The 72,089-nt window shown below is 47.5% G+C and overlaps 1 pseudogene; it reads left to right on the forward strand.

Moving 5' to 3' along the window:
- Positions 1-19,687: 19,687 nt before the first annotated feature.
- LOC119972944 lies at positions 19,688-21,844 on the forward strand (annotated as a pseudogene).
- The last annotated feature ends 50,245 nt before the right edge of the window (positions 21,845-72,089 follow it).

Consider the following 72,089-nt stretch of genomic DNA (forward strand, 5'->3'; position numbering starts at 1 on the left):
GTTTAGCTCACAAGGCTAAATCGCTGGCTTATAAAGCAGACCAAGCAGGCCAGCAGCACGGTTCGATTCCCGTACCAGCCTCCCTGGACAGGCACCGGAATGTGGCGACTAGGGGCTTTTCACAGCAACTTCATTGAAGCCTACTCGTGACAATAAGCGATTAACATCAATAAGCTTGATGTGACACTCGCTGACACTGCACGTACCATAAGGATTATTATAGAGTTGAAATATTCATGTGATGAGATATCCAGGCACAAGTGACCTGCTGCTAGGCCAAGGGTAATGGATGCCCTGTGCGCCAGGAGTGGGGGTAGCAGATGAGCATTGCTGCACATGACATAGTTGAGGACATTGTGATGTTCACTGTTTTGTAAATCAGGATATCTTCAGTACATAGTGTTGAACAAAGAACATCAAGCTAAGTTACTGAACAAAGCTGATTTGTTTACACAACTTAAATAAGATTCAAACAAGTCACAAGGAATAAGTTATTAAATTAAAATATACAATATCGCTAACTACAGAACTCTACACTATGCAACTAATCTCTGTCACACCTAAACACCTTCTCCCAGAATCCCAGGAGTCACATGATATTTATATGACTGCTCCTCATCTCCATCTGGTGGTGAGATGTATTAACATCAAATTGTTAACCCTTCGTATTCATTACAATATACATATTGTTACAGACATCAATTGGGTGACATACAGGATAATGCTAAATGGGGTTGCACATAGATGCCGGATGCACTGGCTGACCTGCCTCCATCATTGTGTGAGAATATTAAGGAGTCCAGCTCCAACTTGGCAGAGGACATGGCGTGGACCTTTCCTTCTCTGCAAACGCTTATTCATCTTTCTGTCAACCTACAGGCGTTGCTGCTCCTTTACCTGTAGCCTTTGTGTGGGCAGGCCAGCTACTCCTCTGTCCTTCCCGTGACGTTATGGCAACACTCTGGCAAATCACAGAACTCACCAAAATATCTTCAAGCACTGTCCAGAGTACTTCCGGCCACATTGTTGAAAAACATCAAAACAAATACCTGGCCCTTTAAATCATACTAGTGCAGGGCTCATATTGAGGATTCACTCTTGTTCCTTCTTTACATTCATTGCTCAAATTTAGGATCCCGGTGTCACATTCATCATTTGAATTGTGTGATGTCAGGATAGTGCCCAATCAATGTCTTCTGACACATGCAGGGGATGCATCTGCATGCGCCCATATCCTCATGGAACATCGCCCAATCTATGAATGTAGTGTCTGGTGATGCCCAAAGAATAGAGACAGGCACAAAAATAATTAACAAAGAAAACCAACCAGCTACTAAAATGGAGAGGCATGTATTTTATTTATCTCTGAACATAGTGTCATGGAAGATGGACGACTTACAATGGACCACCTCTATATCGGAGAGACCAAACGCAGACTAGGTGATTGCTTTGCTGAGCACCTTTGCCCTTTGCGCATTCAGGTCCCTGACCTTCCTGTTGCTTGCCATTTTAACAAAAGACCCTGCTCCCATGCCCACATATATGTCCTTGGCCTGCTGCAATGTTTCAATGAAGCTCAATGCAAACTGGAGGAATATCATCTCACCTTCCGGTTAGGCACACTACAGCCTTCTGGTCTCAACATCAAAGTCAACAACTTCAGATGATTAGCTCCAACCCACCTTGAGCCATTTGTTTTCATCCCATTTCATTTTAACTGTCTTTGACCATTTCTTTCTTTCTTGTCTTTCTTGATATATATTAACCCCCCATCTTATCCACCTTTCCTTACCCTTTCTCTTCTTTGCTTCCCCCTTCCCCTTCCCCCACACCTACAGTTCATCCTCTGATGTTAGTTTCTCTGCTGTTTGATCTTTCACATTTTTTGTTCTCTCTGGGGACTGCCATTCACACTCTTTCTCCTTGGTTTCTGTGGCTATTAGCACCCGGTTTCCCTGGGTTTCTGTGGCTATGACTCATCTTTCATTCTCAATCCACAGTATAAATATTTCCCACTTTCTCTGTCTGTTAGCTTTGACAAAGAGTCATCGGGCTCGAAACAAAGAACAAAGAATAAAGAAAATTACAGCACAGGAACAGGCCCTTCGGCCCTCCCAGCCTGAGCCGATCCAGGTCCTTTATCTAAACCTGTCGCCTATTTTCCAAAGATCTACTTCCCTCTGTTCCCCGCCCGTTCATATAGCTGTCTAGATGCATCTTAAATGATGCTATCGTGCCCACCTCTACCACCTCTGCTGGCAAAGCGTTCCAGGCACCCACCACCCTCTGCGTAAAAAACTTTCCACGCACATCTCCCTTAAACTTTCCCCCTCTCACCTTGAAATCGTGACCCCCTTGTAATTGACACCCCCACTCTTGGAAAAAGCTTGTTGTGATCCACCCTGTCCATACCTCTCATAATTTTGTAGACCTCAATCAGGTTCCCCCCTCAACCTCCATCTTTCCAACGAAAACAATCCTAATCTTCTCAATCTTTCTTCATAGCTAGCACCCTCCATACCAGGCAACATCCTGGTGAACCTCCTCTGCACCCTCTCTAATGCATCCACATCCTTCTGGTAATGTGGCGACCAGAGCTGCATGCAGTATTCCAAATGTGGCCTAACCAAAGTCCTATACAACTGCCGACTCTTTTACTCAATACCCCGTCCAATGAAGGCAAGCACCGTATAGTCCGCTCTTGAATTGGATCTTCCAAAATGCATCACCTCGCATTTGCCTGGATTGAACTCCATCTGCCATTTCTCTGCCCAACTCTCCAATCTATCTATATTTTGCTGTATACTCTGACAGTCCCCCTTGCTATCTGCAACTCCACCAATCTTAGTATCATCTGCAAACTTGCTAATCAGGCCACCTATACCTTCGTCCAGATCATTTATGTACATCACAAACAACAGTGGTCCGAGCATGGATCCCTGTGGAACACCACTAGTCACCTTTCTCCATTTTGAGACACTCCCTTCCACCACTACTCTCTGTCTCCTGTTGCCCAGCCAGTTCTTTATCCATCTAGCTAGTACACCCTGAACCCCATGCAACTTCACTTTTTCCATCAACCTGCAAAGGGAAACTTTATCAAACACCTTACTGAAGTCCATGTATATGACATCTACAGCCCTTCCCTCATCAATTAACTTTGTCACTTCCTCAAATAATTCTATTAGGTTTGTAAGACATGACCTCCCTGCACAAAACCATGCTGCCTATCACTGATAAGTCTATTTTTTTCCAGATGTGAATAGATCCTATCCCTCAGTATCTTCTCCAACAGTTTGCCTACCACTGACGTCAAGCTCACAGGTCTATAATTCCCTGGATTATCCCTGCTACCCTTCTTAAACAAAGGGACAACATTAGCAATTCTTCAGTCCTCTAGGACCTCACCCGTGCTCAAGGATGCTGCAAAGATATCTATTAAGGCCCCAGCTATTTTGTCCCTCGCTTCCCTCAGTAAACTGGGATAGATCCCATCCCGACCTAGGGACTTGTCCACCTTAATGCCTTTTAGAATACCCAAAACTTCCCCCTTCCTTATGCCGGCTTGACCTAGAGTATTTAAACTTAACCTCAAAATCCGTCATGTCCCTCTCCTTGGTGAATATCGATGCAAAGTACTCTTTAAGAATCTCACCTATTTCCTCTGACTCCGTGCATAAATTCTCTCTTTTGTCTTAGAGTGGGCCAATCCTTTCTCTAGTTACCCTCTTGCTCCTTATATACGAATAAAATATTTTGGGAATTTCCTTAACCCTGTTAGCCAAAGATATTTCATGACCCCTTTTAGCCCTCTTTATTGCGCGTTTGAGATTTGTCCTACTTTCCCGATATTCCTCCAAAGCTTCATCAGTTTTAAATTGCCTAGATCTTATGTATGCTTCCTTTTTCATCTTAGCTAGTCTCACAATTCCATCCATCATCCATGGTTCCCTAATCTTGCCATTTCTATCCCTCATTTTAACAGGGACATGTCTGTCCTGCACTCTAATCAACCTTTCCTTAAAAGACTCCCACATTTCAAATGTGTATTTACCCTTAAACAGCTGCTCCCAATCCACATTCCCTAGCTCCTGCCGAATTTTGTTATACTTGGCCTTTCCCCAATTGAGCACTCTTCCTTTAGGACCACTCTCATCTTTGTCCATGAGTATTCTAAAACTTACGGAGTTGTGATCGCTATTCCCAAAGTTATCACCGACTGAAACTTCAACCACCTGGCCGGGATCATTCCCCAATACCAGGTCCAGTATGGCCCCTTCCCGAGTTGGACTATTTACATACTGCTCTAAAAAACTCTCCTGGATGTTCTTTACAAATTCTGCTCCATCTACACCTCCAACACTACATGACTCCCATTCAATGTTGGGGAAGTTAAAATCTCCCATCACAACCACCCTATTGCACCTACATTTTTCTATAATCTGTCTACATATTTGTACCTCTACTTCATGCTCGATTTTGGGAGGCCTGTAGTAAAATCCCAACAATGTTACTGCACCCTTCCGGTTTCTTAGCTCTACACATATTGTCTCAGTGCTCAAATCCTCCATAGTGCTCTCCTTAATCACAGCTGTGATATCATCTCTGACCAGTAATGCAACACCTTCACCCCTTTAACCTCCCTCTCTATCCCTCCTGAAGCATCTCTACCCTAGAATATTTAGTTGGCAATCTTGCCCTTCCCTCAACCAATTCTCAGTAATACCAATAACATCATATTCCCAGGTACTAATCCAAGCCCTAAATTAATCTGCTTTACCTGCTACACTTCTCGCATTAAAACAAATGCACCTCAGACCACCTGTCCCTTTGCGTTCATCATCTCTTCCCTGTCTACACTTCCCCTTAGTCACAATGAGTTTATTATATGGTACCTTACTGGCTTTAGTTGCTGCCTCTTTACTGACCTCTAACTTCCTAATCTGGTTCCCACCCCCCTGCCACATTAGTTTAAACCCTCCCCAACAGTGTTAGCAAAAGCACCCCCTAGGACATTGGTTCCAGTCCTGCCCAGGTGTAGACCATACAATTTGTAATGGTCCCACCGCCCCCAGAACCGGTTCCAATGTTCCAAAAATCTGAACCCCTCCATCCTGCACCATCTCAAAAGCCACATATTCATTCTGACTATTCTTGAATTTCTTCTCTGACTGTCTCGTGGCACTCGTGAGATTACTACCTTTGAGGTCCTACTTTTTAACTTATCTCCTAACTCCCTAAATTCTAATTGTAGGACATCATCCCATTTTTTACCTATATCATTGGTGCCTGTCTGCACCATGACAACTGGCTGTTCACCCTCCCTCTTCAATATGTCCTGTAGCCGATCTGAGACATCCCTGACCCGTGCACCCGGGAGATAACTAACCATTCGGGAGTCTCGTTTTCGACCACAGAAACGCCAGTCTACTCCCCTTACGATTGAATCCCCTATGACTACAGCCCTGCCAGTCGTTTTACCACCCTTCTGTGCAGACTCAAATCCGCAAAGCAGCTAGTTTAAATACTCACCGCCCGACTCTGTAGCTCTGCCCACTCCAACAGCTGAATTCCCGCCGAAATGTTAGCTCTTTTCTCTCCCTACAGATGCTGCCAGACCTGCAGCATGAGATTTTCCGGCATTTTCTCTTTCGACCACTTACAATGTTGGACAGCATTTCACTTGGGCATCAACACAAAATAATCAAGTAAGTTAGCCTGAGCCTGAGCTTTACACGGTAATGGCTCATTAAGCGCCAACCTTCAGCGTCAGTTGTTAAAGAGCCTAGTCCATATAAATGCATGAGCAACACTGTGGGAGATACACAAATAATTATAAACTCTTTAACATAACAGTTATTTGGCTTTGAAGTGTGGAGTCAGCGTTTGTTCTTCAAACCTGCTGAAGAAAACTACAGTACAAAAGGGAGTAAATAGAACAGCAGAATTCCCAGTGTCTCACACAGTATGATGGGCATACAAATCCCTGGCCCTCATTTATTTATTTTGGGCTAAGTATGGTTAAAAAGTCTTAATTTTAAACACATTTGTAATCTTTAATCTGAGGTCCTTTTGACAATTCCATAAAATTGCTCGCTCTTAGGTGTAATTGTTCTGCAAAAGTATTTATCAGATTAGTAAAATAAAATCACCATCGTCCCAAATAAACATAGGCTGCTTTCCCCTTTGAGGGGAGAGCTGACTGGTGGTGATGTAACCTGTGGATCACCACACCTGAAGTGAGGGGTAAGGTGGAGAAGGCGGGTCTTCATAAATAACCTCAGCCGGCATAGGAATTGAACCCACAGTGTTGGCCTGACTCTGTATCACAAACCAGCTGTCCAGCCAACTGAACCAAACCGGCCCAGAGCAAGAGTGACATACTTTGAATTTGAGGATGTCATTGCCCCTGGTGTCACACATTTATTATTTTAGATTAACATTTTAAGATACATGACAAGTCTTCTTGGGTATCTCATTTGGTTAAGAAGTAATTGAACAATATGGAGCAGGAAGGCCCAGGGATTTATTCCAGCCTGTGCTAAATCAGCTAATTATAGATGGATTGGCAGTAAGAATGTGTCGACAATTGTCCTTCATGTGTGTGAAATAGGAAGGGAGAATATCAGCTAGGATTTTGGAGCCAGATCCTGGCAATGACTCTATTCTGAAAAGTGTATGTGGGTGGGTGCTTGGTGAGAATGTAAGATGACCCAAGTGTGATGCCCACCAAGGTCACTGCTCAAATTCTCAGCTCACACATAAACAAATGCAACTCTGGGAAGGTCCTAAATATGCCTGATACTTATGGAGCACTATGCTAGCACGTCAATCTCTTCAGGGATGATTGGGTGAAAAAAGTAAATTCAGTTTTAATAGTTGTATAGAATGGTTGCAATACAGTTGAAGCACAAATAGTGACCAACATGGAGACATCACAGTTCATTTGGTGCAGATCCTCTCAGGAACTAAGCACATCTAAAAAAAAATTACCTAGGCATTATTAAAGGAAGCTTTATGAAAGTCAGAATATATGTATATTTAAATATACATATATATATTTATATGTGAAAATGCATGTGGTTAATAATGGTATGATATGTTTGTCTCTGAACCACTTGAAATTATTCAATGATATGATGAATCTAGTGCATTAAATGATGAATTCTTATCTTTAGTAGATGCACACAGATATATATGCAAACTGTGTTCATTCAATGAGGAGTGTGTCACAGTTTACTTTCAGGATTCTATTTTTGCAATAACTTTATTAGCAGTTTGTTTGAGATCTGTTGCTCTTTGCTAGTGGAGAATAGCTGTTATTTTTAAAAGTCCATGCGTGTTACATTAACAAGACAGCTGTTCCATTAACACTCTTAAGGGAATAGCGCTCCAAACAGTTAGACACCAAAAATATCTTTAGAGGAAAATGCACGACTTGTGTAATCCAATAGCTTCCACAATATTGTAAATTAGAGTTCCTGATAAATGCCAATAAATAAATATTGGTTGAAAACATTGTAATCTGTGCTGATGCTAGTGAGGCAACTATTAGGTTTGTGCCTGAAATATATTGCTGGATTCTCCGTCGGCAGGATCCTCCGTTTTGCCAACAGCGCACTCACGCCGGTGGAATTCCCGATGGCGTGGAGGTGCCCAGAATGGGAAACCCTATTGGCCGGCTGCTGGGACGGAGAATCCCACTGTCAGCGGGGGCACGCCGCACCAGAAAATGGGTGCGGCGGGACAGAGAATCCTGCCCATTGGTTTTCTTGGAAAGGAAGAGAAAAACAAATCTAATTTATAGGGTACCTTATAACTTTAAATTGTTTCAAAGAACTCCATGCAAAATGGATTGCTCAGAAATGTAGTCCTACTTTTTACTAGGCAAAAGCAGCAAATATATTATGCAGTGTTTGAAGAGAGGGCCTACATTTTCACTGTTAGCTTTCCTGAGGAGAAGTTGATGCATTGGAAGTGCATGCCAGAGGTGATTTGGCAGGAGTGGCACTTGCAAGGAATGCATTTCAGAAAGCCGTGGCTGTCATTAATTCCAGTTGGTGGAAAACCAGGGTCCATAGGTCCACAATTCCTTGAGATGGACTCTCTGCAATCATTACTCCCCACTGGAGCACCAGATTACAGAATCTGCCGCTGGGAAATTCAAGGGCTCACTTGCTTCATGGGCCTGCATTTTCCCCCCAGAATTGTTACCTTTACCTGGGAGACCTAAAGTCAAAGTACGGTCCTGGGTGCATGAATTAGAACAATGTTCCATTCTACGGTGCTGTAATTCAAAAACAGTTTTTAAAACTAACAAAAAGTATAAGCCAGATAATTAGTGCCTTACTACATGTTTTTGTAGTCACAGCTCTTAGTTTGTAATTTTTTACTTTATCTCTTGATTTGATACATTGCCAATATTTAGATGACAGGGTGTGATCTGAATCAATGATACTGCTACCTAGCATGTTGCATTGTAGCTGTGATACATTACTGATTCTCAACTAAAACTGAAGATAGTATTAGGTGTCCTCTGAAAAGTTGATCACAACACTAAATTTGAGAGACATGGGTTGTCAGTGAACAAGTTAGGGAAGTTGGTTGAAATAAAACAGGTTAAATTCCTAAACTTTTGTTCAAATTAATATAAATTGAGCAAAGTGGCACGTTAGCACAGTGGTTGGCACTGTTGCTTCATGGTGTCAGGGACCATGGTTTGATTCCCGGCTTGGGTCACTGTCTGTGCGGAGTCTGCACGTTCTCCCGATGTCTGCGTACGTTTCCTCCGGGTGCTTCGGTTTCCTCCCACAAGTCCTGAAAGACGTGTTTGTTAGGTGAATTGGACATTCTGAATTCTCCCTCTGTGTACCCGAATAGGCGCCAGAGTGTGGCGACTAGGGGATTTTTATGAGTTACTTCATTGTGGGAATATAAATAAAGTTCGAGGATAAGAAACCATTGGTTTCTTGTTAGGTTTGATTAGCCATAGCTCAGCCTTGATAGAGATTTGGGAACAAGTTTTCAATCTCTCCTCTTTGCTAGAACGTAATTTAAAAAATTTGTTCTTGGGATGTGAGTGTCGCCGACTGGGCCAGTATTTGTTGCCCATCCCTAATTGCCCTTGAACTGAGTGGCTTGCGAGGCCATTTTAATGGGGGGCAGTTAAGACTCAACCGTGTGGGTCCAGAGTCACATGTAGGCCAGACCTGGTAAGGAGGCCAGATTTCCTTCCCTGAAGGACATTAGTGAACCAGATGGGTTTTATGACAATCAGCAATGGTTTCATGGTCACCATTCCAGTTTTAATTCCAGTTTTTTATTGAATTCAAATTTCACTACCTGCCATGGTGGGATTTGAACTCAGGACCCCGGAGCACTACCCTGGGCCTCTGGATTACTAGCCCAATGACAATACCACCATGCCACCGCCTCCCTAATTAGTTGCTAAAAGACTTTAAATGTCAAAAAAGGACATTTTTAAAATCAGAAATAAAACAAATACAGGGTGCCTCTTGATATGATGTTTACCTAGACTCACAGTAGTGTTTTTAATTTATTTAGCTTATTGGCAGTGGGTGTTGGTGGCCAGTAATTGTTGATCAGTGATATTTGAATAGAAGAATTAACAATTGTAACCATAACTAGTTTGCAAGAACTGTCAGCACATGTTTAACTAGTTTACCTCAGGTCACTTTAAAAGTTAGGAGGACTTAACTTTTGATTCTGAAGTGCTTTAGTACACCTCATCTTTCATCAACACTATATGCCCAGTCAATTATCTTCCATGAAAAGAAATCTCCAAGCATTCTATTCCTCATTGCCAAGTTCTTCTCCATGTAGGTCCAACCAGCAGCCTGTATTAAATTTCAACACAAAGTGTATACTTCTGACATTATCTTGTAATACACACCCTGCCTGCATAACTCCTATATGCCATGGAGTGACTCACACCTTCCACCCTCCGGATGTGGTTATGCAGCATGATGACATTGCACCCAACACTCCTGTACATGCAGTTCCAAGTAACTGAAATCTTCCATTGACTGTTCGGAAAATTTCCATCTTCTGTGGGATCATCAGAATTCCTGTCGTGTGTTCTGTTGCCAAGACAGATACAGACATGAATCTATTTACTTTATGGCACAACACAGTTGAGTTTGAGAGATAGTTCTATCAGGTCAACACAATCGTACTGGGTGCAAATGATACGTTCTTTCCACTATTCGTGCCAACATTTGCTTCATGCAACTAAGAAGGGTAATAGGGGAATATCAATGTGCCACTTCAGACACCAGCATTATTATTTTAAATGAAGATATTGGCTCATCGGCCTTTGATACCTTGCCAACACATCACATCATTTGGAATCATAAATTTAAAACAAGTAATTCCTTCCCGTCACCCTTCACTGTTTTAAATAGATTTCCTGATTGAATCATAGAATAGTGAAAATAGGAAGTAACTTGAACGTTGAATTAGGAAGGCTAAAAGGGGCCATGAAATGTCTTTAGCAAACATGGTCAAGGAGAATCCCAAATTTTTTTATGCATATATTAGCAGCAAGAGGGTAGCAAGAGAAATAGTAGGATTACTTAAGGACAATGGAGGGAAGTTATGCGTCGTGCCATAGGAAGTGGGTGAAATCCTTAATGAATACTTTGTGTCGGTACTCACCAAGGAGAAGGACATGACAGATGTTGAGGTCAGGGACAGGTGTGTGAACTCTCTTGAGAACATCAATATATCAAAGGAGGAAGTGTTGAGTATCCTAAATTGCATTAAGGTAGACAAGTCCCTAGGGCCAGATGGAATCTATTCCAGGTTACTGCGGGAGGCAAGGGGAGAAATAGCAGGGGCCTTAACAGATATCTTCACATAGGTGGGGTTACTGGGTTACAGGGATAAGTTGGAGGAGTGAGTTTAAGTAGGGTGCTCTTTCCAAGGGCCAGTGCAGACCCGATGTGCCAAATGGCCTCCTTCTGCAGTGTAAATTCTATGATTCTATGATCCTCTTTGATGACAGGCAATGTTCCAGAGGAATGGAGAACAGCCAGCATTATACCCTTGTTTAAGAAAGGAAGCAGGGATAATCCAACAAATTATAGGCCGGTGAGCCTGCTATCAGTGGTAGGGAAGCTTTTGGAAAAGGTACTGAGGGACTGGATGTATGCACATTTGGAGGAAAATGGACTAGTTAGTGACAGACAGGATGGTTTTGTATTGGGAAGGTCATATCTCACCAACATGATTGAGTTTTTTGAAGCGGTGACAAAGAAAATTGATGCGGGAAGGGTTGTGGATATAGTTTATATGGACTTTAATAAAGCATTTGACAAGGTCCCACATGGCAGACTGGTACAAGTACTAAAATCACATTGGATTTGGGCTGGGCTGGCTAGATGAATACTGAACTGACTTGGTTATAGAAAACAGAAAATAGCGGTGGAAGGGCGTTTTTCTGAATGGAGATCTGGAGCTAGTGGAGTTCCTCAGGGATCAGTCCTGGGACCTCTGTTGTTTGTAGTACATATAAATGATCTTGATGAAAATCTGGGTGGTCAGATTAAGTTTGCAGAAGACATGAAGATTGGCGGAGTTTCTGATATTGCCGATGATTGTCAGAGGATACAACAGGATATAGATAGATTGGACAAAAATGGAAAATGGACTTTAATCCAGACAAATGCGACGTGGTGCATTTTGGAGGATCAAATCTGGGTATGAATTATACTGTAAATGGCAGAACCCTTAGGAACATTTACATACAGAGGGACCTGGGCATGCAAGTCCACAGTTCCCTAAAAGTGGCAACACAGGCGGCCAAGGTGATTAAGAAGGCATATTGCATACTTGCCTTCATCAGCCGCGGCATTGAGTACAAGAGTTGGGAAATCATGTTGCAGCTATATAAAACCTTGGTTAGGCCGCAGTTGGAGTATTGCGTGGAGTTCTGGTCACCACATTGTCAGAAAGATGTGGAAGCTTTGGAGAGAGTGCAAAGAAGGTTCTCCAGGATGTTGCCTGGTCTCGAGGGTTTTGTCTGTGAGGAGAGGTTGATAAACTATGATTATTTTCACTGGAAAGATGGAGGCTGAGGGGAGACCTGATAGAAGTCTACAAAATTCTGAGAGGTATAGACAGGGTGGACAGTCAGAGGCTTTTTCAAAGGGTGGAAGTGTCAATTACAAGGGGGCCCAGGTTCAAGGTGAGAGGGGGAAGGTTTAAGGGAGGTGTACAGGGTAGGTTTTTTATGCAGAGAGTGGTGGGTACTTGAAACGTGCTGCCAGAGGATATGGTGGAACATTAGCAACATTTAAGAGGCATCTGGATGGATGCATGAATTTGAAGGAAATAGAGGGATACGGACCGAGTAAGGGCCAAATTCTTTATTTTACTCAGGGCAGCACGATCAGCACAGGCTTGAAGGGCCGAAGGACCTGTTGCTGTGCTATACTTTTCTTTGTTCTTTATTCTTCGTTCTTGGTTGTAGTACAGAATGGCGTCCATTCAGCCCAGCATGCCCATGCTGCTTCTCTGCAAGAATAATTTAGCAGCACCTGCCATTTCCCTGCAGCCCTGCAATTATTTTGCCCTTCAGGTGCTTATCCAATTCTCTTTCGAAAGCCATTCTAGACTGTAACCACTCACTGTATAACCAAACATTCTTCCTCATGTTGCCTTTGTTTTTTTTTGCCAATTAATATAAATTTGTGTTCTCCAGTTCTCAACCCTTCTGCCAATGGGAATATTAATCTCGATTAATTCTGCCCAGACCCCTCATGACTTTAAACACCTCTATTAAATCGCAACCTTTTCTTATCTAAGGAGAATAATTTCAATTTGTTAAAATGTATTCTTTCACAGGGTGTGTGTGTTTCTGGCTGGGCCAGCATTTATTGCCCATCCTTAATTGCCTTTGAGAAGGTTTCGTCCCTGGAGTCATTCTAATAAATATTTTCTGCACTTCCTTCCTTCCTATAGTGCAGTGCCCAGAAGTGGATGCAATACTCCGGTTGAGGCCATACCAGTGTTCTATAAACCTTCATAATAACTTCCTTGTATTTGTATTCCATGCTTCTATTATTAAAGCTCAGGATCCCATATGCCTTTTGAACCATTTCTTCATCTGGTGCTGCCAACTTCAATGATTTAAAATAAAAATCTTTATTGTTACAAGTAGGCTTACATTAACACGGCAATGAAGTTACTGTGAAACGCCCCTAGTCACCATATTCCAGCACCTTTTCGGGTTCACAGAGGGAGAATTCAGAATGTCCAAACGACCTAACAGCACGTCTTTCAGGACTTGTGGGAGGAAACCAGAGCACCCGGAGGCACCAGGCAGACACGGGGGGAACGTACAGACTCCGCGCAGACAGTGACCCAAGCCAGGAATCGAACCTGGGACCCTGGCGCTGTGAAGCAACAGTGCTAACCATTGTAAGCATTTTAAATTTCAGTTGACCATCAACAAAAACAAAATAAACCCGATGACAATTCATGGTCAGGGCAGTGTGATGATTCAGTCCACCACTTTTGTGAATATAGATCAATTTTAATTTGATCAAAAGTGACTACAAATGGGCCCAGCAGCACTGGAATGAAGACAAGACTAGCAATTGCCTGCTTTGCATCAGCTGAATGACATATGGAGGGTATCCAACATTGGCCTGCACTTGAAGAAACAACTTGAAAAATCACTGGTGTGAAGCATTGCACTGCATGGGTGTGAGAGCTGGACTCTCATAAGGCTGATGAGAAGAGAATTACAGCTTTTGAAATGTGACTGTGGCGAAGGTTTCATACGATATATAGGAGCCGAATTTCTCTTTCACTGTGGTAAAGACATATACAAAATGCTCATTTAGTTCCTCAGCCATACTCTCTGCTTCCATGTGTAGGTCTCCCTTTTGGATCCTTAATTGGCCCCACCCTTCTTAGTACCCGTTGACTCTAGAGATTCCACACAATTCTACCAGAACCAAGTTAAAATTGGACAGAAAAGCTTGAAATACTGGGGCATTTCCAAATGTTTCATTGGGAGTTAAGGGAAAGTTCTTTTTAAAATTAAGAAAGGTTTGCAAGTAAATTTATGAAACTGGGAAAGTAAAAAGACACATCTAGACATAAGGTAACCATGTACATCAATGACTGATCATTAACGTCCCAGGAGAGAGAAAACAAAATTCTCCATTCATTTAAGCAAAGCTGTAGGAGACCATGGCCCTCTACCCTCCTCGTATTCCCAAATAATTAGGAACTTGACCTCGCCACTCAAGAGTTCACCAAGTTATTTTTAAAAGAGTAGAAAATCCATATCCACTTCCAGAGGCCAATAACTATCTGCAAAAATAAATTATTACTGGAAGTTAAATTAACCCTGTGTTCCAAGAGTATTTTGTACATAAAAGGTGAGGGCAACAAAGTGAAAGCAAGCACTCCACTGGCTCTGCACAACACCCCCACTCCATCAATATCAAAAGGTGCGGTAAAATAAATGAAGAAACAGGCCCAAAGAATGTGCATATACTCCATTAATAATAAAACAAATCATAACACAATATACTACATGCTAAATTTGCAGATTGTCTGCATTGTGGTGAGTTCTATTGGGGTATTCCACACTCTGAGCTATGGACCCAGGAGACCTGTGCTTTAATCTAATCCCAGAGGGAGGAAGTATGACACAGGATTAGCACTCGAAGAATAAAGTAGATGGAAGTTTTTCTCCCCCGACACAGTGGGTTACTAGAAAATGGAATCCCTTATCACAACTAGCTGTTGAAACAAAGGCTGTAACACCATTTAAAAGGGAATTGGATAATAATGTGAAAACAAATGTACGAAAGGGAATGGAGAAATTAATTAGACTGCCTAGCTTTCGCCCAGTTTAAAAACTGGGCCTGTAGACTTCTGGGCACCTGGAGAGACTTTTCAGGCTATCTGTGATATAACGTAGTGCTTGGCTCGCAGGGCTGGTCTTACAATTTGCATCATAAGTAATGTCACCATAGTCCCAGGTGACCATAGACTTCTTTCCCTTTGAGGGTCACAGCTGACTGGTGATGATTTAACCTGAGGGTAGCCACACCTCAGGCGAGGGGCAAGGTTGAGAAGGTAGGCCTCCATGAATAACCTCAGCCTGTATTGGAAATGAATCCACGCTTATGGCCTCACTCGGCATCATGAACCAACTGTCTAGCCAACTGAGCTGAACTGGCCCCTGGCATAAGACCATAAGATGTAAGAGCAGAAGTAGACCATTTAGATCATCGAGTTTGGTCCACCAGTCAATGGGATCATGACTAATCTGATATAATCCTCAACTCCACTTTCCCACCTTATCTCTATAACCCCTGATTCTATCATTCATAGTCAGGTCTTGGATCTCATCTTGCTAGCATATAGTCACTTAGGGCTCCCTGCCACTGCTTAAGATGCTGAGATGTACAGTTAGTCCATCAGCATCCTGGGGGCTACCATTGACAGAAACTGAACTGGAGCAGCCATGTAAATACAATGGCTAGAAGAGCAGGTCAGAGGCTGGTAATTCTGCATCGAGTAACTCACCTCCTGACTCCTCAAAGCCTATCTATCAACTACAAGCTCAAGTCAGGATTGTGATGGAACACTCTACACTTACCTGGATCAGTGCAGCTCCAAAAACACTCAAGATGCTTGACACTATCCAGGACAAAGCAGCCCACTTGACTGGCACACCATTCACTACGTTCAACATTCACTCCCTCTCCCACTGAGACACAGTGGCTACAGTGGCTACCATCTACAGGATGCACTGCAGCAACTCGTCAAGGTTCCTTTGACAGCACCTTCCAGACCTGCGGCCTCCACCATCTTGAAGGACAAGGGCAGCGGATGCCTGGGACCACCAACTGCAAGTTCTGCTCCAGCTCACACACAATCCTGCCCTGGAACTAAATTACCGTTCCTTCACTGTCGCTGGATCAAAATCCTTGAACTCTCTTCCTAACAGCACTGTGGATGTTCCCATACCACATGGCCTGCAGTGCTCAAGACTTCACCTGCATCTTCTTGAGAATAAATAAGGATGGGCAATAAACATTTACCTAACGAATGATGCCCACACCCTGTGGAAGAATAAATTCTTTAAAATGTGCTGTGCAAAGTAATATGGCAAATTATAATGGAGTCTGCAGCCTCTTGCATTAGCACACTATCACTTCAGGGGTGCACAAAGAACATAAGAAATAGGTGTAGGGAAGGCCATTTGGTCTTTAAAGCCTATTCTGGCATTCAGTAAAATCATTGCTGATCTTCTACCTCAGCTATGCCTCTACACACTATCCCCACATCCCTTGATTCCCTGAGTATCCAACAATCTATGGATTGCTCTCCTGAAAATATTCAATAACTGAGCATCTGCAGATCTCTGGGTTGGAGAACTCTGTAGGTCCTTAATCCTCAAGTGAAAAAAAATACTCCTCATCTCAAACCTAGATGGTCATCCCTTATTTGGAGACTGTGACCCTTGTTCTGGACCCTCCAGCTAAGGGAAACATTTTCTCAGCATATACCTTGTCATGACCTTTAAGATCTTTATATGTTTCAATGAGATTGTCTGGCATTTTTCCAACCTTTCTGAAGTTTCTGCCTCATCTACTTGATCTCTTCTCATCAGTCAATCCTCTTACCCTCAGGAATCAATCTTCTTTGAACTTCCTCTAAGGCAAGAACATCTTTCCTTTGGAAGGGTGTGCAAAACAGCACACAGTATTTCAGGTGTGGCCTCACCAATGTCCTGTATTGTGGCAGTAAGAGTTCATCACTCTTATACTCCAATCTTTTGTTACAAAGCTTAATATACCAACATACCACTTTAGAACATAGAAAAATGCAGCACAGAACAGGCCCTTCGGCCCACGATGTTGTGCAGAAATTTTGTCCTAGATTAAGAACAAATTAATCTACACCCCATCATTCTACCGTACCTATCCAATAGACGCTTGAAGGTCCCTAATGTTTCCGACTCAACTACTTCCACAGGCAGTGCATTCCATGCCCCCACTACTCTCTGGGTAAAGAACCCACCTCTGACATCCCCCCTATATCTTCCACCATTCACCTTAAATTTATGTCCCCTTGTAATGGTTTGTTCCACCTGGGGTAAAAGGTCTCTGACTGTCTACTCTATCTATTCCCCAGATCATCTTATAAACCTCTATCAAGTCGCCCCTCATCCTTCTCCGTTCTAATGAGAAAAGGCCGAGCACCCTCAACCTTTCCTCGTAAGACCTACTCTCCATTCCAGGCAACATCCTGGTAAATCTCCTTTGCACCTTTCCCAAAGCTTCCACATCCTTCCTAAAATGAGGCAACCAGAACTGTACACAGTACTCCAAATGTGGCCACACCAAGGTTTTGTACAGCTGCATCATCACCTTACGGCTCTTAAATTCAATCCCTCTGCTAATGAACGCGAGCACACCATAGGCCTTCTTCACAGATCTATCCACTTGAGTGGCAACTTTCAAAGCTCTATGAACATCGATCCCAAGATCTCTCTGCTCCTCTACATTGCCAAGAACCCTACCGTTAACCCTGTATTCCGCATTCATATTTGTCCTTCCAAAATGGACAACCTCACACTTTTCAGGGTTGAACTCCATCTGCCACTTCTCAGCCCAGCTCTGCATCCTATCTATGTCTCTTTGCAGCTGACAACAACCCTCCTCACTATCCACAACTCCACCAATCTTCGTATCGTTTGCAAATTTACCGACCCACCCTTCAACTCCCTCATCCAAGTCATTAATGAAAATCACAAACAGCAGAGGACCCAGAACCGATCCCTGCAGAACACCACTGGTAACTGGGCTCCAGGCTGAATATTTGCCATCCACCACGACTCTCTGACTTCTATCAGTTAGCCAGTTCGTTATCCAACTGGCCAAATTTCCCACTATCCCATGCCTCCATACTTTCTGCATAAGCCTACCATGGGGAACCTTATCAAATCACCTTATCTTAGCTTACCTTGATAACTTACCTTATCAAGGGGCTGGTTTAGCTCACCACGCTAAATCGCTGGCTTTTAAAGCAGACCAAGCAAGCCAGCAGCACGGTTCGATTCCCGTACCAGCCTCCCCGGGCAGGCGCCGGAATGTGGCGACTAGGGGCTTTTCACAGTAACTTCATTGAAGCCTACTCGTGACAATAAGCGATTTTCATTTTTTCATTTTTTTCAAATGCCTTACTAAAATCCATGCACACCCCATCCACTGCTTTACCTTCATCCACATGCTTGGTCACCTCCTCAAAGAATTCAATAAGACTTGTAAGGCAAGACCTACCCTCACAAATCCTTGCTGACTATCCCTAATCAAGCAGTGTCTTTCCAGAAATCCTATCCCTCAGTATCCTTTCCATTACTTTGCCTACCACCGAAGTAAGACTAACTGGCCTGTAATTCCCAGGGTTATCCCTATTCCCTTTTTTGAACAGGGGCACAACATTCCCCACTCTCCAATCCCCTGGTACCACCCCTGTTGACAGTGAGGACGAAAAAATCATTGCCAACGGCGCTGCAATTTCATCTCTTGCTTCCCATAGAATCCTTGGATATATCCTGTCAGGCCCGGGGGACTTGTCTATCCTCAAGTTTTTCAAAAAGCCCAACACATCTTCCTTCCTAACAAGTATCTCCTCGAGCTTACCAGTCTGTTTCACACTGTCCTCTCCAACAATATGGCCCCTCTCATTTGTAAATACTGAAGAAAAGTGCTCGTTCAAGACCTCTCTATCTCTTCTGACTCAGTACACAATCTCCCGCTACTGTCCTTGATCGGACCCACCCTCACTCTAGTCATTCTCATATTTCTCACATATGTGTAAAAGGCTTCTACCCGCCAAAGGTTTTTCATGCCCTCTCTGAGCTCTCCTAATCCCTTTCTTCAGTTCCCTCCTGGCTATCTTGTATCCCTCAAGCGCCCTGTCTGAACCGTGTTTCCTCAGCCTTACATAAGTATCCTTCTTTCTTTTAACAAGACATTCACCCTCTCAGGGGCTGGTTTAGCACACAGCTAAATCACTGGCTTTGAAAGCAGACCAAGGCAGGCCAGCAGCATGATTCAATTCCTGTACCAGTCTCCCCGAACAGGTGCTGGAATATAGCGACTAGGGGCTTTTCACAGTAACTTCATTTGAAAGCTACTTGTGACAATAAGTGATTTTCATTTCATTTTCATTTCTTGTCAACCATGGTCCCCTCACTCGACCATCTCTTCCCTGCCCGACAGGGACATACATATCAAGGACACGTAGTATCTGTTCCTTGAGCAAGTTCCACATTTCAATTGTGTCCTTCCCTGACAGCCTATGTTCCCAACTTATGCACTTCAGTTCTTGTCTGACAGCATTGTATTTACCCTTCCCCCAATTGTAAACCTTGCCCTGTTGCACACCTATCCCTCTCCATTACTAAAGTGAAAGTCACAGAATTGTGGTCACTATCTCCAAAATGTTCCCTCACTAACAAATCTATCACTTACCCTGGTTCATTACCAAGTACCAAATCCAATATGGCCTCCCCTCTGGTCGGACAATCTACATCATATATGTCAAACTCAAGGCCCGCGGGCCAAATCCGGCCCACGGTGGAATTATCTTTGGCCCGCGAGATGATATCTAATTACTATTAAAGCTGGCCCCAGCAATTGAAGCGCCTATGGCGTATGATATGGCTGATGCCGAGTTTATTCAGGTATCAGGTTTTCAGGGTTTTCAGTGTTTATTCGGTTTCCTGGTTTATTTCCTGAATATCATTAATGAATAAATTTTTTTTCTATTAGAGCTGGTCCGCCGGTATATTGCCCCACCACTAATACTACAGATCCCACAATACATTGCCAGTGCGTTGCTCGCGCTTGCCCCACTCTCTCATCAGCATCCTTTTAGCGCTAGTCATCTGTGGTCAACTTTTAGCTAGTCCTCACCCCAAAAATGGCTAAACGAAAGGTGGACTTAGAAAACAGGGGTTTTCAAGGCAGATGGGAGGCAGAGTATATGTTCGTGGATATAAAGGGCAAACCTGTTTGTCTTGTGTGCGGATACGGTGTGGCTGTAATCAAAGAATATAACGTAAGACGACACTATGAAACGAAACACCACGACAAGTACAAGCATCTTGACAAGAAACAGAAGCTCCAGAAGGTAGAAGAGTTGAAAAGAAGTCTGGCGTCACAGCAGGCTATGGTCACAAAGGCCAAATCACAAAGTGAGGCTGCTGTAAAGGCTAGTTTTATTGTGGCAGCAGAGATCGCTAAATCAGCTCGGCCCTTTACCGAGGGAGAATTTGTTAAAAACTGCATGATTAAAGTTTGCGACGTCGTGTGTCCAGATAAAAGGCAAGCCTTTTCAAATGTGAGCCTGAGCAGAAACACCGTTGCCGACCGTGTACGTGAGCTTGCCACCAATCTACAACAACAGTTGGTGGGAAAGGGAAGTGATTTCATCGCATATTCCCTTGCTGTGGATGAGAGCAAGGACACTTCTGATACTGCCCAATTGTCAATTTCCATCCGTGGAGTGGACTCAAGTCTGTGTGTAACAGAGGAACTTTTGGGATTAAGATCAATGCATGGCACAACTACTGGAAAAGATCTCTTTGAAGAGGTATCCAGATGTGTAAATATAATGAGGCTGCCTTGGAATAAACTTGTGGGACTGACGACAGATGGAGCGCCCGCGATGTGCGGTCAAAAGAGTGGATTGGTGGGCAGAATCCGGGAGAAGATGCGGGAGGAAAACGGCGCAGGTGAGCTGACAGCTTATCACTGCATCATACACCAAGAATCGTTGTGTGGCAAAGCCTTGAAAATGGAACATATAATGAGCATCATAACACGAGCAGTTAACTTCATAAGAGCCAAAGGTTTAAATCACCGCGAGTTCAAGTCGTTTCTGGAGGAGTTAGGTTCAGAATATAATGATTTGCCTTATCACACAGAGGTGCGATAGCTAAGTCAAGGAAAAGTGCTGAAAAGATGTTTCGAGTTGCATGAGGAGATCTGTCAGTTCATGGAAAGCAAAGGGAAAGACACAACAGAGCTCCGGGATAAAAAGTTGCTTTGTGAAGTGGCGTTTCTGTGTGACATCACGAGCCATCTCAACGCGCTCAACCTACAGCTTCAGGGGCGGGGCCATGTGATCACAGACATGTACGCTGCAGTGAGGGCTTTTAAAACTAAGCTGCGCCTGTGGGAGACGCAGATGCAGCAAGAAAACTTGAGCCATTTTCCGTGCTGCCAAATTATGAAAGAGCAGGTCTCTACCGCAGTGTTCCCACGTGCACAGTTTGCTGAAAAACTTAGCATACTTGGTGCCGACTTCACACGGCGATTTGCCGACTTTGAAGCCCAAAAAAACAGGTTTGAACTGCTCAGTAATCCATTTGCATCTGACGTGGAAAGCGCACCAACCAATATACAAATGGAGCTGATTGAACTCCAATATAGTGACACACTCAAGGCAAAGTATGACTCGGTGGGTGCTGCACAGTTTCTACGTTTCATCCCCAACACAATGCCTCAGCTGCGTAACCAAGCTGCTCAAATGCTCTCTATGTTTGGCAGCACATACCTGTGTGAACAACTGTTCTCTTTGATGAAGATAAACAAAACATCACACAGGAGTCGTCTTTCTGATGAACACCTTCACTCAATCCTGAGGATTTCCTCAGCTCAGAGCCTGACTCCAAACATTGATGAACTTGCATCCAAGATGAGATGTCAAGTATCTGGCTTAGACTAGTGTGAATCACAAAGTGTTGGCCTGTGGAAAAATGTTTTCATTAGAAATTACTCTGGAAAAGCTCCAGATGAAGCAGTAAGAAATAAATGCAACTAATTTTTTTATTTATTTAATATTTAATGTTGTTTTTATAGGCAATAACCTAAGCTTTATTAGTTCCAGGTTCAATAAGTTCATTTCAATAAGTTTTGCAAAAAAACATTGAACCAGTCCGGCCCCCGACTTGTCCCGATTTTTAAATTTTGGCCCACGGTGTATTTGAGTTTGACAGCCCTGATCTACATACTGTTAGAAAAGTTTCCTGGACACACTGCCCAAACACCACCCCATCCAAACTATTTGATCTAAAGAGTTTCCACTCAATATTTGGGAAGTTGAAGTCACCCATGACGACTACCCTGTGACTTCTGCACCTTTCCAAAATCTGTTTCCCAACCTGTTCCTCCACATCTCTGCTGCTATTGGGGGGCCTATAGAAAACTCCCAACAAGGTGACTGCTCCTTTCCTATTTCTGACTTCAACCCATATTACCTCAGTAGGCAGATCCCCCTCGAACTGCCTTTCCGTAGCTGTTATACTATCTCTAATTAATAATGCACCCCCCCCCCACCTCTTTTACCACCCTCCCTAATCTTATTGAAACATCTATAACCAGGAAACTCCAACAACCATTTCTGCCCCTCTTCTATCCAAGTTTCCGTGATGGCCACCACATTGTAGTCCCAAGTACCGATCCATGCCTTAAGTTCACCCACCTTATTCCTGATGCTTCTTGCGTTGAAGTATACTGTACACACTTTAGCCCATCTCCGTGCCTGCAAGGACTCTCCTTTGTCATTGTTACCTTCCCCACTGCCTCACTACACGCTTTGATGTCTTGAACATCGGTTACCTTAGTTGCTGGACTACAAGTCCGGTTCCCATTCCCCTGCCAAATTAGTTTAAACCCTCCCGAAGAGTACTAGAAAACCTCCCCCCCAGGATATTGGTGCCCCTCTGGTTCAGATGCAACCCGTCCTGCTTGTACAGGTCCCACCTTCCCCAGAATGCGCTCCAATTATCCGAATACCTGAAGCCCTCTCTCCTACACCATTCCTGCAGCCACATGTTCAACTGCACTCTCTCCCTATTCCTAGCCTCGCTACCACGTGGCACCGGCAACAAACCAGAGATGACAACTCTGTCTGTCCTGGCTGTTAACTTCCAGCCTAACTCCCAAAACTCATTTATTACATCAACACCCCTTTTCCTATCTACGTTGTTGGTACCAATGTGCACCACGACTTCTGGCTGCTCCCCCTCCCCCTTAAGGATCCTGAAGACACGATCCAAGACATCCCTGGCCCTGGCACCCGGGAGGCAACATACCTTCCGGGAGTCTCGTTCGCGACCACAGAATCTCCTATCTATTCCCCTAACTATTGAGTCTCCTATCATTTTTGCTTTTCTATTCTCCCCCCTTCCTTCTGAGCCCCAGAGCCAGACTCAGTGCCAGAGACCTGGCCGCTAGGGTCTTCCCCGGTAGGTCATCCCCTCCAACAGCATCTAAAATGGTATACTTGTTTTGAAGGGGAACGGCCATGAGGGGTCCCTACACTGTCTGCCCGTTCTTTTTCTTTCCCCTGACTGTAACCCAGCTACTCTTGTTCTGTACCTTGGGTCTGGCTACCTCCCTGTACCTCTTCTCTATTCCCCTCTGCCTCCTGGATGATCCGATGTTCATCTAGCTCCAGCTCCTGTTCCCTAACACGGTCTCTGAGGAGCTGGAGTTGGGTGCACTTCCTGCAGGTATAGTCAGCGGGGACACCGGTGGTATCCCTCACCACCCACATCCTACAGGAGGAGCATGCAACTGCCCTAGCCTCCATCCCCTCTTACCTTGAAGAAACAGCTGCACTGTGGATCAACTGGAACTCTGCCCTCCGACTCTGCTCCCAGTCAGCTGCACTCTCTGTAAACCCCCGGCTCCCTTCACGCTCTTTGAGGAAATTAAATGAAAGGAGCTCCTTACTCCCTCCTCACCTAACTCCCTCACTCAGCAAACTCTCACTGTAGCACTCAAATGCACCCAAATTCAGCACTCCCTCAGTCACCAAACTCTCACTATAGCACTTAAATGCACCCAAATTCAGCACTCCCTCAGTCACCAAACTCTCACTATAGCACTCAAATGCACCCAAATTCAGCACTCCCTCTGTCACCAAACTCTCACTATAGCACTCAAATGCACCCACATTCAGCACTCAGTGCAACCAAAGTCTGCACTGTAACTAGCTCAGATTTATACTGTGACTCTAGCCTCTGAAAACTGGCCTAATCCAATTGACTAATCAACAAGCTCCAACTGCAAGTAGTTACAAGTAGAACCTTTGTTTAAAGCTGATTGAAAATTTACCTTCTTCTCAACCAAACAGCAACTTAAGTGAATTAACTAAATAAAAGAAAGACTAGACTTTAGATACAAATAAAAAATAAACCCTTAATATCCCTCAGTCACCAAACTCGCACTATTGCACTCAAATGCACCCAAATTCAGCACTCAGTGCAAACAAAGTCTGCACTGTAACTAGCTCAGCTTTCTTTCATAATTGTTTGCTCTACGTCCATATGTTAACATTTTGTAATTTGTATACAAGCACGTGCAATCCCCCTGATTACCAACATCTCTCAGTCTCTAACCATTTAATAAACGATCCGATTTCTATTTTTCCTTTCAAGGTGGGGAACTTATCAGTTCTCCATAGTATATTCCAACTGCTACATTCTTGCCCAACCAGTTAATCCTTTAGCAGCCTCCCAAATACCTTCCCACTTCACTTTGTATTGTCAGCAAACCTGAATACATTACATTCAATCCGTTTTCTAAGTCATTGATACAGATTGCAAATAGCTGAGGCCCAAGTGGTGATCCTTGCAGAACCCCTACGAGTTACAACCTAAAGATGACCAGTTCATTCCTACTCTCTATTTTTCTGTCTTTTAGCCCATCTTCAATCGATGATAATATATAACCCGAATCCCAGAATCATAATTTGTGATGGCCTCTTGTGCAGCACCTTACTGAATGCTTATTGAAATGCTTTGCTCAAAACATTTTTCAGCTGTTTTCCCATGGCACTGCAGGGCCACTGTTTTACCAGATTGAGTAAATCAAAATCTGCTTTTCATTGCATAGGATTGCTTCAGGTGTTTTGGGGGCCACCTTCTTCGATTCCATCCCCTTTTCCCTGAAAAATAACAAACATTAGTTTTTATATAGAATGATTTCAGGATGTAATTGTCAAATAACACACCAGCCTTTGCAGTGAGAAGGAGGCACACTAATCTTCCTGATATCTATAAGTACCTATTTTCTTAAAAGTATTATAATCATTTATTACACATGCAATGCTTTCATATTATGAGCATTATATAATATTAGACTGTGTGGTTCTGTAATTATTACTCCATTTCAAAAGGGGCCTTTCAATCAAGAAGTTTGAGAAACTCTGCTCCAAGTAAAGAGTTGACATTGGCCATTACCAGGACAGGCATAACAGACTAATGACCTTGTTCGATGTTGTAAATTCCGTTAAAATACGTAGAAAAGGATGAAGATCTGTCACACAACAAAAGTGAAAGATACACTCAAGCCAAATTAATCATGGGGGTGGAAATATAAATATCATTTCTAATAAATTATTAAGGCACCATTTATACTGTATCTCAGCTTTGCAGCAGAGTTCAGGTTGTAGTGAGGAGTCAGGGTATGACCAGATTCTAGAGTGAGGCTTTCTGCAGGGGTCATGTCAGCCTTTGAATGGTATTACTCTACAACATCTTGACAAAGCAAAGCTACTTGTCATCAATGTTACAGTTGGCCTCTAAATAGACCCTAAAATGGAAGGATTTGAGAGATACATATATATAACAATAAGAAGTAACTAGCTATCCTTCACGCACGCACAAACACATTGATCACACCTGGTAAAGCATGTACTATCCTGACTAAATGCAGTGAAACTTGGCTTTTGAAGGATAGCAGAGTGTCCAGTTGTTTGCAGTCTGGCGGGCATTAGTGAGACAATATACTTCATTCATGCTATCCAAGTATGTGTCAACAGTAGCAACTGGGTGTCAGACAGCAGGGAAATTTACTCGGAAAATGGCATCCTAAACTGAGAATGCATGATGCAAACCATTAGGTTTTTGGAGCAAAATAAACATTTTTCTCTACTCTTCCCATCTCCATAAAAAACGTAGAGACTAAAACAGATATGTACTTAAGCCAGAAGAACATTAGAAAAAATTCTAAACGACTATGTGGGTCTTGTCCTTGATATGTTTGATAAGTAAATATTTTAAAAAGTGTTCCTTTGGCGTAGTGAGTCTCCCATTATTGTTCTTGACAGAATCTGGAACCACTGAGACTTTCAATAGTGAAGGAGACCATTTATCCAAGTGCGTCTTTGAGAGAGAAATCTAAAACTATTCTCTTTGCACTTAGCTCTCTGGGGCTGGTTTAGCACAGTGGGCTAAATGGTGTAGCCACCGAAGTTGGCCACTGCCCGACACAAAATGGAGAATTGAAATGCATGCAGGGAAAACAGGACAATGTAAGGAAAACAGGCAGGCTGCAGAATCTCCCTGTGTATTCTGTCTGCAAAGAAACCAGACAGCACTGAAACTAACAGTTGCGCATATTAATTGAGCGATTCCCGGTGATTTCCGTGCACAGTGGACACAATCGAGAATAACAAAGGTCAAGCCAGACTCTTCGGCGCCAGCAGCAGTCCCGGACAATAAGTTACAAACAGCCCCAAGAACCGCCCAGCGATCGGGAAACAGCCCGAGTATTGGGGAATTCAAACCAATCGATTGGTATGAGGTCCAATCGATTGCAAGCAGGTATAGGGTCCGCCCAGATGGGCGCAAAGCCCCTGTGACCTATAAAGGTCAGGTCCCAAGTATAGTTCGCTCTCTTAGCCGGCCCTCCCAGCAGAACACCTTTGCAGCAACTCTCTAAGAACTTGACCGTGAGAAAGAGAGGCCTGGCCAACAGCTACACCAACAAATAAGTGTTCAACCAACGCACGCTACGAGAATAGACACTCCTGACCCCTTAGCCCGTACCAACTGGGAAGCCTGCAGTCTCAGGACAGAACAAGAGGCCATTGTTCCCTGATCCAGCGTGTTCCCTTATCGAAGATAAATATTGGCAGGAATAGTTTAGTCCGTTAGTATTAGTTGCATGAGTATCGATTTACTGTGTAATAATAAATGTGTTTGATTGAACCTTACTAACTGGTGTATTGAGTAATTGATCTGAACTTGAACGTGAACCTCGTGGCGGTATCATAAGGATACCTGGCGACTCTAGAGCTAAAGAATAAAACAGAGCCAAATGAGTGTAAAGCATACTCACCAGAACGAGCAACAATGGCTGGCTTGTAATGCAGAACACAGCCAGCAGCGCAGGTTCAATTCCCGTACCGGCCTCCCCGAACAGGTGCCGGAACATGGGGACTCGGGGCTTTTCACAGTAACTTAATTGAAGCCTACTTGTGACAATAAGTGATTATTAAAACCTCTCCGCAGCAGCAGGAACCACGTACATCTACATTGTATGCTCTATTACTTCAATGCACTGTAACTGTGGCATAACCAATGTATTTTTAAAATTCATCATCATGTCTTGTTTTTGTTCTCTTATGCCCTGACTTATAAAATTCAAAAGATACCTGGCACGTTTCCCTGGCCTCGTTGCGCTCTTGTGCTCTCGCTCGAATGAAACAAGGCCGGAGAATAGCGGGAGAGGCTGAAAACGAGAACCACACCAGGCGCCAAACAGTTTGCGAGGTGACCGGCCAGCTCCCATAGGCGAAATCGGGATCTCATCGTAGCGTGGCAAGAAACCAATTACCACTACTTAAGCCCTATTGCCACACAATTAACTGGAGCCACTCCCTATCCAACGTCCTTCCGTGTTTTGTCGGCCTACCCAGCAAGTGGTCACGCTGGCACCAATTAGTACTCCTTTTGAAAATCGTGAACCTGGCGGAAGAGCCGAGGACGTGAGTAGCCATCTTTGCTCACAGGCAAAGAGACGAGGGTACTGGCCTTGCTGCCCCACTGCACGGTGGAGGGGGGGGGGGACCCTCGGTTGCGGGCGGGGGAGAGGGAGAGGGAAAGGGGGGAGGCTCTGGGGGGCAACCGTGCATGGCACCAGCATGCCAAACCCTGGACTGTGTGCACCCATTAGGGGGCAATCCTAGCCACTGCTTGTCTGCCCCACCGACCACCCATAAGCCGTACCATTCCCAAGGATCCTGGCCGTGCAGCTGAAGGCCCTCGCTAATCGGGAATTGGCAATTGTGGTTAATTGAGCATTTCACAAAATCCAAGTGGATTCCCGTGGGTAGGCGGGCCATGCAGCATGTGAGAGTCATTGCCTGGCAGCCCAATCACACCTTGATACATGGATATTGTGCTTGAACACTGCAGCAGACAACATCCAAACACCCAGGGGATGGGACACAGCTCCGGGGTATTAACCATGGCTGTAGGGTGGGTGGGTGGGTGCCACGGGGAGGGGGAGATGCCTGGAGAGATGTGCCAAAGGTTCAGAGGTCAGGCCACAGAGGTGTCATACTGCTTATGGTCAAGGGTTTTTAATGGGTCACAGGTGCCAACAATGTCACACTCTCCCAATAGTGCCACCCCACTCTTTCCACCACGCTCTCACCCCCTGCCTACCCTCCCCCGCCATCTCCCCCCTCCCCATGTGCCCTCAGTGATCCTCAATGTGCTTAACTTTCCTAGCTCTACTGCTACATCTTGGTTATATCCCCAGGATGCACATCTGAGGTGGAGACAGCCAGGTGCTTACCATGGCCGATGGCATCTGATGCCCCTGGTGGGCATCCTCTGGGGACTCACGGGCTGGAATGCCCCGGCACCCTTGTGCTGACTTCAAGACATGGCCTCATTGGAGAGGTGGAACTGCGGGGAGCTAGTGGCCACCATCCCCACTCCATGGGACGGATCTGGGTTGGCACCCAGCACCCTCTCCTCCCGCCCAGTGCCCATTGAGCCCTGGGATCACCTTGGGACAGAGGGACAGCTGGTTCGAGCCCTGGCTGTCCCTGCTCTGCCAGCACTGGTGGCTCCCTGATGTCGGCATCAAGGTGTCGACGCCCTCGGCGATGCTCCCCAGGGATTGGGCCATGCTCTGCAGTGCCTCGGCCATTCCCATCTGAGAGTGGGACATGTCCCGCAGAACATCATCAAGGTCAGCCTGGTACTGGGTAACATACCCCAGCAAGTCGGACATTCTGCCGAGGCCCTCAGCCATGGCCGTCACTGACTGCGCCATGCCTTGGGCACCTTCACTCATGCTGCCGACGTCGTTCACCAGGCTCTGCACTGTTGGTTGCCACCCTAGCAATGTTGGCTTCGGTGCCACGCATTGCCATCGACATCCCCTGCGCCATTAGCCTCTGGGACTCCTCCAATCGCCTATAGACCTGCAGGAGCATTGCTAACATCTCCCTCGAATGTCCCGGTCGCACCCTAACACTTCCAACAGCTCCGGGTATCTCTGTACCAGAGGTTCAGCATCAAGCTGGGACCCAGCTGCGTCCTGGAATCCAACAGCCTTCCGACTCCTGTCTCTCCTGGGGGTTCCTGCCTCCACCAGCAGCTGTGTGGTGCTCACTAGATTGCGGCCCAGAAGCCTGGCCACTAACATTTCCCACCGCGATGTGTGTATCTGTGCTGGTGGGGTGACAGCTGTGATGCGTTGATCGTGGCATCCTCAGAGCTCTTCTTTGAGGTGTTCTCCTGGGAGGCAGGAGAGGGGATACCTAGGATGGGCCGGTGCCATCGGTTGGAGGATCTGCAGGAGAATGGACATGTGGTCAATGGGATGGATGGATCAGTCAGTAAATCAATAACAACTCAGGTCCTCGGGTGGGGCCTTGTAGGTCCTCACCTCTGAGGCATCCGCCAATCTCCGCATTAGTAACCGCTTTGTCCCTGGCCACACCAGTCACCTCCAGGGACCATTCCTTGAAGGTGGTGAGGATTTTTATGTTCAGCACCCTTGACTGGTCTGGGCACTCTCCCGGCAATTGTGGGAGAAGTTCTCCTGTGGAGAGACAGAGAGGGCATTGTTAGCCACACACATGGTTTATAGTGGTGGGAAGGGTGTGTGAAGGAAAGGTTTAGGGGTTTGAAGGGAAAGAGGGGGTGAAGGGAGCTCTGTATAAAGCTCACACCAGCACTGCTTTGTCCTGCCATGGACTCTCCTGAGCCACTCTCTCCAGCAGGTTCAGTTGTGAGATCCTGGCCTGATTGTGTCTCTGGCCCTCTCTTCCTTATAACAAAATGATCCATCTTCAGTTCTTCACAGTCCTGTTGCTTGCTTGCTCACAGCTAGAAAATGGAGAAATCTCTCCTCCGCGATTTTGCAGCAAAAGCACTTTGTGCCACGCTCATGCGGTCAGTGTCCAAGCCGAGTCCGTGACCTGCCCTCTGCCGCCGCTTCCGTCAGGAAGACTGCATCGTTCTGTTTAAAAGCCAGCCGTGGCCGGACTCCTCAACTTAAAAGCTGGTCATGGCCATTGGGTTCTTCTCTCACGATCGGGAACGCTGTGACCGATTGCTCTTCAACCCTCCCGACACTTGCCTGCGACCCACCCGCGGGTCGCAACCCGCAGTTTGATAATCCTGCTCTAGTGCGTTAGATGCTATTTTACTGCACCTCCGTCACATCCCCTCAACCTCATTAAATTCTGCCCAGTGGCTTCCTACTGCCTACAATAGGAAAGAAAATGGCAAGAATTGCAGGCAACTTTTATTCTACAGTAGCAGTGATTGTCTTTGCAAGAAAGAACTTGTTACATTATTCACTTCATACTGGTCTGAAAACAGTACAGTTAGCACATGTACGTATCTGCCACTGTATAAGTGCGTCAACATAAAGCCAATGATATAAAAGCACTACGATCTTGATGGTTTGTGGTTTACACAACGTGCAAGTATGGGCATTGACAGCTTTTTGTGGTTTCCATTAGAAGCTGAATATAAAATGACAGGGAAGCAGATTTTTTTTAACTTGTTGGTACAGTTGTCTGAGAAGAGGTCATGATCTGGGTTCATTTGCTGATATATGTGTATTCTAATCAGAGAAGAAAGCTTTCTTGATGCAAATGTAAAGCAAAAGGGGAGTTTAGCATATCCAGTGGTGCAGAAAGAAATATTACAACAAAGCCCTCAGATCTCGTGCTGTTCTGAATGTCCATTGTGTCAGTTTGTGTTATGTAGTGTTTGTTTTACTCTGCTATTTTCTGCCTTTTCTGGCAGCATGGCGTACATATTGTGGTTAGTCCTTACCCCTCTCCTAGGAGATTGCGTGACTGCAGGGAGTTGATGGCAAAGGCAATGTATTGGGGGTTGATTATACTGCACTATGCAGGACAGGACAGATTTGTTGGACTAGCTGATCTTTGCCTGTCGTTTTTTTGTGTGTTTGTATGTTAGGCTTAGAAACAATAGCTTTTGTAGGGCAGAACTGCTCAGAGAAAGCATTTTAAGCACAGAATCATAGAATCATGGAATTAAAGTGCAGAAGGAGGACATTCGGCCCATCGAGTCTTTGAAAGAGCACCCTACCTAAGCCCAAACCTCCACCCTATTCCCGTAACCCAGGACCTTTTTGGACACGAAGAGTAATTTAGCATGGCCAATCCACCTAACCTGCACATCCTTAGACTGTGGGAGGTAACTGGAGCACCCGGAGCAAACCCGGAGGAAACCACAGAAAAGGTAATTCAACCCAACATGTCTGTGCTGCTGTTTATGCTCCTATCTAGCCTCCCACCTCCTTACTTCATCTCACTAATGGGCGGGATTCTCCGACCCGCCCGCCGGGTTGGAGAATTGCCGGGGGTCGGCATGATTCCCGCCCCCGCCGTCTTCTGAATTCTCCGAACCCTCAAAAGTCGGCGAGGCGTGAATCGCGCCGCCCGCCTTGGAGAATGGCGGGGACTGGCGCGACTCAATGGGCCCCGGGGCTGCCCGAATTCTCCGGCCTGCGATGGGCCGAACTCCTGCCCATCTTTTGCCAGTCTCGCCAGCGTGAATTGGAGTAGGTCCCTTACCGGCGGGACCTGGCGGCGCGGGCGGCCTCTGGGGTCCTCGGGGGGGGGGGCGCAGGGTGATCTGGCCCCGGGGGGTGCCTCCACGGTGGCCTGGCCCGCAATCGGGGCCCACCGATCCGCGGGTGGGCCTGTGCCGTGGGGGCACTCTTTTCCTACGCGTCGGCTGTGTCAGCCTCCGCGATGGCCGATGCGTAGGTAACCCCCCGCCGCGCATGCGCGGGGATGACGTCAGCAGCTGCTGACGCACCAGCACATGCGCGTACTCTTGCCGGCCGGAGGAGTCCCTTCGGCCCCAGCTGCTGTAGTGCCAAAGGCATTCCACGGCAGTCGGCGGGGCGCAAACCACACTGGCGCCGGCCTAGCCCCTGAAGGTGCAAAGGATTCCGCACCTTTGGCGCGGGCCAATGCCGGAGTGGTTCACGCCATTCCGTCCCGCCGGGACCCCCCGCCCTGCCGGGTACGGGAGAATCCCGCCCAATATGTTTCTGTATCAGAAATGTTGTTGGTTGTTTGGGGTCTCAATAAGAGCTTCAGAGATTTGTAAGGTGGAACATTATTGGTTATCGGTAGCACATAACTATATACATCTCCAAGGTACAGCCCTGACTTGTTACTGCTGGCTTCTGCTTGACTACTACTGTACCCACTCCACTATCCTATTAATCTCTCTACATTATAATGCGGGCAGTACTGTTTTCCCTGCCCCACATTAACCCTGACTAACCAGAATAGCCTTATAATACACCCCCCTCCAACACTTTATCCAACATCTTTACAGTACAATATTTCTTTACATGCTATCCCTTCTCTCCCCCTCATGTTTCTGACTTTATGGGCGGGATTCTCCGACACCCCGCCGGGTCGGAGAATCCTGGGGGACGGCGCGAATCCTGCCCCGACGCCGGCTGCCATATTCTCCCGCGCCGGTTTTCGGGTGGGGACGGTGTTCACGCCACGCCGGTCGGGCGCCGTTGGTAGTGGCCCCTCCCCCGGCAATTCTCCATGCCTTAATGGGCTGAGCGGCCGTCGGTTTCTCGCCAGTCCCACCGGCGTGGATTAGACATGGTCCCACACGGCGGGACCTGGCAGGTAAGTTGGCTGGGGCGGTCCTTGGGGGGCCGCGGGGGTATCCGACCCCGGGGGGGGGGGGGGTCCCCACAGAGGCCTGGCCCGTGATCGGGGCCCACCGATCTGCTGGCAGGCCTGTGCCATGGGGGCACTTCTTCCTTCCACGCCAGCCCTATAGGGCTCCGCCATGGCCGGCGCGGAGAAGACAGCCCCCTGCGCATGTGCCAGAATACGCCGGCGGTTCCGCGCATGCGCGGGATCACATTGGCCCTTTGGCGCATGCGCGGACTAGCGCAGTCCCTTTGGCGCCGGCTGGCGCGGTGCCAACCCCTCCAGCATTCACCTAGCCCCTGGAAGTGCGGAGAATTCCGCTACATACGGTGGTCCCGATGCCGGAGTGGTTTGCGCTGTTTTTGACACCGGTGTCGGGCCATCGTGCTGAATGCGGAGAATCTCGCTGTATAAGTTAAGATGGTCTGGAGCAGGGGTGGGCAAACTACGGCCCGCGGGCCACATGCGGCCCGCCAAAGGTATTTCTGCGGCCCACCAAGTCATTAAAAAAAAAAAAAATTTTTTTTTTCGGTTAATGGGGGGGGGGGGGGGGGGGGGGAGGGGCTGTTGGGTTACTTACTGGTTATAGGGTGGATACGTTGACTTGAGTAGGGTGATCTTGCTCGGCACAACATCGAGGGCCGAAGGGCCTGTTCTGTGCTGTACTGTTCTATGTTCTATATGAGGCGCCCAGAATCATAACCGGGTGAAGTAATTATTTTACTTAATATACTATGCGGCCCTTTGTGAATTGTGAATTTCTAAATGTGGCCCTTGCACGGAAAAGTTTGCCCACCCCTGGTCTGGAGGCTTTACAGTTCTTCCAGATCGTATTCTTACCACACTCGGAGGATAGTTAGTTATGGTTACTTAGAGTAGATTTTGTTGGCTCAGAATTGGAATCGTAGTATTCAGCGTTTCTGGCACTTGGTTGTCTCCGTCTAATTTGCTTTTTGCACCCCTTGGAGTTGATATTTTGCTCATCAACAAGCCATCTACTTTGTTCATACATTATAAGCTGGTCCTGTTCCTTCCTGAAGGAATGTTTGCTCTGTTCATTCATAGAGTGGACTCAGGTTTTTTTTTTCTGTGGGGTCCGCCATGTTCTTCCTGGAATTTGACTTTTCCAAAATGGAACATTGATTTCCACTTGTTTCACAATTTTAGCCAAATATTTGTGTACTCTCTTATTTTCCAGTTCTTTTAAGGCCTTTAATATTTTCATTTAGCCCAGCAACTATTATGGTGGGTTCAGCTGCCTTTGTTTCAGAGCTGCTTGCATTTAAAAAAAATAGAAATTTAGAGTACCCAATTCATTTTTTCCAATTAACGGGCAATTTAGCGTGGCCAATCCACCTACCCTGCACATCTTTTGGGTTGTGGGGGCGATACCCATGCAAACATGGGGAGAATGTGCAAACTCCACACGAACAGTGACCCAGAGCCGGGCTGAACCTCGGACCTCGGTGCCGTGAGGCAGCAATGCTAACCACTGTGCCACCGTGCTGTCTTTAGAGCTACCTGCATAACCCTTTTTTGGCTTAATAACTTGACGTGGGTGTTAGGAAAACAAAGGTAGTTTTAAGGGATTTATTTTGTGTTGGTAAACATTTGAAATAAAGTATAGTTTTAAATGGGTTTGATTTAATGATTCTGTGCCTGGAAGTTAAATCAATATTGGACAAAGGTGCCTGTGTGCATGGGGGTTAGTTTTAGTTCCAAATGGAAATCTATTGTGATGGAGAGAGCTATGGTGTCAGAGTAAATATAGCTGAATGGCAACTAGAAGTCCTTGTAAGGGAAAATAAATTCCTTTCTTCTTTAGTTTTACCTGGAAGCTACAGCAGTTTGTAAAAAGGCAGCCAGAGAGGGAACAGCTTCCACAGCTTTGTTAGAAGCAATGGTTTTAGAAATCTAAAGAGGGAACAGCTCTCTCAGATTTGCTATAAGAAAAGCCATACCACAAAGCATTGGCTATCTAAAGAGCAGCTAATTAAGGAAACCAGAGGAATGGAAAGTAGTCTGAGGTTAAAGGTAGGAGAACAGATGACTATTCAGTAAAGACAGACAGAGCTCAGATGAAGGCTGAGACACTCAAAATACATCCAAAGTGATTTTCAGGCGTGTGAGATTTTACTACAGCCTATTGAAAGTGATTTGAAATATCTGTGGGAATTGGTAGCTGGACCGAAAATGTGTAAAAGCAGTTGAGACAAAGAAACCCTGAAATGGGTTGGTGTAAAATCCTGGCCTGGAGTCACTGGTAAAAGTGGAGGGGAAGCTCTGTTCACAAGATTCTTTTGTAAAACATGGAATGTATTTCGGAATACAAACTGCTAATGAAAAGCATGATTATGAGAGAAGATTTTAAAGGTTGTTTTGGGGATCAGATATTGAAAACTCAAATATGACAATCATCTGGGGGAATTTGGAGGAGAAATCCACAGACAGTGACTTAGGTTCAGAGTGGAGTGTGTATTTGACCACAGCCTATCTGTGTGTTTTCAAAAAGGACTATGTGTGCTGATGAGAACATTGGAACTTCAAATGTACTGTGTCATCCATGTTAATCTCAAAATCTATGTGTAATTGTTAACCTAAGGGCAAAGTAAAGGAGTTTTGTATTATAATCCAATTTTTCCATGTTTAATAATTGTTTTGTTGCTAAAACGAATTAGCAGTCCTAATTAGCGGTCCTGTGACTCTGTTCCTCCATGTCTGATTTAAAAAAGTAAAAATTATGGTCTTTTGAGCCAGGGGTCCATTCTGGGATCTTCCCATCCAGTTATAACAGCAACTGATCATAACATGGGCATTTTAGTTCCTTTTGGAGTCTTTCTTCCATGGTCACTGAGCACTCCTTGGGCATTTCCAATTCACTTGTTAAATCCTCAATCTGTTTCTCAGAAATTTTCTTATCCGCTTTTCAAGTGCCGACTTGATCTTTCATACTGTGCACCTCATATTTCATATCCTTCAGATGGGATCAAAGTTCAATAATTTCATCAGTTTCTGTTGTTGATTCTGCGTTCAACCAACTTTTTCTGATTCATCACGATAATAGATATTTGTGAAGTTCATTAAGTTGTAATTTTTCATTGACAAACTCACCTTCCATGCATGAAAGTTATTTCCACAACTGAACAATCTTTACTTAGCAGAGCCTAATTCCTCTGTGCTACTGTTTAAGCTCACATTCTTTAATTTTACTTCTGCTAATTGCATTCAAGACTCTTCATGCTCCTTTTTCAAAACTTTTACTTTCTCTAGCAACTGTACAACTTTTTCTAGGTTAGAACATAGAACAGTACAGCACAGTACAGGCCCTTCAGCCCACGATGCTGTGCCGACCATTTATCCTAATCTAAGATCAACCTAACCTACACCCCTTCAATTTACTGCTGTCCATGTGCCTGTCTAAAAGTCGCTTAAATGTCCCAAATGACTCTGACTCCACCACCTCTGCTGGCAGTGCATTCCACACACCCACCTCTCTGTGTAAAGAACCTACCTCTGACACCTCCCCTATACCTTCCTCCAATCACCTTAAAGTTATGTCCCCTCGTGACAGCCATTTCCACCCTGGGGAAAAATCTCTGTCCATGCCTCTCTTCACCTTGTACACCTCTATCAAGTCACCTCTCTGCCTTCTTCGCTCCAGTGAGAAAAGCCCCAGCTCCCTCTGTCTTATGCTCTTGGCGTAGCATAAGCTGCTTCCTTGATGTTCACTCTGACAAAGGAAGGTTCAGACGTGGAGATAACTTCAACACATTTATTAAACTATTAATAATTCTCCTACTCAGATTCGCCTCTACTGTTAATCCTTCTATAGCTACTCAGACTGACGAACCAGTCTGCTACAATCCACGTGGTGGGTGTGATATTCAATCAACCCTGTGTCTGTACTCACTGAGTGTCTCCACTGGAAAGAGGAAGATCATGTGTGCTATGTCCTTTATATATGGGTTTGGTGTAATGCCCCCCCTGTGGTAGTGTCACCTCTGTGTGTATCGTGAATGCCCATTGGCTGTGTCCTATCTTACTCACCTATTGGTTGAATGTCTGTGTGTCATGTCTCTGGTGCTCCCTCTAGTGTCTAGCTAGTCTACGTGTATTTACATTAACCCTTTGTGTATTTACAGTGATGCATATCACCACACCCTCAACCTTTCTTCATAAGACATGCCCCCCAGTCCAGGCAGCATCCAGGTAAATCTCCTCTGTACCCTCTCCAAAGCATCCACAACCTTCCTGTAATGAGGCAACCAGAACTGGTCACAATATTCCAAGTGTGGTCTAACTAAAGTTTTATACAGCTGCAGCAAAACCTTGCGGCTCTTAAACTCAATCCCCTGTTAGTGAAAGCCAACACACCTTACGCCTTCTTAACAACCCTATCAACCTGGGTGGCAACTTTGAGGGATCTATGTATGTGGACCCCAAGATCCCTCTGTTCTTCCACACTTCCAAGAATCCTTCCTTTAACCCTGTATTCAGCATTCAAATTCGACCTTCCAAAATGAATCACTTCACATTTATCAAGGTTGAACTCCATCTGAACTCTTCTCAGCCCAGCTCTGCATCCTGTCAATGTCCTGTTGTAACTTGCAGCAACCCTCAACACAATCTGCAACTTCCCCAACCTTTGTGTCATCGGCAAACCTACTAACCCACCCTTCCACTTACTCATCCAAGTCATTTATAAAAACCCCAAAGAGTAGAAGTCCCAGAACAGATCCTTGCGGGACACCACTGGCCACCGACCCCCAAGCGGAATATTTTCCATCCACTACCACTCGCTGTCTCCTTTCGGCCAGCCAATTCTGTATCCAGACAGCCAAATCTCCCTGTAACCCATCCCCCTAACTTTCTTAATGAACCTACCATGGGGAACCTTATCAAATGCCTTACTGAAATCTATATACACCACATCCACTGCCCGACCTTCATCAATGTGTCTCGTCACATCCTCAAAGAACTCGATGAGGCTTGTGAGGCATGACCTGCCCCTCACAAAGCCATGCTGACTATCTTTAATCAAACTATGCTTTTCTAAATAATCATAAATTCTGGGCGCGATTCTCCGCACCCCACGCCGGGGGGGAGAATCACGGGAGGGCCGGGCGAATCACGCCACGCCGCCCCGACACCCCCCACGATTCTCCCACCCCCCCCAAAATGACGTGTCGCGTTTTGTGACAGGCCGCTCAGAGAATCGCTGCTCGCCGTTTCTCACGGCGGCCGGTGATTCTCCGGCCCAGATGGGCCGAGCGGTCTGCCGAACCCGACCGGTTCATGCCGGCGCCAACCACACCTGGTCGCTGCCGGCGTGAACAGTGCGCGACCGGTGAGTGTGGGACCTGTGGGGGGGCGGAGGGAGGATCGAGCACCACGGGTGTGCTCAGCAGATGTCTGGCCCGCGATCGGTGCCCACCAATCATCGGGTCGGCGTCTCTAAAAGACGCACTCTTTTCCCTCCGCCGCCCCGCAAGATCAAGCTGCAACCGCGCATGTGCGGGTTGGCGCCGGCCAACCTGTGCATGCGTGGCTGACGTCACTTCAGCGCCGCCGGCCGCGTCATTCCCGGCGCGCTGCTTTGACGCAAGCGTCCAGGCCCGGCGTGCGGAATTCACGCGCTGCCACTCCTAGTCCCCTTGGGGGGGGGGGGGGGGGAGAATAGGGGGTGAGGAGGCCCTAAATGAATACTGCTTCAGTATTCACTAGAGCGAAGGACCTTGTTGCCCATGAGAACAGTGTGAACCAGGTTAATAGACTCGGACAGGTTGATATTAAGAAGGAGGGTGTGCTGGAAATTTTAAAAGCATCTGCTTGTCCTGCTGTTTAGCTTCCAACCTAACTCCCTAAAATCATTTTTTAGATCCTCATCCCTTTTCTCAGCTATGTCGTTGGTGCCTATGTGCACCACAACTTCTGCTTGCTCTGCTTGCTCCCCCTCCCCCTTAAGAATCCTGGAGACTCGATCCGAGACATCCCTGGCCCTAGTACCCGGGAGGCAACATACCTTCTGGCAGTCTTGCTCGCGACCACAGAATCTCCTATCCATTCCCCTAACCATTGAGTCTCCTATCACTATTGCTTTTCAATTCTCCCCCCTTCCCTTCTGAGCCACAGAGTCAGACTCAGTGCCAGAGACCCGGCTGCTAGGGCCTTCCCCCGGTAGGTCATTCCCCCCCAACAGCATCTAAAACGGTATTTTTGTTTTAAGGGGAATGGCCACGAGGGATCCCCGCAGGTGTAGTCAGCGGGGACACCGGTGGTATCCCTCACCACCCACATCCTACAGGAGGAGCATGCAACTGCCCTAGCCTCTATCCCTTCTGATCTTACAGAATGTAGCTCCCAGTCAACTGCACTCTCTGTAAACTCCCGGCTCCCTTCTCGCTCTTTGAAGAAATGAAATGAAGGAGCATCTTTCTCCATCTTCACCTAACTCCCTCAGTCACCAAACTCTCACTATCGCACACAAACCTACCCAAATTCAGCACTCAGTGCAAACTCAGGTTCTTGATTTTCATTTCAGCCTTTTAATGTTTCAATGATTCTCAGAAGGTTTGAGGCAAATTATGCTTTTCCTTGTGTTTCCTTGATCTCCAACATCGGTTTTACATTTTCTTATTTCTGTATTTCCTTTCTTTGTCTGCAGCAGAGCTTTGTCCTTGTATTTCATGTTGCTTTCACTGTTAGCCAGGTCTGTCTCCAGTGAAGTCTTAGCTTGTTTCAGTTTTGTACTCATGCTCCTCATCGCTTCAGTATCCGCTTGTAGCTTCAAAATTTCTGGAGCTTTTCCTTTCAAGGGGTTCATACAATCATAGAATTTACAATGCAAAAGGAGGCCATTCGGCCCAGCGAGTCTGCACTGGCCCTCGGAAAGAGCACCCTACTTTAGCCCACTCCTTCACCCTACCCCGTAACCCAGTAACCCCATCTAACCTTTTTTGGACACTGAGGGCAATTTAGCATGACCGATCCACCTAACCCGCACATCTTTGGACTGTGGGAGGAAAACGGAACACCCGGAGGAAGCCCACGCAGACACGGGGAGAACGTGCAGACTCCGCACAGGCAGTGACCCAAACCGGGAATCGAACCTGAGACCCTGGAGCTGTGAAGCAACTGTGCTAACCATTGTGCTACTGTGCTGCCCACAACCGTAATGCACCAGGTCTTCCTTCCTTTCTATGACGTCTATTCCCCAGGCTTCTCTCCCCTCTCTGAGGCCCTTCTCAGAAGCCCATGTCCCATCAGGAGAAGGCATTGTCAAGAACGTGCTTTTGACACTTGACAGTCAAACCCCTTGGTCTCCCCAAGTCAACCCCCATTGCCCCCCCCCCCCCCCCCCCCCCCCCCCCACCTCTGAGTCACTGCTGGGTCCACAGGAGTCAACCCCTGGCACCCTAGAGTTGTATCCCAGTCTCACCCAACTAGATCCCTGGTATCCCAGAGTCAAAACACTGGCACCCTGGAGTTGAACCCCTGGTATCCTTCGTCTTAAACCAGTCTCCTTCCAGTCTTACCCTGGTCTCCCTTCCAGTCTTACCCCAGTGCCCCCAAGACAAGACTGGTGACCTCTGAGTCAAACCTTGGTACCCCCTCTGACCCCTGAATATGCAAAGAGACTCTGTGAGTGCTGTGCTGAGGAAACCCATGCAGGCACAGGGAGAATGTGCAGACTCCGCACAGACAGTGACCCGAACTGGGAATCGAACCTGGAACCAGGGAGCTGTGAAGCAATAGTGCACCCACTGTGCTACTGTGCTCATCTTTCCATTCAGCTGGTTCTTCATCTCTTCAGTCTCTTTCTTGTACCTCTTGGCTTTCTCCTGGAATATTGAACATCGCTGAGTCTTCCCTGCCAATGAGTTCTTCAGTTTGTTCAGAGTCACATTAAATTCATTTGTGGTACTCTTTTTAACTTTACAGAGGAGCAAACTTTGACCTCAGGGATCTTTGTAACATGTGAAGGTTCTTCAACAGGTTTTCCTTTTCTTTACAAAGTTCAATTGCTTCAGCTTATGTTTTCAATTTTTCCTGCGGTTCCTCCATTCTGCTGTTCAAGGAAGTCTTCATTTCTTCACATTGCCGAAAGGATATATACTCCTATTGCATTTTGTTTGGAAGAATGATTAGCTGGTCTTTCAACTGTTTATTTTCTCCTTCAGCTCTTGCCATCTCTCTCTGTGCTTCAGTGCATTGCTTTGTCACTGCAGATAGTTGCAATGCAGTTTTTTCTGAAGTAGAATTCAACATCTTTTTTAAGTCCTTTCCTTTTTCTCGGGCCAGATAATGATTCTTGAAAGAGTCTTTTGGGGCCAGCAACTTATTTGAGTATATTTTCTGCCTGCTGTTGTGCCTGGCTGTACTTCTGGTTGAGTACTTCCAAGTCAGCCGATACAATCATTTTCTTCTGGAATAGCTTAATGTTCATTTTGAGGGTTTTGTTTCTTTTGGGTTACCTCTGGGAACCTTCCATCATTCATAATCATCTACTCGCTTTGCACTGCCAACTGCAGTCAGGGTACTGTGGCAACATTTTCAAAAAACTATTTTTAAGCCTTTTCGCTGCTTCCCGGCCTCTTCTTTCTTCTACACTACATTTTTTGGCTCGTGCACTTCATTGTGCTGACATGGTTGGCCACCATCTTGTGTTCGGGTTGGGTGTTCTTTCCCTCACCCTGGGATTTCTTTGCCCTTTTGGTGCTTTGTTGGGGTGGTTCTATTCTTTCAAAGGTCTGCACTCAGCATAACTTCAATTTAAAATATCTGGTCTTATGATTACATTATTGGCCATTTCACCAAATTGGTACAAGTAAGTACTAACTTGAAAAAAGAAATGAAAATCGCTTATTGTCACAAGTAGGCTTCAAATGAAGTTACTGTGAAAAGTCCCTCGTCGCCACATTCCAGTGCCTGTTCGGGGAGGCTGGTACGGGAAATGAACCCATGCTGCTGGCCTGCCTTGGTCTGTTTTCAAAGCCAGCGATTTAGCCCTGTGCTAAACCAGCTCCTTAACTTGACTTTCTTCTGATTTTTCACTTAATTATGATGTATTCCTGTAATCTAAATTTTTTTCTTCAACACAGTGCCCAATTTTGCATTTGCTTTGGCCCTTGAATGAGCTCAAATTGAGCTGGTAGCTTAAATTTATTGTCCATGGCTGTTTTTCATAACAGGGAGCTCGTCTTTAATTTTTAAGTGACAAAAAACATTAGTGGGTGTCATATATAGACTCCCGAACTGCACTGGTGAGGTTGGGAATGGCATAAAACAAGAAATTAGTGATGCATGTACTAAGGGAATATTGGTGATCATGGGCGATTTTGATCTTCACATAGATTGGGCAAATCAAATTTGCCACAATGCCGTAGAGGAGGAATTCCTGGAGTGCATACGGGATGGTTTTCTTGACCAATATGTGGAGGAACCAACTAGAGAGCAGGCCATCTTAGACTGGGTACTTTGTAATGAGAAGCGAATTATTGCCAATCTAGCTGTACGAGAGCCCTTGGGGATGAGTGACCATAACAAGTTAGAATTTGTTATCAAGATGGAGAGCGAAGTAGTTGATTCGGAGACTAGGGTGCTGAATCTTAATAAAGGGAACTATGAGGATATGAGGCGTGAGTTGGCCTTGATAGATTGGGGAGAGTTACTTAAAGGGATGACAGTGGATAGACAATGGCAAACATTCAAGGAACGCCTGGAGGAACCAGAGCAACTGTTCATTCCTGTCTGGCACAAAAGCAAAGGGGTTAAGAGGGCTGATCCATGGCTTGCAAAGGAAGTTAGAAATAGTATCCGATCCAAGGAAGAAGCACACAGATTGGCCAAGAAAAATATTTGGTCTGAGGATTGGGAGCAGTTTAGAATTCAGCAAAGAAGGATGAAGGTATTGATTAAGAAGGGGACAGTACAGTCTGAAAGGAAGCTTGCAGGGAACATAAAGACTGACACTAAGAGTTTCCACAGTTATGTGAAGAGAAAGAGATTGGTAAAGAGAAATGTAGGCCCACGGCAGACAGAAACAGGGGAATGCATAATAAGGGACAAAGAAATGGCTGAGCAATTAAATATGTACTTTGGTTCTGTCTTCACACATGAGGACGCAAATCAGATCCCAGAAATGTTGGAGAATGAAAGGTTTAGTGAGAGGGAAGAACTGAGGGAGATCAACATTAGTAGAGAAATGGTGCTGGGAAAACTGATGGGATTGAAGGTGGATAAATCCCCAGGGCCTGAGAATCTGCATCCCAGAGTGCTTAAGGAGGTGGCTCTGGAAATAGCGGATGCATTGGTGGTCATCTTCCGGGATTCTATGGACTCTGGAACTGTCCCTGCAGATTGGAGGGTAGCTCACGTCACTCCAATATTCAAAAAGGGTGGTAGAGAGAAAGCCTAACATCGGTAGTGGGGAAAATTCTTGAATCCATTATCAAGGACTCCATTATAAAAGGACTTTATAGCGGAACATTTGGAAAGCAGTGGCAGGATCAGTCAGATTCAGCATGGATTTATGAAGGGAAAATCATGCTTGACAAATCTGTTGGAATTATTTGAAGAGGTAACCAGTACAGTCGACAAGGGGGAGCCAGTCGATGTGGTATATTTGGACTTTCAGAAGGCGTTTGACAAAGTCCTGCATCAAAGATTATTGTGCAAAATTAAAGCGCATGGGATTGGGGGAAATGTATTGTGGTGGATAGGAAACTGGTTGGCAGAGAGGAAACAAAGAGTAGGGATCAATGGGTCCTTTTCAAATTGGCAGGCAGTAACCAGTGGGGTACCACAGGGATCAGTGCTAGTTCCCCAGCTATTTACAATATATATCAATGCTTTGGATGAGGCAACAAAATGTAACATCTCAAAGTTTGCAGATGATACCAAATTAGGTGGGAGGGTGAATTGTGACGGGGATGCAGGGATCCTACAGCAAGACCTGGACAGATTGGGTGAGTGGGCAAACCAATGGCAGATGCAGTATAATTTGGATAAGTGTGAGGTTATTCATTTTGGAAGCAAAAACAGGAAGGCAGATTACTACCTGAATGGTTGTAAATTGGGAGAGGGTAGTGTGCAGTGGGACCTGGGTGTCCTTGTGCACCATTCGCTAAAGGTAAGCATGCAGGTGCAGCAGGCGGTAAAGAAGGCTAATAGTATGTTGGCCTTCATTGCAAGAGGTTTCGAGTATAGAAGCAGGGATGTGTTGCTGCAATTGTACAGTACCTTGGTGAGGCCACACCTGGAGTATTGTGTGCAGTTTTGGTCTCCTTCTCTGAGGAAGGATGTTCTTGCTCTCGAAGGAGTGCAGCGAAGGTTTACCAGACTGTTTCCAGGGATGGCAGGGCTGTCATATGAGGAGAGATTGACTAGGTTGGGATTGTTCTCGCTGGAGTTCAGAAGAATGAGGGGGGATCTCATAGAGACTTATAAAATTCTCACAGGACTAGACAGGGTAGATGCAGGGAAGATGTTACCAATGATGGGTGTGTCCAGAACCAGGGGTCTCAGCCTGAGGATTCAGGGTAAACCATTTCGGACAAAGATAAGGATTCACTTCTTCACACAAAGAGTGGTGAGCCTGTGGAATTCATCACCACAGGAAGTAGTTGATGCTAAAACTTTGAATATATTCAAGAGGCAGCTGGATATAGCACTTGGGGAGAATGGGATCAAAGGCTATAGGGAGAAAGCAGGATTAGGCTATTGAGTTGGATGATCAGCCATGATCTTGATGAATGGTGGAGCAGGCTCGAAGGGCCAAAAGGCCTCCTCCTGCTCCTATCTTCTATGTATCTATGTAAATGGGAACAAAGGGAATTTAAAAGGACTCTAATAGTAGGAAATCGTCAAACAGGTTGTTTGAGTCAGCTCCTTGCTTTTTTAAGCCTGAAAAATAGATTTGAAAGGGATCCTTTTGCTTGCTTTCTTGTTTAATTCTTTTCTTTATTTGTGCTCGGTGCCTGACCCCAGATCCGGCAGTAGCATTCTTCCACTTGCACCAGTTAACAATCAGTATACTCTGCCTGATTAATTTCTTGAAAACTTTTGAAAGGTTATTTCAGTCTTTTTGTGAATTTTGCTCACCCTCTTTGTGATCTGACTAGGGTCTAGAACTCTGCGTTCAACCTTGTCCTCTGCATAATGCATTATTCCTCTTACCTTCAATCTTTTATCTTTTCTTTTGAATGTTTCTCATCCTGTTATAATCTAGCTGAGTCCTATGACTCTGCATATCATCAGATCTGGGAATGGATCCTTTTTCGACGATCTCAAGATATGTCTTCGATTTAGGCGCAATCCTCACAGGTCACCATGCAGTTTATAATAATAACAATAATCCTTATTGTCATAAGTAGGCTTACTGCAATGAAGATACTGAGAAAAGCCCCTTGTCGCCACACTCCGCCGCCTGCTTGGCCACATGGAGGGAGAATTCAGAATGTCCAAATTACCTCACAGCAAGTCTTTCAGGACTTGTGGGAGGAAACCGGAGCACCCGGAGGAAACCCACACAGACACGGGGAGAACGTGCAGATTCCGCACAGACAGTGACCAAAACCGGGAATCGAACCTGGGACCCTGGCACTGTGAAGCAACAATATGTTCATTCTCTGGGATCCTTCTTCAGCTTCTTTGAAGTTATAGGTTCATTCATTAGCTGCCACCATGTTGCAAGATTGTTTTGGTCTCACTAAGTGGTTCATAGGCTTGTTAGATTGATCATTAAGTGTTTCCTGGTAACACATAACTATATACATCTCCAAGCTACAGCCCTCACAGGTACTCAATGTAGGCTGGCTTCGGCAAGACTATTACCGCACGCAGTCCAATATCACTCTATATTATAATATGTAGAGGGTCGTACTGTTTCACCAGTCCCACATTAATCCTTACTTACCTCAACAATCTGATATTAAAAGAAACATATTTCTATATCTTTCAGCAGAACCAATGAAAAGTCAACAATCTGAAACATTGGGCTGAATTCTCCTCCCTGCGATGCCGGCAACACGGATCATGATCAGGCGGAGAATCAGGCGTCCAGCCGAAATTGAGGCCTGCCCCAGATGCCGAACGGACTGTTATGCTGTGACCCCCGCTGGCAGCGGAATCGAGGTTCGCACCCGGGCGCCAGCAAGAAGATGCTAATGCCTGTAAATCGGTTCCACTTAGCAGACCCAGCACCACAGTGTCCGGGCCCTCGCGATTATCCGGTCCTCTGGGCTGGAATCACGTGGGCTCGGATCAGTCCTGGTATTTACCAGTGTGGATCTGACATGGTGGACCTCGCCCTGGATCAAGCCAGGTAATCTCTAAAGGGCGTTGCCCCCAAAATCCATCCAAGGGCCACTCTCCCCCACAATGCACGATCTGCCCACCCTTCCTATTCCAGACCCCCCCCCACTGCCCCTCGAAATCCCCAAAATGGGAGACACCCCCTGTGACTTCCTAGATAAGGAGATTCCCCCCAGAGACCCCTTAGATAGGGAGATCCCCCAGAGACCCCCTAGATAGGGAGATCCCCCAGAGACCCCTTAGATAGGGAGATCCCCAGAGACCCCCTAGATAGGGAGATCCCTCCAGAGACCCCCTAGATAGGGATCCCCCAGAGAACCCCCAGATAGGGAGATCCCCCAGAGACCCCCTAGATAGGGAGATCCCCTCGAAACCCCTTAGATAGGGAGATCCCCGAGAGACCCCCTAGATAGGGAGATCCCCTCGAGACCCCTTAGATAGGGAGAGCCCCGAGACCCCCTAGATATGTAGACCCCCCGAGTCCCCCGAGATAGGGAGATCCTCAGAGACCCCCTAGATAGGGAGATCCCCCAAGACCCCCGAGATAGGGAGAGCCCCTGAGATCCCCTAGATAGGGAGAGCCCCTGAGACGCCCTAGATAGGGAGATCCCCCGAGACTCCCGAGATACGGAGATCCCCCTGAGACCCCCTAGAGAGGGAGATCCTCCCCAGAGACCCCCTAACTACAGGAACCCCCCAAACTAAGACTCCCCACAAAAGGGACTCCTGTCTGGAAGCTAACGAGAAGTCCGGACAGGGGCAGTGAATACAATTACTGTTGTAACACCCACCTGCACACACACCAGCTTGCAGATAGAGAAAGCTCCACGTATCCATTGCTGGAAAGAGAAAAACAGTGACCTGTGTTTAAACCCCTCAGATCCTTTAGCTGCAAACAACTAATTCATTTCTCTTTGTGGGCTGTGACAAACGACTTTCACAAACACAGCTGTTAGCCTTGCTTCATTCATTTTCCTTCATGGATGAGTAACTCTAAGTGCTCTGACCCCTTGGGCTGGATTCTCCGCCCCCCTGTGACGCCGGAAACGCACATCACGATTGGTCAGAGAATCAGGAGTTAGTTGAAAACTGTGGTTGGTACTGGGTGCTGAAGCGACCGCCATACTCCGGAGCCCCGCTGGCGGCAATGACACATTCTCCATGCTTCGTACTGACGTTGGCACACAAAACTGGCATTTCCATGCGTTAACGCTTCGTACTGACGTTGGCACACAAAACTGGCATTTCCATGCGTTAAGATACCATTATCAGCTTTGCCCCAGTATTCTCTGGGCCTCCGCAATGCTCCGCCCCATCAGACGGAGGTGCCGTGAGCGCGATTCACTACAGGAATTTAAAAACATGGAGCGGGCGTCATGGCTGCTGAGGGAGAGAGAAGGTAAGAAAAGTTTCTGAAACCGCTGCAAATTGAGCCGCTTGCAGGGGGGTCTGCCAGAGCAATGGGGAGCGACTTGGTGATGAGCCATGGATTCGGTGTGTCCCCCTGGGATTGGGGTGGTCGGGTATGGACTGTCAGTGCTGCAGATTGCATTTTAAAAGCAGCCATTGTGTACAAGTTACAGCCCCTGTCTGTTCAGTCTGTTGACTGCTGACTGTGTCCTTCAGTCATGTGAGAGCCCACCCAGGCCACCCCTCTGTAAACCCTCAGACCCCAGGCGACCCACCACCAGGATGGCTGTGGCCAAGCTCAATCAGTGATACATCAGGTGCTGCCACTCCTCAGTGAATTTATCAGGAGCACAGCCCACTGCGGGGGAAGCGGGGGATAGCAGAGCTCACCCCAAACAAAGGACACAAACATGTGGCCACTGGCACCCTCCCTGCCACACTGCCCCTCTCAGGGCAGAGGCCTCATCTGTGACATATCAGCTAGCGCAATCCGTAGGCCCACTGGCTGTCGCCAAGCCCTGCTTGCCCACCTCGTCCCTGTTCTTATCTATCCTGCCCCCAGACCGGTCGCCACAATCTGTATGCCACACCTAGGACCACAGCAGACCGCAGCTACACTCCCAACAGGTCCCCAGCCACCAAGCATGGAGGCAGTCAGTGGAACATGGTGACCCTCCCACACCACAACCCTATGCTACCCTGCTGGCGGGTTAATGCATGGCCCGCTGAAGGGGAACACCCACAGTAGACCCCACTGGAGGGGTCATAGAGCATACTGCTGACATGGGTTGCGGCTGCCACCGGTACCCCTGTTGACACAAATGAATGGTGAGGTTAGAGGGTCTGCAGTGCCAGTCACCGATGGGGTCAGGGGTGCAGTGTGGAAGGCATAGTTTTGGGGGGGAACTGTTGCGGGGTTGGGGTGGAATTGGGGGGGGGGGGGGGACGACATGTGGAGGGTGGGGCAGCAATGCAACCCAGGGCCATTGTGTAGCCCATTGGGTTGGATGGGCACGGAAGTACACATCTTGCTAATATGTCTTCCCCTTACCCCTGAGGAGAATGAATTTTGGAGTACAGCCAGGAATGGCTGCCTTCTGCCTGGCCCCAGCTGCCTCTGCAGATGCACGGCAGCTGCAGGCACAGGCGCTGCTTTGGGAGGAGCCTGCACGATAGGAGCCTGTCCCAGAAAGATCAGGAACCAGCTTGTGAAGCTGGAGAGCCGGCTGTCCAGCAGGTCGAGAAAGTGGTGCAAAGGAGGCGCCACATCAGGGCACGTGTGTACTGTCGGCACCTGTCCTTCAAGGACCTGCTGGACAGAGTGTACCGCTGAAGACTGCAGCTGAGCAGGGACACTGTGCAGCACCTGTGCCAGATGATGGCGCACCTGTAACCACAGGGTTATGGGGGAGGACACCTGCTCCCCATGGCCTTCAAGGTGGCAGTCGCCCTGAACCTCTATGCCACGGGGTCCTTCCAGGTGCCGAATGGGGACTTTTCTGGGATCTCACAGACATCCAGATGCAGGTGCCCGATACCCTAGCAGCGTGCATGATGCATACGCCCTGGTGCATTCTACGGTCCCCGACACCTTCGAGGCTCCCCGTCTGGTGAGGTGTTGGCTCCTGAGCGACAAGAGTTATCTGCTGCAGTCATGACACTTGGCCGGAGGCCCTGGACTGACGCGGAGAACCATTGCAAGGACGCCCATGCAGAAACCAGGAGCGTCATTGAGCAGAGCATCAGCGTCCTGAAGATGCACTTATGATGCCTGGTCTGCTCTGGTGGGGCCCCCAAATATAGCCCTAGGAGGGCCTCCTTCATCATGCTTAGCCTGCTGTGTGCTGCATATCATCTTGCTGAAGAGGGGCGACATGCTGGAGGAGGAGGATGAATGCCAGGCCTCACCTGATGAGGAGGATGTGGAGGATAGACAGGATGGACATGGCATGGGGCCTGGGCAGGCACAGGAGGCCGCATGTCGTGTGCACCAGAGCACCCATGCAAGGGGCAACCTCATCACCTCCAGGTTTGCCGAATAAGGGCCTGGCCACCGGCAGCCCAGCCTCCCTATCCCACCCCTCCTCCCCCATAGCCACCAACCTCTTCACCTGTCCCCCCTCCCTTCAATCCATCCCCCCCACCCCGGCTCCCCCAGCCCACTCCAAGGTCCCCACCAGCTACATTGCAGGGTGTTGGCCCTGGGTTGGCAGTCAGAGTGGGTCTTGTCCATGGGACGGAGGAAGATGACGACTCGTTGTGAGGTGATCTCTGGTGCTCCTCATCGTTTGACTCCTGCCTTTGGTACCACATTCCACTGTCCGTCCGGGTGACCCCTCCATTTGTGCTGGCACTACATCTCACGGGCCCATAATAATAATAATATTTTATTTGGAGGCGGGGTTGTGGCTGGGGGTGGAGTGGGTGGTCATGGGGGTGCTGAGTGGTGATGGGTCACTCGTAGGCCATACTACATGGAGCCTCACATTTCTGATCCCGTCCCCTGTCGCCTCCGAGGTTGACCCTGGGTGGGACATCAGAGTCTCCTGGAAATCCTGCCCCATGCCCTCCTCTAACACCCACACCCCACAGCACTGATTGACCACCCCCCCCCTCCCCCCCCACCCCAACCCGGCACACCATCAACACCCAGCCCAGCCTATCCCTCACACTGAGGCATATCGGAACACCGGTGAGTAGGTGTTTAGTAGTGTTATATACAACAATTGTGCCCTGGTGCATAACGTTATCCTGTGTGTTGCACCTGTGCCAACTTAACTTGTGTCTAACCTTTTTGTGCGTGCTCTACTGCTCCTTCTAGGCGGGTCTCCAGGTGGCAAATCAGACGTGGAGGTGGCCTGTGAGTTTCACGCCTGTGACCTGGGGTACCTTTGGCGCCTGTCCTCTGGAGCGTGGGCCTGAAAGGGCCCGGCAGACTTTTGGGTGTCGCAAGTGGTGGGGTGCCACTGTGTTCTGCCCACAAGATGTGCCAGTGCCAGGATGGGGAGTTTTCAGAGGTGCTGTGATATTCCAGCACCTTCCATGCTGGAGTCACTAACACAGGCCCCATCACCTTTTCCTCCCTCGGGGTGTCCAGTGGTCGCCGGGCTCCTGCTTCGGATGGTGGTGTGGGCAGAGTGAGCTTCAGAGGCTCCACAGTTACCCGGCGCTGATAATCCTGGGGGCCCGCTCTCATCACGACCAGGATCTCAATGTCCTCAGCCATGGAGATTACGCCATGTCCCTCTGCGGCTGTACGAGATCAGCCAGCATCCGGCAATGCTCTCGATGCTCTCAGCCAAGGCCCTTTGTGACTGGGCCATGCTCTGGAGTGCCACAGCAATGACCATTTGGGCCTGGTACATAGCTGCCTGTCCTGTGCCAGAGCCACCACCCGCACAGTATGCCCCAGGTCTAGTACACCTTGACCCATGGCCATGTCCCTGGCACCACCTCCTGCTCCAACTGCACCTGCAGGTGCTGGAAGTTTGCTGACACCCCCTACTGTAGACCCTGGCTCTGCATCTGCATCTCTAACATTGATGGGACCATCCTTTCCAGAAGCACAAGACCCATCTGGACTGGGGCTAGTTCCTGGTCACCCACCGACTATCCACCCCCTTGGGTTTCCTATCTCCACCTGAGCATGTGTGACGTTTGCACCAGAGAGTGTCCCAGGAGCCTCTTCCCTAATATGACCCACTGAGTTGAGAGTCTCTGGGATGGTGGAGGGTGTGGGTGACGGCAGTGACAAAAAGTCGGTATTGTCGGATGGTGCTCTGAGGTGTTACGGGGTTGCGGCTGGGGGCAAGGTACACCGTATGGTTCAGCCTCATTGGATGGTAATCCTATAAAACAAAAGACAAGGTGAGATCGTGGGTAGGTGTGCTGTGGGGAGATGGGTGACTCACTTGCTATAGGGACATTGCAATGCGTTCAGGGCTTACTTGGCTGTTCCATGCCAACCTCCACCTGGGCAACTGCCCTCTCTCCCAGCTCCCCGGCGAGCTCCATTGCCCTCTGCTCTGCGCCAACCAGGGCCCGCAGATCTGACAGGCCCTCTTGGTCTTGCCGCGCGCCCAATGATTGTTGGCCATCTTCTCCTGGGGGGACAGGTAATGGACAATGTGAGAAACTTGGACATAGGATGGACAGGAGGTCTGCAGCTAGTCGTCTGTGTGTGCAGGGCACGCGGCCATGGCGGGGGTGGTACAGGCGTTGCCGTTTGGGGTGCAAGACGCTGCTGGCAAATGGGTTTTAAGATGAGAGGGAAGCGTGTTCAGGGTGTGGGATGGGGGTGCTGCCAGGGAGCACAAAGGTGGTGGTGCACGCGGGCTGGCCTAGGGGATTGTCCATCCTTTCACCGCACTGTCTACCTGTTTGCGGCTGCATGGGGGGGTGGGGGGGGGGGGGGGGGGTGGCGGTGAGGGGTGGGGGGGGTTTTGATTTGGTTCTAGAGATGAGGTGGAGGGGTGTGCAGGGGAGGGACGGGGATGATGCAAGGTGCACTTAGGTGATGTCTCACCTGGGCTGCCCTAAGGAGGTTGCTCATCTTCATCCAGCACTGCAGGCCAGTTCTCAGAGTGGGACCCATGGCGCTCACCACCTCTGCCACCTCCGCCCTGGCCGGTAGCAGCCTCCTATCCGCCCTGAGGAAGAGGGTGTCACGCCTCTTCTCCACAGCATTGTCTCCAGCTCCATGATGCCAAACCTTAGGCAGCTCTGCGTGAGGCCTTCTTCCAGGCTGGAGTGGGGTATATGGGAAGTGGAGTGCTTATCTGCAGCCCCAGCTTGTCAAGCTCTCCAATGCCAATTCCAGCCTAGCGAACCTGTTCTGGCGTCAGTTGGAGTTGCACTAGTTTGACATGGGGAGAGTGCTGGCCTATTAGCATGTCCTGAATGGCTCCGGGACTGGCTGCCGATAGAGGGATTCCATTGGGAAGGATGAAGCTTACAGATCCTGGGCGGCGGGGTGGGGGGAGGGGGAGGGGGGGGGGGGGGGGGTGGCGGTGAGGGGCGGGGGGTCCCGGCGTAGGGGAGTGGCGCCAACCACTCCGGCGTCGGGCCTCCCCAAAGGTGGGGAATTCTTTGGGGGCTAGGCCTGCGCCAGAGCGGTTGGCACCACGTCGACTGGCGCGAAGACCGGCACCAGCGGCCTTTCAGGCCCGCCGCCGGGGCTGGCCGAAAGGCCTTCGCCGGTTCGCGCATGCGCATGCTGCCGCTGACGTCACCACTGGCGCATACGCGCTGGGGGATTCTCTTCTGCCTCCGCCATGGCGGAGGCCGTGGCGGCGGCGGAAGAGAAAGAGTGCCCCCACGGCACTGGCCTGCCCACCGATCAGTGGGCCCCGATCGCGGGCCTGGCCACCATGGGGGCACCCCCCGGGGTCCTGGGGGGGGGGGGGGGGGGTGCGGGGTGATCGGACCTTTCTGTTTACGGATGGGTAATGAGTGAGGAGATGAGGGCAGTTTAAATTGACCCCCCTCCTATCCGTAACAAATTGAGGGTGACACCTTTAAGTGCACCTATTCCATCACTGGCAGAGCTGGGGCTGGATTCTCCGCTGGTGGGATTCTCCGTTGCATCAGCAGCACACCCACGGGTTTCCCAGCAGTGTGAGATGGCAACAATGGGAAATCCCATTGGCAGGCAGCAGGAATGGAGAATCTTGCTGCCGGCAAAGGTGTGGCACCCAGGAAAACACGGCTGGTGGACTGGAGAATCCAGCCCCTCATGTTTAGCAGACCAGTGTGTATCAACCTACCTACTCTTACCCATTCTACACTCTCAGAAAATAGAGGGCAATTTTTTAAACTGCAAGGTGCCAAACATGCCCGATAAAAATGCAGGTAGAGAATTGCCATGTTTACAGTTGGGACATGTTTGCATCCAGGATACCATCTAAGGTACGTGGCAACCAGTGGAGGTGACAAAGATTTGTTCAGGACCAAGGTCCTATGAAGTTATTATACACAAGGCACAACAGTGCGGCATAGCCCTGAGGACAAATCAGATCCATTCCAGCTCCTTAACCACTGTATAGTCCTATTGGATTAGATCCCAGACGCAACTAGGAACAACATCCAAGAATGTAAATTCCACAGATCACTGAAACCTCCAGGCAAGGTTACCATTACAAGATCTAGGTGTACCAGTAGATTATCTCTACGCTTTGGAGATGAGTAATTCTACACACTAATGTGATGGTAATTAAACAAGAACATGTATTTTAAATAGTCATATTTCTTTGGAAGGGGGAAAATATATCGAAAAATAAAAGGTATGTTTTAATATGTCTTGAAGGGATAGGAGCATGATATCACTAGAAAGGAAGTGTGTCATGCAATTGAGTTAGTTTCACTTTTGCTTTGAGCAGAGAGCGCACATACACATTTCAGCTGAAGATGTATCTTCAAGCTTTCTATCCATGAATATTTGGTCATGTTCCTAGAATTAATAACTGATCCTCAATGTGTTTATCCAATTCCTTAGGAGTGATTGGTGCTTTCGTAAGACTGTAAAAACACAACAGTGTGTTTGTGGGAGGCTGTGAGTTTGTAATAGACTTTCGAATAAGCACAGCAAAAATCTTCCCATTTTCTCCATTGCCTTGACTGTAGGTGATTTTCTCTCACCTATCAAAGGGTGTGGAAATTTCCAGCAGGATACAACAAATAGTGTGCAGAATATTCTTCCTGTACCTGTGCTGCCATTTAAAAAAATGAAACAAATAAAATTAAGATGACACTGCCTGATCAAAATGTATGCATTTGTAAATAATTCAAGTATGGCTAATTCAAGTCATATTGTTCAGTTCTTAACTGCAATATCTATCTACTTAAGCCAATTGTTGTTATGCTTGTTACTTACTATATCTAAGGCCACTCAATCTTTTCACTCCTCTTCTAATACATCTTCTCAAAAGCCTGGTATGTTTTAGAACTTTTCCAAAAAGAATTCAATATTAGACTTGCTTGCCCCAGGAAAAACTATTTTAAATAAATCACTGTTTTGAATACAGTATTTATTTGTCATAGCTTTGAAATTAAGGTGTGTAATTAGTGTACAAACATTAAATGCATTTATTTGACACCACCTCTCACTATTTTAATGCTAAATCTAACCTACTTATTTCAAATGACATATGCCCCTGTTAAAATGGCAAACACTTCAAGCTGGTATCACACACCATGATTTTGAGGCTTTTCTTGTTTAGCTGGGCTAACTGTGAAGTAAACATTTTCCTTTTTAATGTTAAACGAAAGGTAGTTGGCTTTGGAGAAGGCATTTGTTGGAGTAAGAGTGCTTAAATTTTCTTCTTCAAATATATATAATCAAGCCATCTGTATCTTGAAGTGTAATTCCTATGTTATAAGGGAAGAAAATAATAACCCATTGCAAGCTGTAGTGTGATCTGAGAGGCAGAAAGGTATAATTGAACAGACACTCACAACCATGTAAGTTCAAGTCATGTGCGAATGCAACTGAATAAAGTGTAAACTATTCGGTGGCTGGAGAGCCCATTTAGAATCACACGCAAATATATCTGGCATATTACCAAGGGAGCCTGTAATTTGAAACGGCATCTATTCCTAAAAATATATTTTTAAAGAATCTGTTACAGAGCCTGACTACGTAGCGACCATGAATTTTAGAATTCACATGAGGAAATCAAGAAACTGGTTGTTGAACCAGCAGTAAAGTGCGGTAGTTTTCAAAGTTGGTTTGCAGTGTGGTGAAGCTTTGGCATGTAGTGCTGTAGTTATCAAACTGTGATTTTGCGAGGGGTATTGGACTTTGACCATGTCTTTCCATTTAGCAATATGAGCATGCAGGAACCTGTGGGCATACATCTGTGCCCCACTATTTCCCCAGCTCAAGAATGCCACAGGTATCAAAAGTTTACAGAAAATAAAGCCATAGTTTGAGCTTCTAACATAATATTGACCCCCATTTTGTGGTGTTGGGTTTTCCCCAATGAACGTAAGAACACATGAGATCACCAGATATCATACATTGGGTTGGAGGAAGAATGTGTACCACATACAAAATGCAATGCCAGTCCTCTTTTGACAGTCCCTTCAAAACCCACAACCGCTATCACCTGAAATGGGAACGCCACCGTCTGCAGGTTCACCTCCAAGCCACACACCAGCCTGACTTGGAACGTGATTGCTGTTTCTCCACTGTTGCAGGGCCAAAATCCTGGAACTCCCTCCCTAATAGCACTCTGGATGTGTCTGCACCACATGGACTGCAATGGTTCAAGAAGATGGCTCACTATCACCTTCTCAAGAGCAATTAGGAATGGGCAATAAATGCTAACCTTTTCAGCAACATTCGCATCCCTTGAAAGATTAAAAATAAAGTATTTGCAAATTTCTATCTCAGACGGAAGGTTATTTGAAGCTTTGATGTGGGCAGAGTGGAATGTTGCATTTCCTGTGCTTACATGGGATAGCGCCAGTAAGGACAGCAGGTAGGATAGTGAGACTGCCAGTATTTATAATTTTTACTTCGCTGAAACTGTTAGCAACTTCAGGAGTCCACACTTGCACAGAATAATGCAGAAATCAGAAGTTGCTGTCAGTTAGTCTATGCTCATCGAGAAGCCTATTGAGGATTTCCCAAACTGCAATCTCCATTGCAATCACGGGGCAGCACGGTAGCATTGTGGATAGCACAATTGTTCACAGCTCCAGGGTCCCAGGTTCGATTCCAGCTTGGGTCACTGTCTGTGCGGAGTCTGCACATCCTCCCCGTGTGTGTGTGGGTTTCCTCCGGGTGCTCCGGTTTCCTCCCACAGTCCAAAGATGTGCCGGTTAGGTGGATTGGCCATGATAAATTGCTGTGAGTGTCCAAAATTGCCCTTAGTTTTGGGTGGGGTTACTGGGTTATGGGGATAGGGTGGAGGTGTTGACCTTGGGTAGGGTGCTCTTTCCAAGAGCCGGTGCAGACTCGATGGGCCGAATGGCCTCCTTCTGCACTGTAAATTCTATGATTCTATGATCATGATTTGATGGAAACTTTCATTTCTTCACTAGTAGTGCCACTGTAAACAACCCTTGAAAGCGTTATATCTTGTTGAATGAGGTGTAACTGACATGAAACTAAACTCATAATTACTGATAAACACCCTCATTGGTCCTGAAAAGTCAATTTTACATTTGTGGCATGGATAACATATTAAAAAAAAATAAACTTTTAAAAGTCTGTTTATCTTTATTTTGGCTTCTATCTTAATCCAATTATAAATACTTACTTTGCTCTCTGAAAATGTTAATCTAAAGTAAAGGATATTAAGTCATTCTAGCTTCCTAGTTTGCTATCTGTGAATCTTCATTTGATGTTGCCATCTGCTTGGTGACAATCACTGCTGCCGCACACCAAGACATGGGCAGCACTGTAGCACAGTGGGTAGCACAGTTGCTTCACAACTCCAGGGTCCCAGGTTCGATTCCTGGCTTGGGTCATTGTCTGTGTGGAGTCTGCACGTTCTCCCTGTGTCTGCGTGTCTTTCCTCCGCGTGCTCCTGTTTCCTCCCACAGTCCAAAGATGTGCAGGTTAGGTGGATTGGCAAATTGCCCTTAGTGTCCAAAAAGGTTGGGTGAGGTGGGGTTATGGGGATAGGGTGGAGGTGTGGGGATAGTGTGGATGTGTGGGCTGAGGTAGGGTGCTCTTTCCAAGGGCCAGTGCAGACTCGATGGGCTGAATGGCCTCCTTCTGCACTGTAAATTCTATGATTCTATGATACTATGAAGACATCCCCTTGATTTGGCACCCGATGTAAACCGCAGTGGGGAATGGGGAAAACAACGGCACACAATCGCTAGAATTGTGTGGGCAGCTACTTTTGAGGTCAATGGTGATTGCCATTGCTATGATGCTAACCGCAAAATCTGGGCTACTGATGTCTACTATTGTGAGGAGCCTTCCTGTTGATTCCCTTACTTCCCGTTTCTTTATTTTTGCTGTTATCATTTTGATCCATATATGCTTTGTGGACATATATATTTAAGTCAAGCAGCAGAGATAATGAAGAAATCAAGAATTTGCAACATAGTATGTGGACTATCTTTGGACAGTAATACACAGACTTTTCAGCACCCGAGAGATGGATGGGAACATGGTTTGATTGATTGGCTGCTGGCCAATAAATTGGCCAAAAGGCCTTATTTTGCCCAGCAACAGGTGGTGATTAGGTCCTAACTATGTGGAATGATTTCAAGAGCGCCAAGGGGCTCAGTTTGAATCCCGGTCATTCAGCGGAAAGGTCTCTCTCTCTCTCTCTCTCTCCAGAAAGGCTGTGAGTTGATGTATTCCTGAACCTACAGAGAACCTGAACAATGAATCTACCGTGAAACCATTACAGGCTGCAAACAGAGACCTAGATCTGAAAGCTTACTTTGAAGGAAGGCCTGCTTAAAAACAACCATCTGAAACAAAGACTCATTTTCCTTTTACTTATTATTTTTACCTTTCTGCTCCCCTCTGTATTTGTCTGTCTTGCATACGTATGTAGAGGGTGGGGCAAATTAAAGTGGGGGATTAGGAATTAGATGATAGTTAAAAAGTTGTATTAGCTGCATATTTCATTATAGTTCTTGTTATAAATAAAAAGTAATTGTGTTTAAATTTACAAACCTGGTGACTGTAATTATTGGGTAGCCAAGGGCTAAAGACTTTGGGTATTTTTCTAAGAATTATTGGTTAATTCAATTGTGTTGTGACTCTGGTCAAGCGGGGCTGGAATTGACTGTGCACTAGCCCAGGGTGGTTTAACATAGCTCATTCCAGCATAATACAAAGATAAGGCATTGTGGAGGAGAAGTTTAAAAAAAATTAAATGTACAAGCCCTTGTACATTTAAATCTGTTACACAATGGCATCAGCAATAGTTTTCTGTGTCACCTTTTCCTTCCCTGTGTGCTATAGGGGTTGGGGGAGGGCGCTGATGGCATGTAGTTCATAAACAAGTAAAAATGCGGGCATGTAAAGGTTAACTATACAAAATCCAAGAAACATGATTGTGCATGTACCTTCAAGTACTCTTATAGTGTTGCAGCAGGAGGTAACTGAGACCCACTTAGACTAGATGTGATGGACAAAAACAGGTGGAGCTTCAGTCTTGCGTTGGAGCAGCTGCATGCACTGCCTAACTATTGACAGTAAAGATTACCTCTGACCCCAGCTGACTATTAATCTTGTGCTAATGGCTGTAAGATGAAGCAGAGTTAATTAAAGAACTTCTAAGGGATGCGGTGGGGGTGCCAGGTGGGAAGGTGGTGGCTGGAATGTGCCGACACAGTTTGCATAGAAACAGCTGCACTTTTTCTTTATTTAGAATGTACTTGGAGTTTAGGGGAAGAGATAGTCAGTCTTTTTCTTTCAAAAGTGCCACTGTATTGGAGTGATACATTATAGCCCCGGGGTGACATTTTATTTGAAAAGCATAAAATGTAAAATTGAATAACTGTATCACACCAATTATGTGCTGCAGTTTTGCTTTTAATTAGATCTAATTTTAGATGAATCGCAAGATGGCTCCAGCTGCAGTTTATTTTAGCCAGCTCTAAAGCTGTCAGACACTCAGCAGCAGCAAAGAATAATAACAGAGCCAGGAACACTTGCAATAAGGGCTCTGAGCTGTTAAGAGAAGAATGAGATCCACTTTGTACATGTTGAACAGTGAACTTTCGTTGACGCACAATCACTTTGCATTCAAGTTCGTCAAATGCATAACATTTTTTTTAAATTCCAAAGCCCCCCATGACGTGTTTCTCAGTGGCAGGAGGCAGCTTGCCGTTAGCCAGTGACCAGATCTTCTGATCCTACCACCGTCAATGGGTTCTCCCATTGAATCCACCCTCTGCCACCGGGAAACCCGGTCGCGAGTTCGCCGTCAGCAGAACCGGAAGATCCCGCTATCAAGAAAGGCCGGAAAATCCCCCACGTATACTCTTTTTCCCCTCTTCAGGGTCAAAGATGTTAAACATAAGTACAGGCAAATGAAGCATTTAATAAATTCAGTCAATTTTGTGTCAAATTCCATTTCTATCCATCATATCCAATTGTCTCTTGAATTACTCCTGTGTTTTTGTTTCTGTTATCATACCCTGAAAACCGCTTCATTTATTAATCACTTTTTGTGTAAAGATGTGATGGTTCCTGAGGCTTGTTTGAACTTACTGGGGGTGATTTCCGGGCCCATTAGCCATCAACCTACATTCTGTTCAGGCCACTAAATCTGGCAAGAGGCCAAAACGGGACTTGCACCAGCGGGAAATCCAAACATGGTCTTCCTGGGCCCTTCCTGCTGATGTTACCAGGATCATGTCGAGATAGGGCGAAAACCTGATTGGATCCATTTTAATCTCATTAACGAATTGAAGTCAGATGTTCCGGCTTCACCAAATCTTCCCACCCACCAACGGGACGTCACGTGGGCATCGATTACTGCTGTTCTTTAAAAACATGGACCAGCCGCCATGGACTCCATAGGGAGGAAGGAAGTCAGTCCAGCTCTCTACTTTGAGCCAAGATGCACAAAGGGAAAGGAACCACTGGTCAGATGCCAAGAGGTGTCCTTCAAGGGCATTAGGGGTTGAGGGGGTCAGACTGGGGTTGAGGAGGCCAGGTCAGATGTCTCTCCCAGGCTGGGAGTTGCGTTCGGTCTATGTTGCCTTGAGGCCTGCTGTCTTTGAGGTTCAACACTCATTAACAGTCCACAACACCTCTGTAGGCTGTACGTCCTAAAGTCCTCTCACAGGAAGGAATGATTCTGTAGCTTCTCTCCTGGAGAAGCATCTCAAATCTCATGAAGTTTGAATAGGCTCTGTGGTTTCACTAAAACGGTCTGCCTGCAATGTTCCTTTTGAGATTGTTTGTTAATAGCAGATTTCACGCCTCATTAACTTTTACAATATTTGTGGTTCGCCTGCTCATGTCTTCATGCATTGTACCTATTGCGATTGTTTATAGCAGATTTCATGCCCCATTAGCTCTCAAGAGGTTCTGCAGGTGCTCACCTGAGGTCTGGCTGAGCTCAGTTTTTTCAAAATTGTTTTATTTGAAGCAGAATGATGTCAGAACTCTGAGGCTTGTATTACGACCCTGGGTAAGACCTTAACAGTTGCTAGGATACCAGACAGAAACCCCAATATTTTATTAAATTTGTAAGAATGTGAGGAAAGGACACATAGTTTCAGGAGTGATTCCGTGCACAAATAAGGAAATGGTATATTGAAACAAAATTATCGCCATTCAAGCAAAATCCATCTCAGGTCAAAATCCACTTTTAAATACAGTTAGCCAACCCAGGAATATTTGCAGTAAAGAAATGTATTGGATAAGCCATTTTGAGAGAAAGAGATCCTTCAGGAACCAGCTGCAGATTCTTGTCTGTGTCAACTACTGTTAAACCTGCCAGCCTTTTGAGAAACTGTTGTTCAATTCAATACTTCACAGTTTTGAGAGAAACTGCTCCTGTTCACAGACAGATCAGAACTCACTGTTTTTAGAGAAGCTGCTTTTTTGTCCACATCCCAATCTGAAACTCAATTTCACGATGGAAACCCAACACCTGACTGCTTCAGCTCCTGGCTCTTCCCATTAACTATATTATCTCACTAAGCTAAATGTCCCTAATTATATACTCACCAGGGTACCCTCTTTATACAAACAAAATTCCATTAGCCCAATTTTTACAATGCTTTAATTGCATTCTGTCTCCAAAAACCCTGCTGCCTTTCCAACCAGGATTTAAAAAAAAAAGACTACAGCAGTCACACACTAACACAGGCTCTGCACCAACTACATATCATACAATGCCAAAAAAAATGGCTTCAAGGCAGAGATAGATAAATTCTTGATGTCGCGAGGAATTAAGGGCTATGGGGAGAATGCTGGGAGGTGGAGTTGAAATGCCCATCAGCCATGATTGAATGGCGGAGTGGACTCGATGGGCCGAATGGCCTTACTTCCACTCCTATGTCTTATGGTCTAATGCATCTGAAATTCCTACATTCATCACATTTGTCTGACAGGGCTGTTTCATCCAGGCAGCTGGATACACTGGCTATGGGAAGCCCCATTGGGCTTTGAGTTATAAGTCATGCAATGGCTGCCCAGTGTCTTCAGTCTGAAGGCATGACATCAATTAGATTGCGGGATGTCCAAGCTTGAGTGTCCATGGTGCCTATTAGTATTGCCTTACTTTGCCTCAGCGAGTACTTGTGCCCTCGTACATCTCTGCGAGTCATGCTCATCCAACCAATTGGTCGTTATTATTAAATCCTCAACAAGGTTAGATGCCCTCATTCTCCAAGTTAAGGTGAGGGGTTGAATCTTTAAGTGTTAAGGCCTGACGGTTGGATGCTGCGCATCGGGAGGGATAGGCTAGTGCTCCACAGAAACAACCACCCGACTATACTGGGGGATCCAAGAGCCCTCAAAGTTCACATAGGTTTCCTGTGCCATGATGTGAAGGGCCAAAACAAGCAGATGGAAGGCTGTAGGCGACTATAAAGGGGCATGGGCAGTGACAATGACCGGTGAAACGATGATGTGTTGGGCACTATCCCTTGGAAAGAGCCCACTTAAGCCCACACCTCCACCCTATTCCCATAGCCCAATTACCCCACCTAACCTTTGGACACTAAGGGGCAATTTAGCATAGCCAATCCACGTAATCTGCACGTCTTTGGACTTTGGGAGCGCCCGGAGGAAACCCACGCAGACATGGGGAGAACGTACAGATTGTCACCTGAGGCTGGAATTGAACCCTGAAGCTGTGAGAGATTTCCTTCCCTAAAGAACATTAGTGAACCAGATGGGTTCATGGTCGTCATTAGATTTTTAATTCCAGATTTTTATTAAATTCAAAATTCACCATCATGAAGTGGCGGGATACGAAACCTGGGTCCCCAGAGGATTACCTTGGGTGTCTGGATTACTAGTCCAACGATAATACCACTAAGCCACCACCTCCCCACTGAACTGTATAGATATGGAGCTGCTGATTATCTTGATCACCGCTCTGGAGGTGGACAGACAGCGCTGACTCCCACAAGCCCAACCCAGGCTGGGCCTATGTCAGTACAACAGGGGACCGCTGGTCAGGCTCAGGCCCTGCCGTCCAATAGGCTGAGGAGTGGTGGAGTCGAAGACCCGGGAGAAGGAGACCTCGTGTGTACAGGACCCGTGTGTCCTTCGTTGAGCTGTCCGACCCATGTGCCATAGAAGGGGCAGCACGGTAGCATGGTGGTTAGCATAAATGCTTCACAGCTCCAGGGTCCCAGGTTCGATTCCCGGCTGGGTCACTGTTTGTGCGGAGTCTGCACGTCCTCCCCGTGTGTGCGTGGGTTTCCTCCGGGTGCTCCGGTTTCCTCCCACAGTCCAAAGATGTGCGGGATAGGTGGATTGGCCATGCTAAATTGCCCGTAGTGTCCTAATAGTAAGGTTAAGGGGGGGAGTTGTTGGGTTACGGGTATAGGGTGGATACGTGGGTTTGAGTAGGGTGATCATTGCTCGGCACAACATCAAGGGCCGAAGGGCCTGTTCTGTGCTGTACTGTTCTATGTTCTAAGACACCGGCTGAACAAAGAAACAGAGCGGTGCTTCTGCCAAGTCCTTGTGGACCTGGCACCATGTGGAGGCAGAGGACACGTGATCCCAGTAGTCATGAAGCTCATGGCAACCCTGAACTTCTACACTATCGGGTCCTTTTAGACCTCAAGGGGCGATTTGAAAGGCTTCTCTCGATCATCAGCCTACACGTGCATCTGGGAGGTTACGAATGCTCTGGATGCCTGGGCCTCCGAATGCATCCAATTATCCCTTGAGTATGCCCAGGAAGATGTCTGGGTGAAGGATTTTCACCTTCACCAGAGTCCCTCAGGTCCAGGGGGCCATTGATGGAATACATGTCACCTTGAGAGCACTGTGGCATGAGTGAGTGCCTTTCATCAACTGTAAGAGGATCTACTCCTTGAAAGTGCAACTTGTTTGCGACCACCGCCTTTACATCATGCACTTGTATGCATGCTTCCCAGGAAGAGTGCATGATAGTGATATACTGTGGCAATGGCAGATCTCTAGGATCTTTGAGGACCACCCCAGGCTGCCAGGATGGCTCATGGAGGACATAGACTATCCATTGAGGTCATGGTTGATGCCGCAATTGCGGAAGCCTGAGACCAAGGTGGAGTCCCGTTATAGTGAGGCTCACAGTTATATAGCTGTACATAGGGCTACTGAAGATATGATTCCACTGCCTGGACCGCTGTGGCAGTGCACAACTCCAGAGGGTCTACCGTATTGTTGTGATTTGTTGCACACTCACCAGCCTTGCTCAGCAGTGGGGCGACAATCTGGAGGAGGAGAAGGAGCAGGAATGCATTGATTCCTCTAATGAAGAGGACAATGAAGGACTGGGGGATGAGAAGGAGGAGGAAATGGAGGATGGAGGACAGGCGGCAGCCAGGGTGTGACAGGTCAGGAGAACGAGGAAGACCCTCATAGCCTCCAGATTGACAATTTAGGTGACTTGCTGTCTGGCAGCTCAACAGCCACCACCCCTCAAACCCTCCCAAACCTCCCAGACCTCCCCCATCACCCAAAAAGATCTACTTAACATCTCACCAGGTGAAAGACCTAGGTTGACAGTGTGAGCCAGTTGCTTGTCAAGGCAGGAGGGTGATGACAACTTGCTGTGATGCTCCTCAGGTTTGGCTTACATCTGGGGCGGGATTCTCCGACCCGGCAAGGGTCGGAGAGTCGGCGGGGGTCGGCGTGAATCCCACTCCCGCCGTCTCCCAAAGTCTCCGTCACCAGAGATTTGGCAGGGGCGGGAATCGCTCCGCGCCTGTCGGCGGGCCCCCCCCACCCAGCAATTCTCTGGCCCGTGAAGGGCCGAAGTCCCCTTGCTGTCATGCCGGTCCCGCTGGCGGGAATCAAACCACCTCCCTTACCGGCGGGACCAGGCGGTGCTGGCGGGCTCCGGGTCCTGGGGGGGGGCGCGGGGCGATCTGGCCCCGGGGGGTGCCCCCACGGTGGCCTGGCCCACGATCGGGGCCCACAGATCGGTGGGTGGGCCTGTGCCGTGGGGGCACTCTTTTCCTTCCACGTTCGCCATAGTCTTCACGATGGCGAACGCAGAAGTGACCCCCTCCCCTGCGCATGCGCGGGGATGACATCAGCAGCCACTGACGCTCCAGCGCATGTGCGGTCTTCCGCCGGCCGGAGAAGTCCCTTCGGCCATGCGTGGCGTGGCGCCAAAGGCCTTTCCCGCTGGCTGGCAGGACGCCAACCACTCCGGCGTGGGCCTAGCCCCTCAAGGTTAGGGCTTGGCCCCTAAAGGTGTGGAGAAATCCGCACCTTTGGGGCGGCCTGACGCCGGAGTGTTTCACGCCACTCCATCCCACCGGGACCCCCCGCCCCGCCGGGTAGGGGAGAATCCCGGCCCTGAATCCTATCTGTCTGCTGGCTGCACACTGATTCCTGCGCTCATGTCTGAGTGAGGGTCAGGGGCACATTCCTTTGTCCCAATGCTCCAAGGGTTGAAAAGGGGCAAGGTCAAGGGTTCACAGAGTGATGAAGCAGACATTCCAGGATGTCAGGCACAGTGGGTCTCATGGGTATCTAACCTTTGGGGTGTTTGGAGGGCCTGCAGGAGTTTCTAAGTTCACATAGGGGTCAAAGACAGAGCTGTTGAGGCTTTGAAGTACAATATTATTTAACTTGGTAAGTCATTGCAGTGTTACCTTATATATGCCCTTACTAAAACTGACTGACCTTGCACGTGTCCACTTAGTGCTCAGACAACTTCTACTCTTGTGTGGCCTACCACTAAGTCTTGATGTAACCCCAGGATGCACATCAGAAGTGGGGGCAGCCTGCTGCTTTCCTCTCCCTGTGGCCTATGATGCCCTTGATGGGCGTCCTCCAGACCTGGAGGGACCAGGCCGACTTTCGGGTGTCATTGGTTTTGCTGCACCAACCTGTTCGACCCGTTGCCCCTGAGATGCATTAGTGTCAGGAAGGGGGGATTCAGAAGGGCTGGGGCCTGCCAAAGACTCCCTGGTGGAAGGCCCTGGATGGGCCCTGAAGCTTCCCCTTCCTTGAAATACACGTGGACCCCTGAACAGAGAGGAAACTGGAGTGAGCTCCAGAGGCCTCTGCATCACCGAACACTGCCAGTCCTGTAGGACCAGCATTGTCTGCACCATGGCCTGAGCGATGGCACCCTGTCGGCAGCAAGCTCTGGGGCCCCTCAGCAATCGCCCTCTGTGATTGGGTCCTGCTCTTGAGGCCCTCAGCCATGGTCTTCAGACACTGCTCCATGCTTTGAACGCCACCACTCAGCCTCTGGTGTCCTGCCCCAGGCTCTCCACAGTGGTCACCACCCTTGCAGTGTTGACCTGGGTGCCATGCAATGCTGGCAACATCTCCTGCGAGTGAAACCTTTGGGACTGCTCCAATCGGACTTGCAGTTGTAGAAATTTTGCGGACAACCAGTCCTGGGTTTCCCGGCTTTGCCTTTGCATTCCCAGCAGCTCCAGGATGAACTTATCTAGAGGCACAGCATCTGGCTGAGGACAGTTGTGTCCTGGGATCCAGGAGACCCACGACTGCCCGATCACTGCCATGTTCCTGGATCCACCTGATGTGCATGAGCAGCTGTGTGGTGCTCAGCAAACAGTGACCCAGACGCCTGTCTGCTCGGATCTCCCATTGAGGTATGTGTCTCTGCGATGTTGCGGGGTGATAGCTCTTATGCCTCTCAGTGTCCTCCTCGGAGTTCTCCTCTGAGATGCTGCTGAGCACTGCAAGGGGAGCTCTGCCTTTGGATGGCCCGGCATCATTGGATGGATGCCAAGCGACAATATTAGAATGTGGCAAGGCTTAAACAACATAACGGCTACAAAGCAAAGCCTAATAGAATCACCGGCAACAGCGCACGTCTCCCTACTGAACATAATGTATTCTATGTTCGTTGCGAGCAGGAAACCAATAATTGCGTGGGTTTCCTCCGGGTGCTCAGGTTTCCTCCCACAAGTCCCAAAAGACATGCTTGTTAGATGATTTGGACATTCTGAATTCTCCCTGTGTACCCGAACAGGCGCCGGAATGTGGTGACTCGGGGCTTTTCACAGTAACTTCATTGCAGTGTTAATGTAGGCCTACTTGTGACACTAATAATAATTATCATTATTAATTGTTGTCAACTGCCCCAACAGCCTCAGACACACCATACCTACCGTCACAGCTTCCAAAGTCAGATCGCCTTCTTGAAAGCGAACCCTTGGAAAGTAAAGCATCCTGACGGAGTCCCTGATTGTGCACTCAGATCCTGCACGGACCAACTGGTGGGTGTGTTCTTGGATATCTTCAACCTATCCCTGCTCTGCTCCAAGGTTCCCACCTGCTTCAAGCAGACCACCATCATACCGGTGCCAAAGAAGAACCAGGCAATGTGCCTTAACGACTACCGTCCGGTGGCCTTGACATCTATCATTATGAAGTATGCTTCACCCAATGTCTGTGCCTATGTATTTACATTGTGTATCTATCGTATGCCCTATGTTTGTCATGTATGGAATGATCTGCCTGCACTGCACTGCCTGCACTGTACCTTGGTACAAGTGAAAATAAACTTAAATCGAAATCCTGCAAGACAAGAAACATGGGGCGGGATTCGCCGACCCCCCGCCGGGTGGGAGAATCGCCGGGGTCAGCGTGAATCCCGACCCCGCCGTCTTGTAGCCACCGAAGTTGGCCATTCCCTAAATACAAAATGGAGGAACGCAAAGCTTACAGGTTAAAATGGACAATGTTAACACAGCACAAGCAGGCTGCACCAAGCCAATGTGTATTCTGTCTGCTAAGAGAGCAGACAGCACAGAAACGAACATTCAGCATACTAATGAGGCAATCTCCGGGATAGTTAATATAGTAATGGAACGATCCCAGGGACAATGGACACAAATGGGGAAGTGATTGCAACATTGTATGAGAAACCAGACACCCTGGCACCAGCGGGGTCCGAAAACAAAGCACCTGAAAGCCCGCCCAGTAGCCAAGGAACAGCCTCAATATTGGGGGGATTCAAACATATCGATTGGGAAGGGACCCAATCGATTCCCAGCAGGAAAAGGGTCCGCCCAAAAGGGCGCGAAGCCCTGGGACCTATAAAAGACAGGTCCCACACATAGTTCGTTCTTCTTAACCAGCCCTCCTCTCTGGACCAGCATCTCGACCAGCTTTTACCAAAGAAGACCTTGACCGAGAGAGAGGAGAGGTTTGGGACAGCAGCCACCAGCAAGTAAGTGTCTCACAATGATCGCTACCAGAGATAGACACTCCTGACCCCTTTTTAACCCATACCAACCTGAAGTCTGCAGACCAGAGCAGAGCAAGAGGCCTTGTCTCCTGATCCGGCAGTTCCCTTTGAAATAAGTATTGGTTTATCTAGTGGTAGGAATAGTTTAATCCTTTTAGCGTGTGCACGGGTAGTATTATAATAAACTCAGTTGTTTGAACTTACTAATTGGTGTATGGTTTTATTGCTTTGAACTTGACCTTGAAACTTGTGGCGGTATCTTAACGATACCTGGTGACTCCAGAGCTAAGTAACGAAACAGAGCCAAATTGAGTGTTAAGCGCACTCACCCAGAACGAGCAACAGTCTTCCCAGTTCTCCCGCCCCCCAAAAACCGGCCCGGCATGGGTTGAGCCGCCCGCCTCGGAGAATGGCGGTGCCCGGTGCGACTCAATGGGCGCCGGGGCCACCCGAATTCTCCGGCCCGCAATGGGCAGAAGTCCCGCCCGTCTGTAGCCGGTCCTACCGGCGTAAATTAGAGTAGGTCCCTTACTGGCGGGACCTGGTGGCACGGGTGGAATCCGGGGTTTCTGGGGGGTCGTGGGTGGGATCTGGCCCCGGAAGGTGCCCCCACGGTGGCCTGGCCTGCGGTCGGGGCCCACCAATCCGCAGGCGGGCCTGTGCCGTGGGGGCACTTTATTGTTCCACACCGGAGGCCGTGGTCCTCCGCCATTCCCGGTGTGGAACCGATTCCCTCTGCGCATGCGCGGAGATGACGCCAGCACGCGCCGATGCTCCCACGCATACGCCGGTTGGTGTGGTGCCAAGCTCCTATCCCGCCGGCCGATGGGACGCCAACCACTCTGGGGTGGGCCCAGCCCCTGACGGGGAGAGGTCCCGACGCCTGAGTGGTTCACGCCACTCTGTCCCGCCAGTATGCCCCACCCCTGCCGGGTACGGGAGAATCCTGCCTATGGTTTCAGTGAATGGGCAGGACAAGGGTGTGTGTAGTTAACAACTCACATGAGAAGGTCATCTAGATGGAGGTTCAGTGGATCCTCAATTCTATGGCATACACCAACCTTGCTATTGGTGACGGCTCACTCCTGACCCTTCCCTTGAGCTTCACAGCCCTTTTTTCATAGAGGGTGAGGATTCTGAGCTTGGAAACTGTTTCAATACAGTTCAACATTGATTGCAGTACTCTGTTGAGCCACGGGTCAGGCGAATCAGACACCTGGGTAGTCAGGCACAGCGTGTTTCACGCAGGGTGCACTAGTTGCACTAATTTACAAGACAATCACAATTGGAATCACACTGCTGGTGCTGGTGCTAAGTGCACTGATTTTCACGTCTGAAGTGACATTTAGTATTTGTGGCAACAAAATCTCTGGGTCACCACCAGTGGATAAAGGCAACAACTATTTACAAGCAGGAAAACTGTTTCCATGCAACTTGCTTGAGTTCTTTGAGGATATAACAAGCAAGATGGATAATGGGGAACCTGTGGATGTGGTATATCGAGACTTCCAGAAGGTATTTGACAAGGTGCCACATAAAAGACTGATCCAGAAGGTGAGATCGCAGGGGATTGGAGGTAGAATAGCTGATTGGATTGAGGATTGACTGACTGACAGAAAGCAGAAGGTCAGGATAAATGGGTCCTTCTGTGGCTGGCGAACTAACTAGCCGGGTAGTGCAGGGGTCGGTACTTGGACCTCACCGGTTATAATCTATACAAATTATCTGCAAGCAGGGACAGAGTGTTACATAGCAACATTTGCGGATGATACTACAACAGGTGGGAAAGCAGGCAGTGAAGAGGAGATAAGGGCCGGGAACCTCCGGCGATTCCCCGGATTTTGATGGGCCAAGTGCCCACCAAGTTCGGCCGAGTCCTGCCGCCGTGGGTTACGAATGGTCCCACCTGGCAGGATCTTGGATTTCTGCTGCGGGGCGGGAGGGGGGATCCAACACCGGGGGATGGGGCTCCATGGTGGCCTGGCCCGCGATCGGGGCCTACCGATCGGCGGGTGGGCTAGTTCCGTGGAGGCCTATGTTCCTCCGCACCGGGCCCCTGTAGGGATCAACCACTTTTCCCGGGGGCTGGCGCGGAGATGGGAACCCACGCGCATGCGTGATCCCGCGGCGACCATGGTGCGCTGGCTTTCAGGTGCCAGAGCTGCAGACGCCACTCCGGCACCGTACTAGCCCCCTAAGAAGGGGTGAATACATGCCACTTGAGGCCCATTGACTCCGGACTGGCTCGCGTCGCTTTTCACGCCGGCATCAGAACTTGGCCACGGCATTGGAGAATCCAGGCCAAAGTGTTTATAAATTGATATAGATAGGCTAGGAGAATGGGCCAAAATTTGGCAGATCGAGTTTAATGTGTGAGATTATCCATTTTGGCCGAAAAAATAGAATGGCAAATTATTATCTGTAGGAAAGCAGATTTAAAATGTTTCTGGGCAGAGGGATCTGGGTGTCTTTGATCATGAATCGCAGAAAGTCTGTATTCAGGTACAGCATGTAATAAAAAAAGGCAAATGGGATTTTAGCGATTGTTGCAAAAGGACTTGAGTATAAAAGTAGAGAAGTGCTGTTGCAATTATATAGGGTGTTGGTGAGACCACACCTGGAGTATTGTGTCCAGTTTTAGTCTCCTTATTTGAGGAAGGATGTGCTGGCTTTGAAAGCAGTTCAGAGGAGGTTCACCAGATTGATTCCGGGGATGAAAGGGTTGATGTATGAGGAGAGATTGAATAGTTTGGGCTTATACTCGCTGGAGTTTAGAAGGGTGAGAGGGGATCTGATCGAGGTATATAACATAATAAAAGGGATTGATAAAGTAAAGATAGACCAAATGTTCCCCCTTGTAGGGCAATCTAGAACAAGAGGTCATAGATATAGGTTGAGAGGCGGTAGATTTAAAAGTGAGAAGAGGAGGAACCACTTCTCGCAGAGGGTGGTGAATTTGTGGAACCCGCTGCCCCATGATGCGGTGGAGTCTGAGTCAATAGATGGTTTCAGGAAGGAGATAGATATATTACTGCTAAAAAAAAATTGTTAAAGGGATATGGTGAACGGGTAGGGAGCTGGATCTGAGACCATGAAGAGATCAGCCATGATCAGATTGAATGGGAGACTCGAAGCGCAGAACATGGGCGGCATGGTAGCACAGTGGTTAGCACTGGTACTTCACAGCGTCAGGGTCCCAGGTTTGATTCTAGGTTTGGGTCACTGTCTGTACGGACTCTGCACATTCTCCCCGTGTCTGCGTGGGTTTCCTCCAGGTGCTCTGGTTTCGTCCCACAAGTCCAGAAAGACACGCTATGAGGTGAATTGGACATTCTGAATTCTACCTCAGTGTGCCTGAACAGTCGCCGGAGTGTGTTGACTGGGGGATTTTCACAGTAACTTCATTGCAGTGTTAATGTAAGCCTACTTGTGACAATAATAAAGATTATTATTATCATTACAATTGCCTAATTCCTATGTTCCTATTTAGAAGACACAGCAACAGCAAACTTCAACTCCTAAAATCCCCCTAGTCCAGGCCATGACTGCGGGTATGGCGGCCATGGAGTGAGTGGTCGCATATTTGGTGCATCCCGCTTGAGGTAGATTTCTTTCTGTCTTCCCCACCCGAATTGTGTGGTGTTGGATGGCAGGAGGTGCATGGGCACTGAGGGAATGTAAAACTCCTCTGCTGGGGCTGGTTTATGGCTCATCGGATGAGAAGTGAAATGAGAAAGAGGCAGCAGCTTGAGCAAGAGAGTAATTTGTGGTGCCACTCAGGAGAAGGTGGTGGAATGTAGGGTGCAGCACTACCTGCACAGTGGTCTACGGAGTATCTGGTGGAATTCCTCAACAGCAAGTTCCAGCAGCATAGGAAAGAGGTCTCAGAGGACCTGGCTAAAGTGGTGAGCCTTAGGGTGGGATTAAACGCATGGAGCAGAGGCAGGGGACATATTGCCTGGCACTCCA

Source organism: Scyliorhinus canicula, chromosome 10 (genome assembly GCF_902713615.1).
Source record: "Scyliorhinus canicula chromosome 10, sScyCan1.1, whole genome shotgun sequence".
Taxonomy (NCBI): domain Eukaryota; kingdom Metazoa; phylum Chordata; class Chondrichthyes; order Carcharhiniformes; family Scyliorhinidae; genus Scyliorhinus; species Scyliorhinus canicula.